Source organism: Hyperolius riggenbachi, chromosome 2 (genome assembly GCF_040937935.1).
Source record: "Hyperolius riggenbachi isolate aHypRig1 chromosome 2, aHypRig1.pri, whole genome shotgun sequence".
Lineage (NCBI taxonomy): Eukaryota > Metazoa > Chordata > Amphibia > Anura > Hyperoliidae > Hyperolius > Hyperolius riggenbachi.
The window spans coordinates 140,994,394-141,055,151 of record NC_090647.1 but is presented as its reverse complement, the minus strand read 5'-3'; the positions used below and the strand labels follow the sequence as shown (position 1 = coordinate 141,055,151).

Genomic DNA, 60,758 nt, shown 5'->3' with positions numbered 1-60,758 from the left:
TGACCATTATAAAAACTTCAAAAACGTTGATAGGATGATTTTTGCTGCACACACAGCACTACCCAACCATACCAGTTTCGTGTCCATATGCTGTTGTACAGGAGCAAGGGGGTGGTGATGTCTTGGTAAAAATAAGTGCTAATCTCTTCAAAGCGAGAGCATCACAAATCAATTTTTGCAGCACAAACATAGCATTAACAAAGCATGATTGAATTTTTATTTTTGGCGATTGGGGGGGGGGGGGGGGGGGGTTATGTACGTACCCCTTTTGAAAACCTGTGAAAGCCAAGTACCACCCTGGTAAGGTAAGGACTATCAAGTTCCCCTTAATACATATATTTTACAGCAGTGCATGGCAATAGTTTCTAAACAATTTCCAAGCATTTACTACTGCCTTTATAGTAGTTTAGTGTAGTTTATATAGGATTTATTATTTTCTGAAACTCTTAATTCGTTACAAAGGCCAGGGTCACATTTAGCAGAATTGCACGAGTTTACCCTGTAGCATCTATTGTGATTCTGCTAAGTGTGACCCTGGCCAAAAGGTTAACTATTAAATGAAATTCCCAGCAACTCAAAGGAAATTCCTCAGCAATTTGTGTTTGCATTCAGACCATTCAGCTCATAAATAAAGTCAAATAGATGTTAACAAGAAGAATCCGGTCTCTTAATAGTTTATTAGAAATAACGCAGACAATTAAAAAAAATCCCCTTCATAACATAGGTTTCTTCAGCAGATCAAAAAGAAAAACAAAACAGAATAGTGAATTAACAAGGTTATTCCTTTTTTTCTCTTTTAATATATACTGTGACAGTGCAAATACAATTTGGTCTAAATGTACAGATCGATGAGAGAAACAATGTACAGCTGTCTACACTCTTCCAAGGTAAAGATGGAAAGGGTAAAGGTAGATAAATTGCACAGGACTCACAGGGTTACTAGATGGATGGAATAACTCCCAGCACCCTTCAGGGTCCATAAACTCACTCTACCTTAAAGTACACCTGAAGCCACCTTCCACATTTGGAATTAAAGGACTTCCGAGGCCAAAACTAAGAAAATTACACTGTACCTTTTTTCTAGCCGAATCCACGGAGGACGCCCTGCGCGTCCTCCGCTCCGTTCTGCCGTCAGTGTCGGCCTATTCGTTCCCCCAGGGCAAGCCCCGACCCCACCGAACGGGTCGCATCAATGCCACCCCTAAGACGGCCGCCGCCTTGATCCGCGGCTGCGCAGTACGCTTTGCCGCGATTGCGACTGCGCAGCCTTTAGCCCGCCTCTCGCCGCGTATGGGTCCCGGCATCCTCCTGAAGCGTGCGGCGGGAGGCGGGCTAAAGGCTGCGCAGTTGCAATCGCGGCAAAGCGTACTGCGCAGCCGCGGATCAAGGCGGCGGCCATCTTAGGGGTGGCATCGATGCGACCCGTTCGGTGGGGTCGGGGCTTGCCCTGGGGGAACGAATAGGCCGACACTGACGGCAGAACGGAGCGGAGGACGCGCAGGGCGTCCTCCGTGGATTCGGCTAGAAAAAAGGTACAGTGTAATTTTCTTAGTTTTGGCCTCGGAAGTCCTTTAAAACAAGTCTGTGGTGTTAACACCACCTCACTAGAAGGAAGCTTCTGAATGATCCAGTGTGGTGGTCTATGCAGAGGCTTCCCTCTACTGAAGCAAGCATCTATATCTTCTCACAGGTAAACTTGAAGCTCATGGTGGGGTTAATAGCTTCTTCTGGAAACTCTTCATGCTGCTTATTGACTTCAGGGCCCCTCCTGCACCCAACTTTTTTTTTATATTTGATAGGCTTGTCAGTCAAATATTCTCGAGGAAGTGCCCAATGGCCATGCACTTTTGAAGTGGGCATGTGCAAGTTCTGATCCGCGCACACTCCGTAAAAGAAATAACTCGAGCAAAAAGGAAAAAAAAAGGAGGTACACAAGTGTTAACTTTCATTGGGCGTGCATGATTCGAAACTCGCACATGCCCAAATCAAAATAGCCTGTTCAAAACCTGGTGAATGTCTAACGGACTACAGAGGAGAAAAATTACTTCTAGAAATGGAGAACAAGTGACCCCAAAGACAATAAGTAGCAGGAAAACTTTCAGAAGTTCTCTATCACCCCATTCTTCTCTTTAAAAAGTTACGACACACTTCAGGTGTGCTTTAAGACACTTGTATAGAACAAAAAACAAAAATTAATGTAGGGCACAAATTACTCAAACCCATTGTCAGTCAGTTAAAGCAGCATTACAGGTATAAGATGTATCATTTCTTGTCTAGTAGTGCTGTACATAACCATTGCTGAATAACAATCCCAGAGCCTGATAACTGCATGTGTTTTGCAAGAGCTGGAGTTTGTTCTGCAGATCCCAGATTCAGCTTTCAGGGTACGCTTCAATCTAAATAAGGACTTATGTTAAACTAACGCCAGTTCTCAATAGGAGCACACTGATGTATCTGACTTTTTGCACTTTCATGCACCTAGACAAACTGTAAAAATACCAAGAAACCATATTTTCCACTACAGTATTTAATTCTGATTCATCACAGTGCTGTTCTTACATTTACATTATCCAGCACATGGAAATTGCCTTTTAAATATTACCCATTTTCTTACAGCCCCTCTTAAGTTGCTGGCAAAGAAGGAATCGTGATCAAGTATGAGCAACTTTCCAGTTTGGTTGCCTTAGAAAACATTTTCAAAACAAAACCACTTTTTCTTTTAATTTGCCCATACACAAAGAAAGAATGGTAGCAAGTTTGAACGCTAAAAGTTACAGGCTTCAATAGAATCCCTCAAATCCAGTCCCAATGTTACTTTGGATGCTGGATCAAAATGGTCTAGGGCTGAAATTGCCATGTAAACCAATAAATCAATTTAAATTGCAAAAAAAAAAAACCAAAACACAAATGCGTCATAATCCTAGCACACTTATTACACAAATACATGCGCTGTGGATAAGATTTAATAGCAGCTCTGTTGCAGGAGAATGGTAAAGGGATGTCCTGTACAATAATCTTCAACCCTGATAAGCGCCATTTGGTGATATACAAACAAGGCTGACTGGAAGTACTCTGTTAACTGTATTTACAATGGGTATCGGCAACTGCTGCAGAGTGTTTCGAAATATTCTTTCCGCCCTTTCTCCCACCCCATCCCAAAAGCACAGGATGTCTTATTCGAGGTCAGGCATTTCTAAAAAGGAAAAGATGAAAGACAGATTAGATTCTCCAAAATGAAACACAAAACAATGAATCTAAGCGCCTACACAACATCTGTGCAAAAGGATTTTGTGCAAACCCCTTCCTTAGCACTGTACATATTTTACTGGCCTGTCAGGGAGTTTATTTCCCAGGGCTGGAAAACTAATACTGGTATGTTGGAGTCCGTGTGAAAATTGTGGGGCCAGAAAGCAGATGATAACCAGGATGACCATTCACTGCGGCCTGGGGCACACCAGAGGAGTTTTTCTGAGCGTTTTGAGTATTTAAATCTGCTGCTAATGTTATCCTATGTGTCTGTGCACACTGCAGTAATGAGGTTTTGTAAAAAAACCCCATAGCATTACATTGGGAAGAGCTTTTGAAACCTCTAAAAGCTCTTCCCAATGTAATGCTATGGGTTTTTTTTTACAAAACCTCATTGCTCCAGTGTGCACAGACACATAGGATAACATTAGCAGCAGATTTAAATACTCAAAACGCTCAGAAAAACTCCTCTGGTGTGCACCAGGCCTGACTCAGAATAGCAGCAGAGAATACTGCCTATCATAGAGCTTTGATCTCTAAATAATGAACACAGCAGATTTGATATTTAAAAAGGTAAAACAACAAAATAAGTGAGACTGAGAATAGTGGTTTTGAGAATTCCCTTCAAAATTAGATTGTTGCGTCTGATGAATTCTACCCTTAAAAATCAAATATTAGCCGATTTCAGGGGACGCAGGAAATATCTGGTGTAATCTTTAAAAGTTATCACAATGACATCCTGCATAATTATTCTGGGGGAAGACTCATGAAATGAGGGCAGACTGGTTCAGAGCAAACTGATATTGTAGGGCTTCAACCAGGGATGCTCTTTATTAAAAATACAGGTGCTTACAAAAGAACAGCACTGCCCTACTGACCGCCGTTTCTCATGCGGTGCATACATTTTCAGTGTAAAAAGGCATCAGGTTGGTTCAGCTATCCCTTAGTACTGAGGGATGAGAACGATGGTGCAGTGCACTAAAGAGAGGGTTCTAGTGGATGGGGCAAGGAGAACAATGCGAATACAGCACTCTGAATCTTTTCTGTGCTGGATCGGGTAGGATGTACACAGATACTCAGCAGACATCCCCAACTGCCTGCCTCAGCCAAGAACCCTACTAATGATTTAATATTTTTTGTCCAATCTTACCAAATCTAGGTAGTAGAAAGGTATATTGATTGAATATATTTAATACTTTAGGAAATCCCTCGTATTACATAGAAGTGGTAAGATTGGATCATTAGTTGCTACCATTAGTGTGCATGGAGCTTTAGGAGGAGGGACGCTGTCATCCAACAGATTTATGGCTTGCACTTAGTTATCAGTGATATATACAAGTCAACTTAAGTTGGACTGCAGAGGAACTAATTTACAGCAAGACTTTTTTGACCCTTACCATGAGGAAAACAAACTAAACTTATTTTACATAGGAACTGTACATACACATTTATATTCTTTGCATTTAACCTCCCTGGTGGTAAGCTCGGGCAAGCCACTGGGAGCTCTCTGCAGAGTATAGCGCGCAACGGGTGTTTTTACTCACCTACCGGAGGATCCAGACGTCGGTAGCCGTTCTCCCTGTCCTCAGAGGCTCTGAATCACACTGGTGAGATTGCAGTCACCGACCTCACCACACAGTTACAGTGCCACCCAGAGGACGGAGGTAAAATTGCAGCGCTGGATTCCAGGGAGGTGAGCGAGAGCAGGGGCTGCTGCATAGACTCTGGTAGCATGATTTTTTTCTGATTTTAGGTTCTGAAACATTTAAAAAGACCCTAAAATCCAGAAATAATACTGCTAGGGAGATTAAAGCTCCAAACGTAGCACAAAACTAGAGCATTCTACAAAGATAACTTAAGTTGCTGCTTCTGTAACAGCTTTTTTGTGTGAAAAAAAAAACTGAATTAAAAAAACTACTTACTTTCATCATCGCTGTCTGGTGAGTCCTAAAATAAAAGTTGAAACATTTTCAGTCTGTACAATAGCAAACAGGCAACACAAAAGGAATATCTAGGAAGGTCTAAGTGCGTATCTAAATAGCATTTTTAACATCTCCTTGCAGAAAAACTCAGTGCCACCAGAAAAGGAAATACTGCCCTATACTAGGGATAATATATGCTGTGCACAATCGGCACACAACTATCAAGTTTCAGACCAAATCCCTGACAGGAAAAAAAAAAAAAAAAGCTATTCAAAAGTTAATCTCCTTAGCGGTAACCCCGTGCTGGACACGGGGTAAGCCGCCGGAGGGTGCCGCTCAGGCCCTGCTGGGCCGATTTCCATAATTTTTTTTTTTGCTGGACGCAGCTAGCACTTTGCTAGCTGCGCCAGCACTCTGATCGCGGCCGGCCCCCGCCCGATCGCCGCTATCTGTTGCGGCGCCCCCCCCCCAGACCCCGTGCGCTGCCTGGCCAATCAGTGCCAGGCAGCGCCGAGGGGTGGATCGGGACTCCCAATGACGTCCCAACGTCGCCCCGTCGCCATAGCGACGGGGGAAGCCCTCCAGGAAATCCCGTTCTTTGAACGGGATTTCCTGATCGAAGCGGGCGGGGGGATGCCACTGAGCAGCGGCTATCATGTAGCGAGCCCTGGGCTCGCTACATGATTAAAAAAAAACAACAAAAAAAAAAAACTGCTGCGCTGCCCCCTGGCGGAATTTTTCATACCGCCAGGGGGGTTAATGATTTTTATCATGTTTAGTAGAAAAAAAAATATATCAGCCAACATAATTAATCTTTTTATAATCTAGTCTGATTTTCTGATCTGACCAGCAGATTATGTAAACCGAAAACTTCTTGTTTTATTACTGTACAGTAATTATAAGGCAGCTCCATAGTGTTTAATGGAGTCTGCACGTACCTTTATTTGCATGAGAGGTACTGCTGTTAAGACTCAGGTGTCAACACTACCGGATTATTTGCTCCTGCTCTGATCTGGAGTATAAACACATTTCTGGCTGGGGAGTTGCAGAGACAATACACCATCTTTCCCTTCCTTAGGGCTCTTTCACATTAGGGCAGATTTTGTGCGTTAACGCAAACGGCTAACGTTTGCATTAACCAAGGTAATATGAAAGCCCATAGACTTTCATTTTACCTTTCACTCTCGACGCTGCGTTTCGATGCGTTACGGTTCCGACGCACCCGGGCGCAGTTTTTCCTCCAACGCACCCGCGAGACGGCGTTTTCCGTCGGGTTTAATTACCAGCTACCGCCGCTAATTGCGTCGCACCGCAGATACCAGACGACACGCCGCAGGCAGACAATGCGTGCAGGAGAACGGCTCTTGCTCGCGTTGTCTGATGTGAAAGAGCCCTTAGCACCTACATCTATTAAGAAAAAGCAGGATAGCAGCCCCTATGATGCAGTGCTGGCCAACAAATTGGCATGACTGAGCACTTGTTAAAAATAATGCTATTCACATATGCTAACTACAAAAGACATAGGAAGAAGTGGAGAAAAATCATTCCACTTTGCTGAGTTATGTACAGTTGGACAAGGGTTTTCCTGCCTTTAGCCAACTCCCCCCTCCATTGAAAACAAAATACAGGTTTTTGTGGCCTAAATTACTAAAACATGACCCAAGCAGAGCTCTGCCAAACCTGTCTAGGAAGGTACTCTTTCTAATGCTTCAAAATCCTCACTGTCACATCCAGATGCTCTGCCAATCTTATTTAGCACTAAACATACATTTTGTATACTAATACAGTATCTCAGTCACACAAGATAATAGAACTAAGAAAATGGTTTTGGAAAACCCAAGTGACTTGTACCACAGAGGCAAGGCTGGATCTCTGAAAGGGCCACAAAGGACTGAGCTTTGGGCACCTGCTACCCAAGAGGGCCGGCAGCTGGTCATACAAGGAGGAGGTTACAAATGGGAAGCAACATACTGAAGAGGAGAGCTGATGCTCAAGTTAGCTGTAAATGAAATAGGGGCAGATGTCGGGGCTGCAAACGTACATTTCGGACCTTGCTAAGAGGCTACACAAGATTGAATCATTACGCAGGAAATGTGCAATGAATAGAGCAAAGAGAGCCACAATTTTAAGATCGCGTATCTACAAAGTGTTAAATGAGGCTTCAAACTGATGCAACATCCACTAGCAATATATATTTAACCAATTACCGGTAATATAGCGTGCCAAATTGTGTATATTGTCACACTATACAACATTTCTTATGCAGTTTTTAAAATTTCATGACAAGCCATGCCCTCTGCAATACATAAAGCTGGATAGACATTAGATTGGACAAGACAATCTAATAAGTCTGTTTAGTTTACCCAGCAATCTCTGAACAGGTATGCACACGTGTGCTGTACTATGCAGAAGGAAGGCAACAGATGAGCAGGAAGACTTCCACTGCAGGAAATACAACCGCAATCTCACACCCAACGTGGCTGACTGATATGACAAAAAAAAAAGGTGGCAGTGAAGAATGGAACTTGTATGAATATTAGTCATTGAGATGGTTAAGGATTGGTTAGTGAGACAAGCCTGTAAATGAAGAGTGTATTTAAATTTGTATTAAAAAATTGTACCGCTATCAGTTGATGCAGACATTCAAAACTCAGTATTCACAAAACCTTGATAAAAACTTACGTCATCTGCACCATCTACTTCTGGCAAATCTACATCTTCATCTCCTCCCATGTTGTTCATCATCTGTTAACACGATCATTATTAAAATTAGCATTACGCTTTCATTTGATACAGCCATTGTCCAACATAGAAATACGAAGCAGCTATGGAAATCTCATACTTGCCTCCGAAAAACGATCGAAATTAGACATGTCTTCATCAGAATCATCTTCCCAATCTTTCCAATTATTAAAATCCACACATAGCCAGTTAAGCTGCAAGAAGTTAAAAAAGCATCGGAAAAGCATCGGAATTACAACAAATGGCTAATAAAAGCTGTCTGTACAATTAAAAGTTATAACTTTATTCACATTTTACAATTTTCTTATCAAAAAGGTATATACACCAAAAGTATACTATACTGCATACTCGCAGCCTGTTGGTATGGTAGGTCACACTCCATAGTGGAGCTGGAGGGTGCTTGTTGATGAAACTACACCTACATATAGCTAGGGGGGTGGTGTCACTATCCTTCACTCCTGTGCTACTATCCTAAAAAGCCGAACTGTTCTGAAGCAGGAACTTTATTTCTACTGCACACACTATGTAGTCAGTGCATGCATTCCATAAAAAATTCCCTCAGTTCTCCAGTTCAGTTAATGTAGCAGTATGCAAACTGTGGTGGCAAACTTAACGGATGCTCATATTATACACAGTGCCTCTATCACACAACCTCTACATGTTTCACCCACCCTGAAGGGTTTCGTCAGGAGTGCTATCCAATAGTGCGCATAACAAAAAGTATACACAAGCCCCCAACCACATCAAAAGAAAGCCTCCTAGCAATATAGCCCAAGCCTAAGACTTTGGCTATATTGCTGGGGGGCATTATGCACTTATTAAAATAGGGGGCTTGTGCATAACATATTTTTGGTACTTATGCAGTATTGAATAGCACTCCTGACAAAGCCCTTCAGGTGAAACATATAGAAGTTAGTTACATAGTTCTTTTGGTTGAAAAAAGACATACGTCCATAGAGTTCAACCAGAGAACAAAGTACAACACCAGCCTGCTCCCTCACCATATCCCTGTTGATCCAGAGGAAGGCGAAAAAACCTTTACAAGGCATGGTCCAATTAGCCCCAAAAGCGAAAAAATTCCTTCCCGACTCCAGATGGCAATCAGATAAAACATCATTAGGCATTACCTAGTAATTGTAGCCATGGACGTCCTTCAATGCAAGGAAAGCATCTAAGCCCCCTTTTGTGGGAGGCACTGTGTATAATATGAGCATCCATTAAGTTTCCCACCACAGTTTGTATACTACTACAATAACTGACTTGGTGCAATATTTTGCAGAAAGAATTTTCTATGGCACACACTGGACTACATAGAGCACGTGCAGTAGAAATAAGTCACTGCTACAGACCAGTTCATTTATTTTTAGGGCAGCGGTCACATAGGAGTGGGTTATAGTGACACCACTATATAATGTGTATATATATATATATATATATATATATATATATATATATATATATATATATATATATATATATATATATATATATATATATATTTGAGTGGGGGGAGGGGGAACCAACAAGGAACCAGCTTCACTACCGGGTGTGATCTACCCTACTGACAGGCAGCGAATATAAGAGGCCCACAAGCTGTACACAATTGCTGGCAAATTACCTTTGCTTTTTCTTTTGTCAACCTAGGCCATGACTGTCCAGAGTCTCCTTTTCGTAAACAGCATAACACAGATCTGTCTGTTCTTTTGTGTTTAGACTCCTGTGAAGACATATGAAAACCATGATCTTAAAATGCCAACCGCGACACACTGAGAAGCCCTCCTAATGAAAGCTATCGATTCAGACAAGTTTGGATAATACTTTTCTGTATAATATAGCAGACCATGGGCACAGTGTTGCGTCTTTCTAAAATTTTGAAAGGGAGATGTGTAATTTTGGTTATTTTGTGTAAGAATGTGCATTTAAGTTTTCTGCATGACAAAATGGGATGTCCGGCTACACTAGACCCCTAGGCTGTGTCTACTAGGTCTGATTTTAGATGAGGACCTTGATACATACACATACTTCTCTCAAACTCTCATGCCAGACAGGAGACTGCTCTGAAGTGGATGGCCCGTGATCCCCCTATGCTTCAAAGTTGGAAGGGCTCGTGTAAATAGAGCATTTCCATACAAAAAGCTGACATTTGTACATAGGAAATGCATACCCAAATTTCATTTGATATGGGATAAGTGGATGAGATGAGCTGTCCCCATTTTCTGTACTATCCGTACTCAAATGTATTTCCACTGTCACTTTTTGAATATGGGCGCTCGTTACTCTTGTACTCTGACAAGTTTGCTCAATAAACTTGTTTTTGGTAAAAAAAAAAAAAAAAAAAAGAAGAAAAAGCAAGTCACCTCTAGGAGGGATTTAAGATACTGGTATATACACAAGCTAGATTGAGCTCAGCCAATAAAGCCTAGCTAATCTAGCGTGTATACAGTGGCCTTTGATACTCCGCAATCAATTCATCTGGGGGATTGACTCAGCCCAGGGTATTGTTCAGCCCACTCACTGTGCTGCTCCATTGGTCCCCTGCTATATTAACAGAACGCATCACTATACTTCAGCTATAAATGGAGAAAAATTGCAACACATTGCAGCACATATAGGTAGAAAAACACTATTTTCAGGGTCAAAACAGCTCAACCACTGACTTCCCCAGCGTATATATTCTCCTACTGAAGCTGCTCCATTCTGCATCACATCCTCTATAGCAGGGGTAGGGAACCTATAACAGGGAGCCAGATGTGGCTCTTGATGGCTGCATCTGGCACACAGACACATCAATAGGAATTGACTCACTAAGCTGCGCTGCTCAAGCAGTGTAGTTTATTATTGATTTATAATTATTATAATTGATTTATAAAGACCCAACATATTCTGTGGCCCTGTACAAAGCTGTACAGTGTGGCAGCGCAAGTAACATTTTCCAAGTAGGCATGCTACTGCTGTAGCGTGCACTACTAACTTACTTGCGCTTTCCCCAAAACTAATAGTCTAAAAAATTCCCCCGCCCTGGACCCTGACGGGTCCATTGATTTTGTGGGACGAAATCCCTGCACTTTGATTGGCCCAAAAGGCTGCCTGTCACTTAACAGTGTTGGTTTTGCATACAATGCACACATTTACTTGTATTTAGTTTGACACATTGTATTACTCTCATCGAATTACATTTTAAAATGTGGCGTTTGTGGCTCTCCCAAAAAGTTCCTGACCCCTGCTCTATAGCAACAGATGTGTCACTAGACTCTAGACTACAGCACTCAGCCCTGAACTGTCTTCCCGCGGGCAACTGTCCTTGTATGTGTGTAGAAGGCATAAGCAGATAATAGTATAGGTGAGCTTACAAACGCACAATTATTGTTACGCGGACTAACCTGGACTGAGTTGGCAAGTGCTCTGTACAGCTGTTACTAGTCTGCAAGCAGGAAGTGGAGAATGTAGTGGCTTGAGTGGGAGGGGTAAGGTAAAGAACAATGTGCCCAGTTGAGATGATCTGGCAGTCTAGATCTCTCGGCAACACACCAGGGCTGTGGTTCACATGCTAGATTCTTTGCAAAGATGGCCCCGACAGGTCACGGGGGGAAGGGGGGTTGGGTGGACCATCTAGCAGTGTATGAAGATTTGAGTTTTCTCTGGGGCGACTTATAATTTCTACTCAAACAAAAGCAAGAAGGATCACTGAATAGGCAATAAAAAGTAATGAAACGAGTTGTATGGAATATTCTACCAGGCATGGCAATAAATGTAAGGCCTACAGGTTAATGTTCTAGCACGTGCTATACGTTTAAGTCCACACTACTCTGCAACAGCAATGTGAACGCTCAGAGCAGAACAGATGTACTACGTGCGGTGTCCGTCCATATCAGTTTTGTGTGCACTTTAACAGGCAGCAAGTAATGCCATTGCTATCTATGACATGTCCGATTTTTGTGCGGGATGGGACTGTGTTCTGCTTTCACATTGGAGACAATGAACATGTCTAAAAGGTTCTTATATAGAGAATTTGTTGACAATTTGCCTTCGTTGCAGATAACAGACCTATTTTGTAGTGTTGTGAACCTAGCCTAAGAAACTTCTGGTTCTGTAAAAGACGACATGCTCTTGCCAGCTCACCAAGCCAAGACATAGCTAAAGTCAGTCATTAACCACTTTGTCCTCCTTGACGTATAAAAACGTCAAGGAGGACAGGCGCGCTCCCGCGGCCGATCGCGCGCGTGCACGCGCACTCCCGGCCGCGGAGTCGGTAGCCACGGAATCAATGTATCGGGCTATGGAGCCCGATCATTGATTCCTCTCCCCCGCTGAAAAAGCGACAGCTTCTCTCGGAAGCTTCGCTCTTTCTGAAGCTGTGTCCCTCTAAGCGTACATTGTACGCTTAGAGTGACGTCATGTAAAAAAAAAAAAAAAAAAAAAAAAAAAAAAAAAATCGAGATTGCCATCTTGTGGCCAAAAAGTAAAACTACAAGTACATGCCCAAAATCATTACAATACACCAATATTTCCCCAAATAAAACACTTTTATATCCCACCCTCCCAAAAATGCCCACATAAAATGTTTAATAAAAAAACAACAAAAAAACATTACTATAAAAAAAAAAAAAACACAAATATTTACCTAAGGGTCTAAACTTTTTAAATATCTATGTAAAGATGAAATATTTCTCTCTAATTTTTCTTTTTTTATAAGCTTGTAAATAGTGATGTATGCAAAACGGAAAAAATGCTCTTTTATTTCCAAATAAAATATTGTCGCGATACATTGTGATAGGGACATAATTTAAATGGTGAAATAACCGTGACAAATGGGCAATAACAATACGTGGGTTTTAATTATGGAGGCATGTATTTTAAAACTATAATGGCCGAAAACTGACAAATGAATTTTTTCATTTTTTTTCCTTATTCTTCCTGTTAAAATGCATTTACAGTAAAGTGGCTCTTAGCAAAATGTACCACCCAAGGAAAGTCTAATTGGTGGCGGAAAAAACAAGATATAGATCAGTTCATTGTGATAAGTAGTGATAAAGTTATAGGCTAATGAATGGGAGGTGAACATTGCTCGGATGCATAAGCTGAAAACGACTGAGATGTTAAGTGGTTAACTGTTGATGTGCAGTTTGTAACAGCTGTAATTGCCGACAGGTGTCAGACTATAATGATGTACTGCTTACTGTGCACATGATACTATACCTCAAACAGTATTTGCTGATAAAGAAAAGAAAGGTCATTTCCAAGATCACAAACTTACATTAGGTTCGATAGACTGGTAGAGATCAACTTCGTTTAAATGTTTAGTGTTGTCAGGTCCACCTACACAACTGCAAAAAAATACCCCACAATTAGTTCTAAAATGAAAAAGCATGCATACTATGAAGGAAAAAAACAAAACAAAAACAAAGCAGTAGATGAAGTCTGCAAACTAAAGCAGATTTGTGTACGAATAATGCTAGTTACTAGATTTGCTGCTCAGGTTGAGAAGGTTTACCTGAATAGCATGATTTCTTGTGTCTATTTTAACTCCGTCCTCCCAAAAAAAAAAAAAAAAAATTACTTTAGTTGGTCATGGTGAAGCTGTAGCAGGGTCATAAAAAATAAAATATATGTGGCATATAGTGAGCAGAGCCACATGCAACATATTTGTGTTTTTAATCTTATGTGCTCCACATACTTTGCTCAAGTTCTCTTGTGCTTCAAGTAGAATCCCTTTCCACTGGTCCTGTAGTGTAACCTAGTCCCAGTTCCCCCAAAATACAGCTACATGGGTCAGGACAACCTCAGAGTATCCATCAGAGAGGGAGGACACTGTTCTGCAGGTTTTCACACTGCAGTCTGTAGGCAATTAGCACATCACTAACAATATGTTTATAATCAGCAGGGATGTGCTCATTTGTGTATATGGATGTGAGAAAAAAAAAATCTAAATCTTCAATACAGGAAAATGTACTATTCTGGTAAAAAAAAAACAACAACATTAAGACAAACAGCAACACTACTCAACACTAGTTTGACAACTATTTTAAGAGACTGCAAGCACTTCCTAACAACCAGCTTTTAAGTGTATAGTTTACTGTGCTGCCTTCATTATAATTGCTGGATAATCGTTGTGACTCATTCTTTAGTCTGATATCAGGATCTCCATCCACTTGCACTCCACTAGTAGCACACACTATGCCAGCAGCCATAACCATGCTAGCAGCAAAGGATTAGCAGCCGCCACAGTGCCAGCAGCAGTAAACGTCAATTTACTGCCAGCAGCAACAGCCACTGATTAGCAGTCGCAGCAGCAGAAGTAGTAGCAACTTGGTAGCAGCTGCCATTTTGCCAGCAGCAGTAACAGCCACTGATGAGCAAGCAGCCGCAGTTGTACCAGCTAGCAGTGAGTCATGGGGATCTGAAAGTTCGCCATGACGTGTCACGACTTGGGGGAAAAAAAACAAAGTTAGGTACCACTGCTACATGGGATGAATAAAAAAGTAAACATTGAAAAGGAATGGAATTGTTACATTTAATGATTTATCTTGAATGTCTAGTCTATTATAAAATGTGAATTAGTTAATAGTAACTTGTGTGCGACAGCACAACATTAGCGCAGCTTCAACTGCACTTTGGATGAGAGACAATTGAATGCCAATATTTACTAAATGCTTTTAAACCTCATACAAATGCAAATGTAAAAAACAAAGCAAGGCTAGCGTTGACTAGTCTAGAACAATGCAATGCTCTCCACTCTGCCAGTTCGCTATTGTATAGTGGTGTCTTACATCTCTTCTGAACCAATACCCACACCTCTAGAATTTAGCTCCACTAGTCACAGCTTCTACAACGCTAGTGAGCAAGCATGAACGTGTTAAAGAGACACTGAAGCGAGAATAATTCTCGCTTCAGTGCTTATATTCAGCAGAGGCATGTGAGCCCCTGCTAAAACGCCGCTATCCCGCGGCTAAACGGGGGTCCCTTACCCCCCAAACCCCCCCTGCAAAATCTACGACCAACTTGGTCGTAGATTTTGCTGCTGTTGAGGCAGGGCTAACAGCTGCAGCCCTGCCTCTCAGCACCGTCCATCAGCGGCGCATCGCCGCCTCTCCCCCGCCCCTCTCAGCAAAGGAAGACAGAGGGGCGGGGGAGAGGCGGAGATACACGCTGATAGACGCGCATGGAGGCAGGGCTGCGGCCATTAGCCCTGCCTCTATGCGGAAGAGCTCCCCGCAAAGAACGGAGGGGATTTGGGAGGTAAAGGACCCCCCGTTTAGCTCCGTGATAGCAGCGTTTTAGCAGGGGCACACATGCCCCTGCTGAATATGAGCTCTGAAGCGAGATTTATTCTCGCTTGAGACTCTTTAAGCCGCATCTACACGCGTAGATGCGGCGGCGATGTTCCTCACTAATGCGGCTCGATTGACAGGACGGATCTCCCCACCGCCGATTCCCTGCTCGCTCCCCGCAAGGGAACAATGGCAGGGAATCGAGCGGAAGATAAGCGGCGCCGGCGGGAACGAGTGGGGAATCGAATCCGGCGCACGCGCGGCAAAGCATTCGATCCGGCGGCTAATCGAGCCACCGGATAGCTGCCTCATCTACTCATGTAGATGAGGCTTAACATCTAGCACTGGTCTACAAGAGCAAAGATCACCAGTGCTAGATTACAGCCCAGCAGCCCTATCACTTAGGTGACCCAGGCACATGGGAGGAAATACAAACACTACAGAAACTGGAGGAATTCCGGTGCAATTCTGAGCTAGTTCGCACCATCTCTACTTTGTATTTTACATTTAGATTGGCTATAATCACTGATCTAATGCACAAAAGGGTTTCCAAATACCAGGAAAAGTGGTCCAGCTTTGGAAGAAGGAGGCATGGAGTAAAAATTCCCCTTGACCCTATCTGCTTGCTTTGTGCTGAAGTGTGGTGTTCCGATGTTTTGAATTCAAATCACTTAGGGCCCGTTTCCACTATAGCGTTGCGGAATCGCCGGCGAATCACCGCAGGCAAATCGCATGTGGGTGCGATTCCGCATTCGTTTTTTGCCGCGATTTCGCATGCGATTTCGCACAGGTAAGGCTGTATGCGAATTTAACCATGTCACTGCCTGTGTAAATTAACATTAATACCTATGCGAAATTGCATGCGAAATCGCGGCAAAAACGCATGGGGAAACGCATGCGATTTCCCTATTAAATACATTGCGTGCGATTCGCCTGCGTGTGGAATGGAATTCTGAGGGCCCTACCCTGCAGATTTTTTCTGCACAGAAAAACGTGCGGGGAAACGCACAAGTGGAAACAGTCCCATCCACTTGTACTGACTGTGCGAATCCGCATGCAGGCAACGCATGCGGATTAGCGATAGTGGAAACGGGCCCTAACACTACACAGAATAACACTGCGGTCTCATTTTCAGTGTAAGGGCTGGAGCCCACTAGACATAAAAACATTCTATAAAAATGCTGGCTTCAGTGCTTATTTTCAGCAGGGGCATGTGTGCCCCTGCTAAACCGCCGCTATCCCGCGGCTGAACGGGGGTCCCTTACCCGACCCCCCCCCCCCTGCAAAATCTACGACCAACTTGGTCGTAGATTTTGCTGCTGTTGAGGCAGGGCTAACGGCTGCAGCCCTGCCTCTCAGCGCCGTCTATCAGCGGCGCATCGCTGCCTCTCCCCCACCCCTCTCAGCGAAGGAAGACTGAGAGGGGCGGGGGAGAGGCGGAGCAATGCGCTGACAGACGCGCGTGAGGCAGGGCTGCGGCCATTAGCCCTGCTTCAATGCGGAAGAGATTCCCCGCTGCACGGAGGGGATTTGGGAGGTAAGGGACCCTCGTTTAGCCGCGGGATAGCTGCGTTTTAGCAGGGGCACACATGCCCCTGCTGAATATAAGCACTGAAGCGAGATTTATTCTCGCTTCAGTGTCTCTTTAAGCAAGGCTATTTACAGAGCAATTTCAGTGAATGCAATTTTGTGCCCTGCACTCCCTGAATGAGATCACAGCAACAATGCTACAGGCAACACAGTTGCAACATATCACAAATTACTCCTGTGGAATCACAGCGATTGGCTTGCATTAACCTAGCACTTTGGGAATATTTGGAGATTCCTTGAAAGTGAAAATTGTGGCTGAAACCGCTCTACTGGGTCCAGGGCCCTAGGGATCAAACGGCCTCTTAGGCCTGGTTCACACTGCAAGAGCTTTTCAAGTGCTTGTGAATGGAAAAGCTCTTGCTAATGCTATGGGTGATTTTTATAAAATCATATCGCTCAGGTGAGAACACACACATAGCATTACATTAGCAAGCGCTTTTCAAATCACAAACGCAAAGCAAAGGTTCTTTCAATGTGAACCAGGCCTCAATTGCGCACAGCAGTCATATTGTGATGTAAAATCTGGTTCATTCGGGTTTTTTTATACTTTTCACTTAGACCCGTTTGCAAAGCAAGATAAAGTGTATTCTTATCGGGACTGCATTCATTGGAGTTTAACTGCCCCATTTAAGGTACACACGTCGGATTTGTGCAAACGACCGGTCGTTTGAATGCCAAATCAGGCGTGTATACGGTCGGCCGTTCAGCTGATAAGACTGGATTCGAACGATCTTGCAAAAATAGGACGCGTGTATGAGCCTTTAGAGTTCTTTCTAACTTGCAAAGAGGGAAAAATTATACATCAAAATTTGAAACAAAGCCAAGATGGAGCTCAACTGTTGCATTTTCAAGCTGTATTAGGCCTGGTGCATACCAAAAACGGCAGGCAGATCAGCAAAACGCTAGCAGTTTTTGAAACTTATTTTTATGAAGCGTTTCACCTAGCGTTGTGCTTTTGGGTAGCGTTTTTGTGTAGTAGATTTCATATATTGTTACAGTAAAGCTGTTACTGAACAGCTCCTGTAACAAAAACGCCTGCAAAACTGCCCTGAACTGGCGTTTTTCAGAGAGGTTTGCGGTTTTCCTATACTTAACATTGGAGGCTGAAACGCCTCTGCAATCCAAAATCTGCAGCAGCCCGGGAGTATGCGTTTCAGCAAAACACCTCCCGCTCGTGTGAACAACCCCATTGAAATACATTACCCAAGCGTATCCACAGCCGCAAGCGGCTGTAAAAACGCGAGAAGACCTGCTCTGTGTGCACCAGCCCTTAGTGTTCATATCCCTGCATTTGCTCAGATTTGCACTTCCTGGACCGCCCGTACTGCTTAATAGGGTGTAGTGAACCTCCGCTCCCCATCCAGAAAAAGCTAGACATTTTAAAGAGAGTCTGAAGCAAGAATAAAACTCGACATTTCCCTTATATTCAGCAGGGGCGTGTTTGCCGCTGCTATCCCGCGACAGAACGGGGATCCTTTACCCCCCCCCTCAAATCCCCCCCGTACTGTGCGGGGAGCGCTTCCTGCTTGAGGCAGGGCTAATGGCCGCAGCCCTGTCTATGAGCGCTGATCGCCGCCTCTCCCCCGCCCCTCTGTCTTCATTCACTGCGAGGGGCGGAGATCCACTGCTGATCGACACGCATGGAGGCAGTGCTGCAGCCATTAGCTCTGCCTCCATGAGCAACAAAATCTACGACCAAGTTGGGGGGGGGGGGGGGGGGGTGTAAAGGACCCCTGTTCTGCCACAGGATAGCAGCGTTTTAGCAGGGGCAAACATGCTAATAAGGGAAAAAGCGAGTTTTATTCTCGCTTCAGAGTCTCTTTAAAACCTACGTACAGTAACAACAAACCCTGCATCACTCAGGTGGATTCCTTACTAGTAACAGTTACAATGCAGAATCCCCCAAATCAGCTTTTCAGGCAACAGAAAAATCAGTAGTCACTGAATTATGAACTGATCTACCTTAAGCAAATCAGTTTCAGGCTTCTTTTACAGTGCAAATCGCAATTCTGATCTGCGATTCCCATTCTCACTGAATGCTAACACGCAGAAAAAAAAGGCAGCATGCAGGACTTTAAAATCACATCAAAAATCGGAATCACATGTAAAAATTAAATTAGAAAATGGACTGCATCACATGTAGCGTAAGAGAGCCCTCGGAGGTGGTTGCTTTGTGATGCAGCACCACATTTAGTTAGTAGCACTATGGGTTCATTTCACAAAGAATTACATTTTAACTGCTTTTTTTTTCTTTACCCAGGTTTGCTTTCAAATAAATCATCAAATGCCACTTTTTTTTACTTTCCCATTAAAGAATGTAATGTTAGCTATGCACTTCCAAATTTAAAAAAAGTGCAATTTAAAAATCGCTTTTGTAGAATTATTTCAGTTATTAGAGAAAAGCATTTTATATTCTTCCCATTCTTTGTACACTGAACTCTATTGCCTTGAGTCCTGGCCCAGCACAGGCCAAAGGCATTTTTCTTTGGCTCAACTCACCTATCCTGTTAATCCCCATCAATTAGCAACTGATTTTGTCGATAACCTGCAGGCTAACATCAGTACAGACTAGGTCCCGACTGTGGTTAACTCTACATGGCTTACCAACTTGGTGATGGAATTGTAAGGTTAATCTTTCACTCAACACTTTTGGACATATCCTCAACTAGGCTGAAGCATACAAACACCATAAAGTGGACAGTGCCTGCTGAAAATTGGCAGATTTGCTATGTATAGATTGCCATACACTGGTCGATTTGCCATCAGATCGACCAACGGATAGATCCCTCACTGATCGAATATGATCAGAGAGGGATCGTATGGCTGCCTTTACTGCAAACAGATTGTGAATCCATTTCAGCATGAAATGGATTCACCATCTGAAGCTACAGCCCCCCCGTTTACATTGCCTGATCCGGCCGGCGCGAGTCCCCGGGTCCCTGCTGTCTTCTTTCTCTACGCTTGGCTCCAGCTTCACGTCCGGGGAAGTTTAAACAGAGGGCGCTCTACTGTTTAAACTTCTTGCCGGGACAGGAAGTAGTGAAGCCTGCCGGAGCCCAGTGGAGAAAGAGCAGCGGTGACAGCGGGGATACGCGCCGGCCGGATCAGGTAATGTATTGCCGCTAGCGTCGGCCGTTAGACAATAAAAACACCGACATCGACGCACTCCCGACCCTCCGGCGATCGAGCAAAGTCTTCTGCATGGACAGAGCGACGGGATCGATTTGACGAAAATCGATCATTCGGTCAGCGTTTGCGCAAGGATTTTACAGTGATCGAATCTGTTGTATATCGGTGGGAAAATCATTAGGTGTATGGGCCCCTTTACACAGGTGTTCCTTGAAATTACTAATGTAAAGTAGGGCTTAAAACTGAAATAAAATGATTAAATTCTCTTCTGTTAGGGCCCGTTTCCACTTGTGCAGTGCGAATCGCCATTGTAAAAATGTACATGCGGATGCAAATTTCGCATGCGGTTGTATGCGAATTCGCATGGATGACGCTGTATGCGAATTTAACCATGGCAGTGCCGGTGTGCTTTTCCATTGATTTCGCACGAAAATTCGCATACCAAAGCCGCAGGCGATTTCCCTATTAAATACATTAGCGGCGAATCGCATGCATTCCACACGCAGGCGAATTTTGAGGGCTCGGCCGTGCAGAAAAATCCTGCACAGAAAAACGCTCAGGAAAACTGACAAGTGGAAACAGGCCCATCCACTTGTATTGGCTGTGCGAATCTGCATGCAGGAAACGCATGCAGATTCGCGATAGTGGAAATGGGCCCTTACTGATGTTCTATTTCCCATTAGTTCTACAGAGACAATTGTCTGATTATTTTGAGTTCATATTTACTTTAACCACCTGGGCATTACGGATGAGCTCAGCTCGTCCAGTAACGCCGCGGTGGATTGCTCGGGCCCTGGTGGGCCGATTTGAATACATTTTTTTTTTTGAAACTTTGCTAGCTGCGTGTTTTTCCGATCGCCGCCAATCCGCCGCAAAAGAGGACCCCCGCAGACCCCTTGCGCAAGGCTGCATCGGGACTCCGTGACGTCACGATGTCGATGACGTCATTCCGTTCGTCGTCATGACGGGGGAAGCCCTGCAGGAAATCCCGATCGGAAGAGGTAGGGGGATGCCGCAGGGAGGGGGAATCATGTAGCTAGCAGCAGGCTAGCTACATGAAAAAAAAAATTAGGTTAAAAAAACCCACCCTCGGCCGTGCACCGCATATAATCAGAACGCCAGGGAGGTTAAGGTCAAAACTGACTGCCATTCCAAAACGTTTCACTTTCTTCAGCTTTAACTATGCTCTGCTAGGGTTGGTCTCTTGCTGCATGACCCATTTTCAATTCATGCAAGAATACCCTTATATTTTCCTGCACAATTCCATTTAGAGAAGAATTCATTAGTAGCATGATTAGCAGGCCATACTGATCCAGAGGCAGCAAGATTCACACACCTGCTAGTCCAACTGCTTCATCTGCAAAAATGAAGCTTTATTTACAATTTTCCCTTAACACAGAAACAATTCTTGGAAAAAATCCTGCACCCAAAGAAATTGCAGTTTGTCCTGGAGAAAAAAGAAAAATTAGATAGCTGGAGCAGTTATTGGTCTCCTGACCACCTCCATGGGTTTATTACTAACATTGCACAGTGTCCACGTGCATTGGCAAGGCAGCCGGCTGTGAGATACACACTTCGGCCTAGTGCACACCAGAGCGGTTCGGCAGCGGTTTTCGATCCGCTTGCGGATGTGGAAACGCTTGGGTAATGTATTTCAATGGGCTGGTGCACACAAGAGCAGGAGGAGTTTTGCAGAAACGCATACTCCCGGGCTGCTGCAGATTTTGGATTGCGGAGGCGTTTCTGCATCCAATGTAAAGTATAGGAAAACCGCAAACCGCTCTGAAAAAAACGGCAGTTCAGAGCGGTTTTGCAGGCGTTTTTGTTACAGAAGCTGTTCAGTAACAGCTTTACTGTAACAATATATGAAATCTACTACACCAAAAACGCTTCCCAAAACTGCAAAATGCTAGGTGAAAAGCTACAGAAAAATAAAAAGCGTTTCAAAATCTGCTAGCGTGTTTTGAAGTGCACCAGGCCTTAGAGCCCTTTTCACACACTGGTAACTGCTCTCTGCTGCCTGGTAATTGCCCGCTGAGCACACAGTTTAACTCAACATGGAAAAGGGCCCTTAACCTATTTGCAGGCGCCGATATTCAGGTAACCAATATTTTGTTTAGGTTTAAGTGCCATCTGGATTCTTAGTGCTATACCAATCTTGGTCTGTTTCTACATTCTGATGCCTGTTTAACCCATCTGTTTTGTTACTTGTTTAACCTTATTCTTTATTAATGGGGGTCTGAGAAAATGGATTCCTTTGATAATTATCCTACAAAGAACTTTAATACATCTTCCATGTTCGATGATATAGTGTCCATAAACACTGCCTTTTGATTGGTATTGCTAGGTGCTTATAGTTCCCTAACCAAGCTCATACTGTACATTCATTTGTGCTAGCAGGATTACAGATGGTGCCATCCTTGTGCAGTGGTGGTAATGACCGATTTACATGGCTGGCTTGTGACATCTATTTGATTGTTAACACTATAGGTGCGCATTCACCTGGCTTGTTTCCTTGAGAAAGTCCCCAGGGTGGTATCAAAATGTGGTTCTGTGCAAACTTCAACTATTGAATTTTCACATCTTGTGGAGTGTTTGTGGACTGTTCACTTGATATTTTGCCCAAGCAGGTTCCAAGCACTCTGAAGAATGCCCAGGCAACATATGTCAAATTCCAGAACGAATAGTTTCATATGGTGCCAAAACGTTCAGGTCATTTCATACTTTGCCTGTATCATCAGTGCAGTGTCATAAATAGTAAAGGAAATGCTGAATAAACCTGGGACATAGATAAAACATCTAAAATGCTCTAGTTCATAAAGTTAAAACCTCTCGTTAAGTGGTTAAAGAAGACCTGAAGTATAAATATACTTATGATATAATGAATTGTGTGTTGTACAGCTAAGAAATAGAACATACCGTAAGTAGCAAAGAAAAAAAATAAAGTCATTTTCCAGTGCAGGAAGAGATAAAAACTTGAGTTATCTATGCAAAAAAACTTCTCTGAGCTCTTCACCCCACTGGGTCAAATATGGCCCTGTTTTCTGAAGCACTTATCTCAAGCTGTCATCGTTTCTTTGCATTTTAAAAGGACAACTAAATTGAAGTTGTATGGAGACTGCAGAAGTTATATGGAGAATGCCTTTTAAGCAATACCAGTTGCCTTACAGCCCTGCTGTTCCTCTGCCTCTAATACTTTTAGCCATAGACCCCCAACAAACATGCAGCAGATCAGTTGTTTCTGACATCAGATCTGACAAGTTTAGCTGCATGCTCGTTTCAGGTGCAGTGCTCAGATACTACTGCAACCAAAAAGATCAGCAGCTTGTAAGGCAACTGGTATTCTTTAAAGAGACACTGAAGCGAAAAAAAAAAAAATATATGATATAGTGTTGTGCACTATGAATAATTACTAGAAGATTAGCAGCAAAGAAAATATTCTCATACTTTTATTTTCAGGTATATACTGGTTTTTCTAACATTGCATCATTCTATAATATGTGCAGATTACACAACACTCAGCATTCAAAATGAGTCTTTCAGAGCAGTCTGTGAAGTAATGACCTCTCCTCTAGCAGAGGAAAAGTAAACAGTCCAGGAACAGTTGAGATAATAAAAGTCATATAACAGCCCTCTCCACGACTAACTTAAAGGGGAACTGAAGAGAGGTATATGGAGGCTATCATGTTTATTTCCTTTTAGACAATACCAGTTGCCTGGCAGCCCTGCTGATCCTCTGCCTCTAATACTATTAGCCATAGCCCCTGAACAAGCATGCAGCAGATCAGGTGTTTCAGTGGTTCAGACTTATAAGTCTGATCTGACAAGACTAGATGCATGCTTGTTTCTGGTTTTAATCAGATACTACTGCAGAGAAATAGACCAGCAGGGCTGCCAGGCAACTGGTATTGATTAAAAGGAAACAAACATGACAGCCTCCATATACCTCTCTCTTCAGTTCCCCTTTAAGGTGGCCATACACTGGCCCGATTCGCGGCCGTTTCGACAGCAGATTCGATCCTGGGATCGAATTTGCTGCCAATCGTTCGCGCTAAACGCACCCGCCGATCGCACCGTGCGGGAAATTACCCTCGATCGCCCGCGGGTAGGGAGCGCGTCGCTAGCGGCGGCCGATCCGGTATACATTACCTGACGCTGGCTCCCGGGCGTCTTCTCCGCGCTGCACCAGCTCCATCCCGGCGCTTCCTGTCACTGCAGTGACCAGGAAGTTCAAATAGAGGGCGCTCTATTTGAACTTCCTGGTCACGGAGTGACACAGGAAGCGCCGGGATGGAGCGGGTGCAGCGTGGAGAAGATGCGGAGAAGATGCCCGGGAGCCAGCGTCAGGTAATGTATGCGCAGGGGGGGGCAGGCAGGCAGCAGCGGCGGCTCCACAGATTGTGATCGGTTTCAGGCTGAAATCGATTCACAATCTGTTTGCAGTAAAGGCAGCCATACGATCCCTCTCTGATCAGATTCGATCAGATAGGGATCTGTCAGCTGGTTGATCTAATGGCAAATCGACCAGTGTATGGCTACCTTTAGTTGGAGAGCTTAATGGCTTGTTTGCATAGAGATAACAACTTGAGTTTCTCAACTCTTCCTGTACTGGAAACAATTACACTGATGTATCTGAGCTTAATGTTTTATTTCTTAGCTGTGCTACACATACAAATAATATTTTTTTTTCGCTTCAGTGTCTCTTTAAAAAGGAAATAAATATGGCAGCCTCCATACCCTTCTCACTTCAGTTGTCTTTAAATGGAACCTAAACTGAGAAGGATATGGATTTTTCCTTTTAAAAATACCAGTTGCCTGACTCTCCTGCTGATCCTGTCTAATACTTTTAGCCACTGCCCCTCAACAAGCACACAGATCAGGTGCTCTGACTGAAGTCAGACTGGATTAGTTGCATGCTTGTTTCAGGTGTGCGATTCAGCCACTACTGCAACTAAAGAGATCAGCAGAACTGCCAAGCAACTGGTATTGTTTAAAAGGAAACATATCGCTCTCAGTTAAGGTTTCCTTTAAGGGTTTTACTACAGGGAAGTTCAAATAGTCATTATTGCTGCTCTGCTTTATAGTTTAAAAAGATTATAGTTTAACCCCTAGCTGATCAATCCATGCCAATTGGCATGAACGCGGTGGAAGCCCCAGGACCACTCCACACCGATTGGCGTGAATGGCTGCGGGCGGGGATTGCAGGAGACCGTATGCATCACCGCATGAATGACGGAGCTCCCCCATCAGTCTCCCAGCGGCGATCGCCGCTCACTTGTGTGCCAAGTTGTATGGCCCTGCCGCAAACCCCTAAAGCTGCAGTGGCCCAATTAGGAAAAATGGCCTGGTCACTAGGGGGGGGGGGGGGGGGGGGGTAACACGGCGGTCCTCGAGTAGTTGAATGACAGAGTGCCGTTAAAATCTACAACTGTGACAGAATGATGCTATGTGATTAATAAAAAGCTATATAACAAAAAAAAAAATAGACTTTTCTTTGCTACCCATGTTCTATTCCTGATCTGTATTACACATGCAATTCATTATACAGTATACTTTTTCCGCTTAAGATTTGCTTTAATGGCATACAGTGAACTGCATCGTAAAATGAAAAATGACACATCGAAGTGGAGAACTACCAGTATTCATGCACAGTATTCAGGTTTCAAATTCATTATCCCCACCCAGAAATAAAAGGCAAAGCCCTTGAATTTTATTTACAAGAAAGTTTTCCTTTGTTGGAGGCTGTAAAGCACGTAACTAAACTGAATGAATAAAAATGTAAAAACCCACTTACCTGAAGGTAAATTTAGTCTTTTCAAAGTCTACTTTTACTTCCTTGCTGTCTTCAACACAGAATTCAATGAATACATAATCCCTCCTGTCGTACCATTTAGCTGATGCAGGTTGCCTGTGAAGGTAAGAATTGCAGTTATAGAAAGACTACAAATGTTCCCGCAGTTCCTCTACTAAACAGGTCTCACACAAAAATAATAAAATAAAAATGCACAAATTCAATACAATAATTAGAAAAAGTAAATTTTACTGTGTGGAATGCAAACTGAACACAATCCATGAACTCCCAAACCATATTTAGCAAGCGGTATTATCATAAAAATCAAATTTCAACAGCAACTGGTCTGAGTGTATTAACCTCTTGAGGACTGCAGGGCTAAACCCCCCTAGTGACCAGGCAATTTTTAGTTTAAAAGGCCACTGCAGCTTTAAGGCCAAGCTGCAGGGCCGCACAACATAGCACACGAGTGATTCCCCCCCCCCCTTTCTCCCCACCAACAGAGCTCTCTGTTGGTGGGGTCTGATCGCTCCCCCCATGTTTATTTTTTTTTTAAATAAATATTTGTGTTGCCGCTTTTTTTTTAAAAAAAACCCTCTTCCTTTAAATCCCTTCCCTCCCTCCCCACAGCCGGCCAATTACGGCGATCGGCTGTCATAGGCTTCTGCCTATGAGAGCCGATCGCTCTCTTGTCCCCCAGGGGGACAGCCGTGTCACACGGCTGTCCCCAGTGCAGCGCTGCTGCTGATCGCAGCGCTGCACAGAGTAAATAGACGGCGATCACGCCGTCTAACAGTCTCCCGAGCGGCAATAGCCGCTCGGAGACCGAAGGCGGGGCGGAGCTCCGCCCCCAAGCAGGAGATCTGCGCGCGATCTCCTGCAAAACAGAGCCCCAGGACTTTACGCCAATTGGCGTTAGGCGGTCCTGGGTCTGCCGCCGCGGCGTGACGCGGTCGGCAAGAGGTTAAGTGATAAAGATGCTAATCCTGCATTTAAAACTTTCTGCTGTTATGGTTTGGAGTTATCACATACTTAAAGAGAACCCGAGGTGGCTTTGTATAACGTTAGTGGGGCACAGAGGCTGGTTGGGCACACTAACACCAGCCTCTGTTGCCCCATTGTGTGTCAAAGACCCCCCTGCTCGCCGCTATACCCCCGCAATGCTGGCGACACGCAGCGTGTCGCCAGCACAATGTTTACCCTAGCGCTGTCTGTCAGCGCCGCTCCGCCGCCTCCTCCGCATCGCCGCTACCCGCCCTCGTCCCTTCCCTCACGCTGATTGGAGGGAAGGGACGAGGGCGGGTAGCGGCGATGCGGAGGAGGCGGGGGAGCAGCGCTGACAGACAGCGCTAGGGTAAACATTGTGCTGGCGACGCGCTGCGTGTCGCCAGCACTGCGGGGAGGATAGCGGCGAGCAGGGGGGTCTTTGACACACACAATGGGGCAACAGAGGCTGGTGTTAGTGTGCCCAACCAGCCTCTGTGCCCCACTAACGTTATACAAAGCCACCTCGGGTTCTCTTTAAAGAGCACTGGCCCTTTAGTAGTCAGTGCCAAACAGTTGCATGCTGGGGGTTCTTTTATCTATAATATATTCCTCCTCTTCCATTTTCCAGCTTAGCTTCTTATCTGAAACAACTCTGCTCAGCAAGGTTAAGGTGACTCAACGATTGGAGAAGAAAAAAAAAAAAAAAAAAAGACTCTGGGAGGAGGGCAGATAATGAATACACAATGAGCAAGAGAAGGGAGGGGGGAAACAAGAGTCAGGTAGGTTATTATGTCAGCATTAGCTTGGCAAAATGACCACTGCCTACAATAGGATTTTCTGCTTTTCCTTTATAAAATTCACAGGAATCATGTGGATAGCACAATACATCTGTTATGTAAGTAGTAGTATTATTTACTTAAATATGTGTTTTTATATTTCTAGGTTAGCATGGGTGTTGCTTGTTCTTGAAGGTTAGATGTGTGTGTACACAGGAGGGGGTTCATTTTGCTTACCTGGGGCTTCCCCAAGCCCCCTGCAGCGTCATGTGCCCTCACAGCTCCTCAAGCATCTTCCGGTCCCCCAAGGCAGCTTAGTTTTGTTTTCAGCCGACTGTCAGTCGGCCTCCTGCAACGTGTCCTCTTCCTTGGTTTCCCGCCGTCAAACTGCAGGTGGCTTGGGGAAGCCCGAAATGAAACTTTCCCCCCCCCCCAGGGTTAACTACGTTTTTTTTTTAGAATGAAATTTGCTTAAAGGACTACTATCGAAAATCATTTCATTTTCAATCACCTCAGAGTAGATATATAATGTATACAGAAGCATTACGGTGTTTTTAAAATGTTTGCCATGGCCCTTTTATTTACCATATATCACTGTAGCCTGTATCCGTCAGTCCCTGAAGTAACGCTGACGGACTTTTGTAACTAAAAAGTAATAGCAGGGGGAGCCTTGTCAGGTATTAGGGGAAAAAAAAAAAAAAACAGTTGGTTTAAGCCCTGCTCTCCCTAATAACTGTCAAAACTGTACAATGCTGTCTTACCTGCTGCCTGTCTTCCCCTTCATTAGCCTACCCCAGAAGGACCCCCACACTCAGGCAGCCCGCAGGCATTGAGGGAGGCGGCTGTCAGCGCAAGAAGAAGCTCTCCCTCTCCATCCATTCCCTGCGGGTCTGCCTTCCAGAGTAATGAACCGCTTTGTAATGAGCCGGTTCTCCCCTCCATTCATGTGGTGTAAAGAACTGCTTTGTAATGAGCAGCATGAATGGAGAGGAGAACCGGCTCATTACAAAGCGGTTCTTTACACCACATGAATGGAAGGACACAGTAAAGCAGCCCATACACTCAGCCGATTTTCTGGCCGACCGATCGATCGCGGTCGATCGATCGCAAATCGGTTGGCCAATCGACCGATCGACGGCCGATTTCGATGGATTTCCATCGAACTAGCAGGGTGGAAAATTTAGGTCGATCTGATGAGATTGCTTATCAGTTTGCATTGGCCTTAATGGAAATCTGATGGCAAAAAAATGCCATCAGATCGAATTTCAACAGATTTCAAACTGAAATCTATTGGAATTCTATCCTGGTAAAAAATGTTCTAAAAACGCATCAGATAGATCATCAGATGCATTTCTTATCTATCTTCTGCCAATCTGACGAGTGTATGGGCACCTTTAGGCTTTTATATACATGATATATCTACTGTGAGGTAATTGAAAAATAAAATGATTTGCGATAGTAGTCCTGTAACCTCTTGAGGACTGCAGTATTGAACCCCACCCTAAAGACAGGCCATTTTTTGAGAAATTGGCCACTGCAGCTTTAAGGCCAAGCTGCAGGGCCACACGACAGCACACTAGTGATTCCCCCCCCCCCCCCCCCCCTTTCTCCCCACCAGAGCTTCCTGCTGGTGGGGTCTGATCGCCCCCCAGATGTTTGTTTTTGTCTTTTTTTTTTTTTTTTTATAAAAATGTGTTTTTAACTATTCTATTCCCCCCTCCCTCCCCCCCAGCCAATCCATGTGATCAGCTGTCATAGGCTTCAGCTTATGACAGCCAATCATGCCTGTGCCTCTGAAGGGGACAGCCGTGCTGATCGCAGCGCTGTATCAGTGATTTTGTCTCCCGAGCGGCAACCGCCGCTCGGAGACTGAAGCTCCGCTCACCAAGCAGGTGATGCGCACGATCTCCTGCAAAACAGAGCCCCAGGACTTTACGCCGATCGGCGTTAGGCGGTCCTGGGGTTGCCGCCGGGGCCATGCCCGCCGGCGTGACGCGGTCGGCTAGAGGTTAAAGAGGAAATCCTGTGAAAAATAAAGTGCTACATTTTTACAATACTTATGTATAAATTATTTAGTCAGTGTTTACCCATTGGAAAATCTTTCCTCTACCTGATTTACATTCTGGCATTTATCACATGGTGATATTTTTACTGCTGGCAGGTGATGTCACTAAAAGGAGGAGATGCTGCTTGCATTTTTTTGGAAGTTGGAAACAGCTGTTCTTTCCCACAATGCAACAAGGCTCCCTCAGTGATGTCAGTACCTCAGTGCTGTGAGGCGCTGACACCACACTGTGTGAGGGGTTTCACCACAAAAATCAGCCATACAGAGCCCCCGATTCGTTTGAGAAAAGGAATAGATTTCTCATGGGAAAGGGGGTCTCAGCTACTGATTGGGATGAAGTTCAATTCTTTGTTACGGTTTCTCTTTAAAATTAGACAGTTACAAACCCAACTGAAATAGCATATGATGAAAAATATGAACAACTTGCAGTGAAATCTGTGCGTCAAAATAATCTCTTCAAAAATTAGCAACTTCTATGGGAAAATGGCAATTAAAGGACTTCCAGGCAGATTTTACTCACCTGGGGCTTCTTCCAGTCCCCCGCAGCCATCTCAGTCCCTCGCTGCTGCCCCGGTCCTCCTCACTGTCCTGCTGCCCCCCCCCCCCCCCAATAATGATAGTGACCCCAGCGGCAGGTCAGCACTTTTGCACCGGCACTAATGCCCATGTCATCTGGCGCATACTGCACATGCGCAGTAGTTGTGCGAAGGCACGGTGCATGCCAGATAGCGCAGAAGAGCCGATCCGCCGGCAGGGTCGCGATCATTACGGATGGCTAACAGGACAATGCGGAGGACCGGGCTGCAGCGAAGGACCAAGACGAGGCCCCAGGTAAGGAAAAAACTGTTTTATCCCGCTCGCCTCGGAAGTCCTTTAAGGCCCCATTTCCACAAGGATATTAAATGTCACGTGTTTTTTCCATGTTATTTCATGCAAATTTTCTTGAGTAACTGACTATCATTTCATGGGAAACCTCCGCGGTCAAAAAATCTGCAGCAAGCTATACAAATTTTGGGGGATTGGAACTGGCTACAAATAAAACGCATTCATTGGAAACTATGCCACTAAAATCGTAGACTTGTAAAAGAGAAACTCTGTTCCACTTCATACCTCCATTTTAGGTCTTAAAGTGTACCTGAGGCGGAATGTCTATAGTGTACCTGAGGCGGAATGTCTATGAATATTTGGACACAGAGGCATGTTCGTGATATAATCACATGCCTCTGTGCCCTTTCCCTACCGTTGTTGGGTCCCCCTGACCGCTGCTACCCCGCCAATAATTAGACATTGCGAATGTCGATATCTGCAATGCAGAAGGGACCTCCTTTGCCTGAGAGGGACTCCAGCAGAACGCCCTCTCAGGCGTCAGGAACGCCCCTTCACCACTTCTTCCCCAACTTCCGTTCCTGCAATGTAAAATGAAAAAAAAAAGTGCACAAGAGGAGCTACGGAGCATGCTCTAAGTTCAGGCCCTCATGCACTAAAATTGGACATGTGCCGTTACCCTGGGAAGCACTTCTCAGGTCGCAGTCATCTTGGATTTTTTTTTACCCATTTTCACCCGGCGGAAGAATGGAGAGGCGGAGAAGAGCGTGAAGTGGCTCGTCAGGATCCGGAAGATGCGTTGCATTAGATAGGTTTTTTTTTTCAGCTCTGCCTCCGGTTCGCTTTAATTGATTGGTATCCTTTTAACAACTTCAACTTCTAAATTTAGGGGTCTCCCTAGGAATTTTCAGTGAGAGGGACTACCTTTTGGTGGAGGAGCCTGTCGTACCCATTTTCCCTTACCTCCCTAAGGTCCATAAACCTGACGTTCCTGCCAAGGGCCGCCCTATAGTGGCCGGCATTGGTTCCTTGGGAGAGCGTCTTGGACAGTGGGTGGACGGATGCCTCCAACCATTGGTGCGTCGCCTTCCGGGTTTCTTGCGTGATACAACACATTTATTGTTGAGCTTAGAATCCCTACAATGGGAGGGATCCTTCATCTGGGTCACAATGGATGTGGCCTCCTTATATTCCTCAAACTAGCCCTTAAAGCTCTAGACTTTCACATTTAAAAAATATGGGTCATTTACTTTCTCCTCCTAGCAGTGGACCATCTCCTTAGCCGGAATTAGTTTATGTTTGATGGGGTGTACTACCTCTAAAGATGCGGAGCTTCTATTGGAGCCAAGTTCTCCCCATCCCTTGCAAACCTGTATATGGGATGGTGGGAGGAGCTCCGCATCTTTGGAGAGTAACCCCTTTTCAGATTTTTTGTTTTGGTATGCTAGATATATAGATCTGCTGCTAGTGTGGAGAGGTCCTGAGCAGGAGTTATCTAAACTTGACATATTGCAATGACCTCAACTTATCCTTCAAGATGTCCCATAGTGCCACTGAAACTAACTATTTGGATCTCACTGAGTGGCCAGGTCACATCACGGAGGATACAGACCAGAACTTTTAGAAAAGAATGTGCAGGCAACTCGTTGCTTTTAGCAACAAGTTGCCATCCCAAACACACACTAAAATCCATCCCATATGGTCAAATGATCAGAGCAGCGAGAAACTGTTCCGATTCCACCAAACTACAAGAGTTAGATTTGGTACAATCCAGACTTTGACAGAGGGTATAGGGAGGATCAAATCACGAAAGTAAGAGATCGGGTGCTGCATAAAACAACAGATTTACTTACTCCTGGATCCTACCGTAGGGATAGACAACATAAAGGCATACATTTTGTTACCTTGTACAGCCTGGAATATAATAAAATTATAAATATCAAAAAGCATTTGCCTGTCCTACATTCGGATCCAAAACTTCATGCTGTCCTGACAGAGGGCTTTTCTTCACGACATGTACCGTATATACTCGCATATAAGCCGACCCGCATATAAGCCGACCCCCCAACTTTTCCCTGAAAAAACAGGGAAAAATGATTGACCCCCATATAAGCCGGGGGTAGGAAATGCTGGATTGGTGCAGCCCCCCAGTGTGTCCCAATATAGCTAGTATAGTGCCCAGTATAGGTAGGTAGTGTCCAGTATAGCTAGTATAGTGCCCAGTATAGCTAGTAAAGTGCCCAGTATAGCTAGTAAAGTGCCCAGTATAGCCAGTATAGTGCCCAGTATAGGTAGGTAGTGCCTCAGTTTAGCTAGTATAGTGCCCAGTTTAGCTAGTATAGTGCCCCAGTATGGCTAGTAAAGTGCCCAGTTTAGTTAGTATAGTGCCCAGTTTAGCCAGTATAGTGCCCAGTTTAGCTAGTATAGTGCCCAGTTTAGCCAGTATAGTGCCCAGTTTAGCCAGTATAGTGCCCAGTTTAGCCAGTATAGTGCCCAGTTTAGCCAGTATAGTGCCCAGTTTAGCCAGTATAGTGCCCAGTTTAGCCAGTATAGTGCCCAGTTTAGCCAGTATAGTGCCCAGTTTAGCCAGTATAGTGCCCCAGTATGGCTAGTATAGTGCCCAGTTTAGCCAGTATAGTGCCCAGTTTAGCCAGTATAGTGCCCCAGTATGGCTAGTAAAGTGCCCAGTTTAGCCAGTATAGTGCCCAGTTTAGCCAGTATAGTGCCCAGTTTAGCCAGTATAGTGCCCAGCATAGGTGGGTAGTGCTCCCCCCCCCCCCCGCTCCCCCCGCGGCTGCTATTTTACCTTCTTAGACAGCGGCCGCTTCCTAATCCGCGTTCCTCTTCTTTCTCACCGAGTGTCAGTGTATCACAGCAGCGCGCCGGGCGCTGCTGCTGTGACGATGCAGGGGGCAGGAAATAGCGCGGCTCCCTATAACGGCGATCTGTATCGCCGTTACCAAGGGAACCGCTCTTTCCTGCCCCCTGCATCGTCACAGCAGCAGCGCCCGGCGCGCTGCTGTGATACACTGACACTCGGTGAGAAAGAAGAGGAACGCGGATTAGGAAGCGGCCGCTGTCTAAGAAGGTAAAATAGCAGCGGCGGCCGCGGGGGGAGCGGGGAGGGGGGGGAGCGGGGCGCGGACTACCCGACCACCCACCACTAGACCACCAGGGAAGACTCGCATACAAGCCGACCCCCCAACTTTTGACCCCCTTTTTGGGGGTCAAAAATTCGGCTTGTATGCGAGTATATACGGTACCTACTTTGGGCACGAGCCTATCTCCTAGTGTGGACAGGCCCCAGCCCACTTGGCTAACACAAAAGGGTTCCTACAGGTGTGGGTATAAAACCTGCAGGTACTGCAGAGTTCACAACCAAACATGTGAAGTGGTCTCACTCTGCAGGCATAACAGCTACGACATGAGACAGTATATTAACTGTCAAACTTGTAATGTTTATTTGGTTATTTGCGTGGAGTGTGAGATACAGTACGTGGGCTGCACCACTCGTCCCCTTCGCCAGAGAATCTCAGAGCACTATAATGGTGCCGGTAGAGGTCTTAGAAATGTTGCTTATATCACCAGTGCTTCTAGCGTCTTCCAGACATTTTTTATTTTGTCCATTTAAAGAGTAACTGTCAGGCTGCAGAAGCTAATTTAAACCTCTATTCTCCTGTGTTAAACAGTTTAGAAGGAAGCCCAAAAGCAATTAGTGAAGATAAAAATCTCAGTTACCTTTGATGTGTGCTTATCAGCAAGGCTGTTATTCTTAAGAAGACGCAAGCCGCATACCATACTGCAAAGCATTCTGGGGCTCTCCCCTCGGCTGCTAATGAGATGTTACAGCAGCTTGTAATCGCTTAGCACTGATAAATCTTGGGCAGAGTACACTGCAGGAGTCAGCTATTGTTCCTAGCCACATGGCTCATTAATATTCACTGCACTGTTATTTAGTACAAGCTTATCTGTGATCAGGAAGCAGGCAGGACATGACGACACATTTGACAGAAAAACATGGAGCCTGCCATGAGCTGTCAGGAGCATCTATCTCTGCATATACTATATACAAATTCTGTGTGCTTATCAGCAAGGCTGTTATTCTTAAGAAGACGCAAGCCGCATACCATACTGCAAAGCATTCTGGGGCTCTCCCCTCGGCTGCTAATGAGATGTTACAGCAGCTTGTAATCTCTTAGCACTGATAAATCTTGGGCAGAGTACACTGCAGGAGTCAGCTATTGTTCCTAGCCACATGGCTCATTAATATTCACTGCACACTGTGTTATTTAGTACAAGCTTATCTGTGATCAGGAAGCAGGCAGGACATGACGACACATTTGACAGAAAAACATGGAGCCTGCCATGAGCTGTCAGGAGCATCTATCTCTGCATATACTATATACAAATTCTGTGTGCTTATCAGCAAGGCTGTTATTCTTAAGAAGACGCAAGCCGCATACCATACTGCAAAGCATTCTGGGGCTCTCCCCTCGGCTGCTAATGAGATGTTACAGCAGCTTGTAATCGCTTAGCACTGATAAATCTTGGGCAGAGTACACTGCAGGAGTCAGCTATTGTTCCTAGCCACATGGCTCATTAATATTCACTGCACACTGTGTTATTTAGTACAAGCTTATCTGTGATCAGGAAGCAGGCAGGACATGACGACACATTTGACAGAAAAACATGGAGCCTGCCATGAGCTGTCAGGAGCATCTATCTCTGCATATACTATATACAAATTCTGTGAAATCCAAACGTGGACAGTGAAATGCATATGTAATGCAAGTACAGCCAATCTTTAGCTACTGATATATGTGTTTATTTTCTCTGAGACCTTATACCTAACAGCTCCTCTTTAAGCAACATGTCAGTATTCAGGTTCCAAGGTATAGAAAGAGTAACACTATAAGGGGAGATCTATATAAGAGGCTTCTAAAACGAGGCCTTTTGGATTTGGAAATTAGGGACACGTTCCCCTCTGGGACTTAATTCTAGATTGGACCTTAATACATTCTATGACAAATAACTAATAAGTGTTCTTTTGCCTATCATAGGTCTAGTCTCTGCTGTCCCTACCTTAAAGGTGTACAGGGGGAACTCTCTTGTTCTCTGCTCTTCGTCTCACCGACCAATCATCTAGTTCTGTGTCTCTTTTTCCTGCTTTTGGCCTGCATCCCCTTAATCCCCTTTCCCCCCTTTCTCTTGTCCTTCAAGGCAGTCATTTACCGTGTAAGCCGCTATAAGCCTAAACAGAGCCCTTGTAATGAACGAGTTGCGACAATTTGATGCAGTTTTTTCATGTGTTTTTAAATGTAGTTTTATATGTATTGTATTGGTTCACACCATTTTTAGATTTTGATGTATGTAACTTTAAGGCCAAGATGGACACCCCTAGGGGTGTGGCCATACACACTATATAATCTGTGCAACACATGTATTTATAAGCTATGATTAAAGGGATACTTAAGTCAAAAATAAAAAATGATTTTTACTCACCTGGGGCATCCCTCAGCCCCCTGAAGCTGTATGGTGCCCTCGCAACCTCGCTCCGATCCTCCTGTCCCCGCCGGCGGCTACTTCCGGGTTCGGCGACAGCCGCTGACAGGCTGGGAACGCGAGTGATTCTCCGCGTTCCCAGCCGCTAGATCACCCTCTATGCAGCAAAAGTGTATATGTTATACGCTATAGCAACATAGAGGGTGATATAGCGGCTGGGAACGCGGAGAATCACTTGCGTTCCCAGCCTGTCAGCGGCTGTCGCCGAACCCGGAAGTGGCCGCCGGCGGGGACAGGAGGATCGGAGCGAGGCTGCGAGGGCACCATACAGCTTCAGGGGGCTGAGGGATGCCGCAGGTGAGTAAAAATCATTTTTTATTTTTGACTTAAGTATCCCTTTAAGGAGCCGCCCATACGCATAGGCTTTTATCTGTAACACTGATATAGATTAAAGATTTTCTACTTCACCCTACCATGTGGTGCAGCGGGGCTTTTAGCATCTGATCTCCCTGCTCCCATTTGGGCAACACACGTGAGCGTAGCAGTCTCCCTTTTCTCCTTTGTACTGCTTTAAAAACTTAAGGACCAGGGGTGTTTTGCCTGATCTGTGCTGCGTGGACTCTCCAGCCCGCAGCACAGATTAGGATTATGTCAGGGCGATCAGACTTACCCCCCCTTTTCCCCACTAGGGGGATGTCCTGCTGGGGGGGGGGGGGGGGGGGGAAGTCTGATCGCTGCTGGCTTGCTGCGCTTTCCGGGGGGGGGGGGGGGGGGGGGAAGGGTTGCTCTTCAATGCCCCCCTCCGCAGCGTTTTCAGCACTCCCTTTCCGTCCCTCCCTCCATGGGCTGCGCAGGACGGATATCTGTCCTGCGCATTGTAGGATAGGCTTCAGCCTATCATATGCCAGCGATCCCCGGCCAATCAGAGGCCGGGGATCGCCGATCTGCCTTGATTTCTTCCCCGCGTGTTTACATTTTGCCGGCGAGCTGTGATCGGCGGCTCTCCGGCTGTTCACGGAGACACCCTCCGTGAACTGACATGGAAAGGCCGCTCGAGCGGCCGTTTCCATGGAAAACCACTTAAGAACTGGTAATTTTTTACCACTATCATTCCAGTTTATTATCTGGCATTGTCCTATTATCTGCATTGTGGTATGTATCTTATTGCTATTACCTGTATTGTATCTATGGTCTGTTACCTGTATTGTTCTGTCAACCCTGTTATTGTCTGTAATCCTATTTATTGTACAGCGTTGAGTAATATGTTGGCGCTATATAAATCTAATAAATAATAATAAGACCTGCCAACGCCTATTGGCGTTAGGCGGTCGTTAAGTGGTTAAATATCCCTTTAACAGCCGGAGCCGCAAGGCTCTTTTAAAAATGGTAGATGCAGTGGGTAAAAAGTACATACTGGCTGCTCCTCTTGGTCCCCTCCGTCTGCCACCGTTCTTGTAGTGTATATGCCAGTGTCCCGGCGACTTTGCTGACCTTTTGTCCCGGACATACTGCGCCACGCATGTGCAGTATGTCCTTCCCTCTTTGCTTCTGGCCGGTGCATAGTTGCAGGTGCAGAAGCACGCTGACACTTCAGTCTCCACCGTGCGCGCTCCACTAAAGCAAGCTTCCCATGCTAAGTGGAGTCGTGCTGGATGCTAGCACTCTTTCGGAGAGGGTTTTAGTTTCAATATGGGGCACTTTTTTACAGCAGCAATGACTAAACAATGTAAAACTACACATGCCCCATAGCATTTACATTGTTTAGCCATTGCTACTAAAAAATAGTTTCAATATCGAGCGCTCTAAATCCCCCGTGCAAAATAAGCCCCCCCCCCCAATTCACTAGCATCCAGCGTGACTCCACTTTGCATGTGACGCTTGCTTTAGTGGAGCGCACACAGCACGGAGGAGACAGAGGTGTCAGCGTGCTTATGCACCTGTAACTATGCACCGTCCAGAAGCGAAGGACATACTGCGCATGCGTGGTGCAGTATGACCGGGGCAAAGGTCAGCAGTCGCCGGGACACCGGCATATATACTACAAGAACGGTGGCAGATGGAGGGGACCAAGAGGAGCAGGCCAGTATGTATTTTTTAACACCTACATCTACCATTTTTACTAGAGCCTTACGGCTCTGGTATCCTTTACCTGCCACACAAGGAAACTCAATTTGCTTTACTTTCATTTTTTACAGGCGTATTGGAGCTAGTCTACTTGGGAACCCATGGCAGCTTACTGTTCTCTGCAATATGGTTGCAACCACTTAGGTCTTGATCACATTGGGTGTGTTCAAAAGCATACTAAAGGTGCATACACACATCAGACTATAGTCTTTGGAAAATTAAAGATCACAGACCAATCTTACCACCCTTCATGTAGTATGAGAGCATTTCTACACAGTCTATTCTATGGAGCTGAAATCCATCAGAAAAAAAATCTTTGCAAGACGCTGCACACACTCAAAAGATCTGTAGCTGCACAAGATCTGTTCCTGCCAAAAATCCATTCCTGCAAATTGCAATGATAGTCTATGAGATTTGCAGATCATCATACACACGATTTAACTGACATTCATCTGCAGTTCAGATCCACCAGGATGGATTTTCAGATCTGCGGATGATTTCTTGATCTGCAGATGAATGTCAGTTAAATCATGTGTGTATGATGATCTGCAGATCTCATACTACCATTGCAATTTGCAGGAATGGATTTTTGGCAGGAACAGATCTTTTGTAGATACTGATCTTTTGTGTCTGTACAGCATCTGTGTGTGCAGCATCTTGCAAAGATTTTTTTCTGATGTGGAGTTCAGCTCCATAGAAAAGACTGTAGCGTATGGCTCTCATACTACATAAAGGGTGGTAAGATTGGTCTGTGATCTTTCATTTTCCAAAGACTTTAGTCTGATGTGTGTATGAGCCTTTAGGCGCATGATTAAATTGCATATATTGATGCGCATTTCAAAGCGCTTTTTAAGCAGACCCATGCCTTTTGCATGCACTTATTTGATCTAGCAGTTGTCAATTTGATTTTTTTTGCATATGGGGTAAAAAAAAAGCATCTCCAAAGCCCTTTGCTAAGAGTTTCTATGCACTAAAAAAAGCGCTCTCATTCACTTGCATTGCTGTGCGCTTATTTGTAGTAATTAGGAGACAACAGGAAACCTCATAGGGAAATCCTGCTAACATGATTGGAACTTAAAAAGAACCTGAGGTGGATCTTCAGGGGGGCAGATGGGAAACAGAGCCATGTTCATTGACTAATGACATGGCCGTGTCCCCAACCGCCGCTCTCTGCTCCCCCCCAGTTTAGCGACAACATTTGTCGCCAACTCAGAGGTAAACACGGGAGAGGAACTCCCTGTTTAAAACGCCCGCCAGGGGAATTGCTTCAGGGTTTCCTGAGCTGCCGTGGGCAGCTCTCCCCTGGCCACTCCTCCTGCCGCTCCCCCACCTCCCTGTGCGCTATGAGACAGCACAGACTCAGTGCAGCGTCGTGACCCAGGGGTCACGCAAGTGAAAGTTGGCCATTGCCGGCCACAGGAGTAACGTTTTTTTTTTGCAGCTACCTGATTCGCTCCGCCCTGCGGATCAGGTAGCCTACTTTTTTTTTTTGAGCCCACCTCGGGCTCTCTTTAACCACTTGACAACCGCCTAACGCCGATAGGCGGTGGCTGGTCGTAAGTGGGTTTCTATGGGGCAGTCTCCTGTCAGTTCACGGAGGGTGCCTCCGTGAACAGCCTGCGAGCCTCCGATCGCAGGCTAAATGTAAACACCCGGGACATAATCCCCGGTGTTTACATCGCACGGCGCTGCTGTCACAGCAGCGCCCTAAAGGAGATTGGCAATCCCCGGCCTCTGATAGGCTGAAGCCTATCAGTGGCCGCCCATAGAGAGAAGGGCGGAATAGCAATGCGGAGGGGGCTTTGAGGAGCCTCCCCCCGCAAGGCACAAACAGGCGGCGGCGATCAGACCCCCCCACAGGACATCCCCCTAGTGGGGAAAAAAAGGGGGGTAGTCTGAGCACCCTGCCCGCAACGTGATCTGTTTCTGGGGGCTTAGGGTCCCACCCAGCACATATGCAAATCCCCTGGTCCGTAAGTGGTTAAGATGTAGTAAGGTACACCCACACTTTTCTGCCATCTTGCTGTACACGGTGCTGTAATTAGCAAACTGTTCAATGTGATGTTTCCTGCTGGGCCCCTAATATAGACCAGTGTCCGTTTAGTCACACAAGGGTCCTGGTGTGCAATTTTAGTTTCCTCCCCCTCCCCCATTTCTTACAAATTATTGGGCCCCCCTAAACTAGACTAGCACATGGTTCCATAGTCAAGGTAAAATGGGAAGAAATGTGTGGGATCTACAAGCAATTACTGCTTTCGATTTCTTGACATGTGACTGATCAGTCAGGAAAGCAAAACACCATGGTTTTTTCTGCCTGATCATTCTCAACTGGTTTCTGAAAATATTTCAGGCAGTTGGCTATACACAATGCGATGTGCCTCACCAATAGACATTCACCACCTCGTCTAACCTCAAGATAACAATGAATGTGATTGGCCTGCATAAAAATATTTTATAGATCAGCATACGATCCATTGATCACGAGTATTAACTGATGGAATCACTCCCTGCACATGTAACGTGCACAGCCACCTGCAGGAGGGGAGCCTCGCAGCTCGCCTGGCCGTGTAGTAGAAGCTGAGCCATGCCCCCCCCCCCCCCCCCCTTTCATGGCAGATGCCAGGTGAGGGCCAGCACGAGATGCGCGCTGGGGAGAATGGCCGTGTAAGCGGATTAGCAGCTGCGGGCTCAAAGAAGCTTCTGGAGGAGATGCAAGCTGGAGAGCCGGGAGCGGCTCCTCCTCCTCCCCCAGCCTGACCTCTCTCTCACACGGGAGCAAGCTGCGCCCACACTGGGGAACCCGTGACTAGCCGGTCTCAGTCACTGAGCGGGCCCGGAGCATTATGAGGTGCGGCACTCCCACTTCCCCCAGCCCAAAGCATGGCGGGCGCCCGCAATCCGGCGCGCACTGTGGAGAAAGCCTTCTGCCGCCGCTTACTCACATGTTGCTGCTGCAGTTCCCCCGGCTCTCCTCACACGCTCCACGCTGCTCCTCTCGTCGTGTCCGCCGCACGCTACCCTGCTCCTCCCCGCGTTCTCCCGGGCCTGCGTGACGTCACCAAGCGACGGGCGGGGACTCGTCTCCAACTCATTCTGAGGCTGACCGCACACAGTCTCGCGGCAACACAACTGAAAGTAGGTGGAATCAAGCCGAGCCCCGCCCTCAAAGGCTGCTAATAACGAAATCGCGGTGGAACAGTGAGGAGGCGGGGCGCAGTGCGCGTGTACAAAGCGCCTGTAATGTTCCAGCAGTTTCTCGTAAAATATTTGCTAGGCGTGCCTCGAGGACGGATGATGATGTGATGCTAATTGTGCAAATTGCATGCTGCAGTTTGGAAATGACATAAACAAATGCAGTGCGGTAAGGGCTCTTTTCCACTATGAAATGCGATCGCGATTGCGATCGCAATCGCGTTTCAATTTCCACCATGCGATTGCGATTGAGCTACTATATTCATTATAGTCCAGCTCAATCGCATACAAAACGCGGCAGGACGATGATTGCGATTTGACAAAAATCGCATCGCAATCGGATCGCACTAATGGAAATTGCTGCTGCAGTTTCCATTAGTTTCATGTACCTTGCGATCAGAAGCAAATCGCAGGCTAGTGAAAAAAGGCCCTAACTGCTGAATTTGATTTGCTGTTTTCTAGGTTGCGTGTAGTTTGCAAAAAATACAAATATACAAAAAAAAAGTTGTAGTCAGGGCCTTCCTACAGATGATGAGTTCAGCTAAATAGGCCATATGCAATTAACTTTTTCTTTGTTTCTTAGGCAGGGAACACACTTGACTTTCAGTTTTCCGCGCGCGTTTTTATGCATACTTTTTCTGCACACTAAGTGTGTTTCCATGCAGGAAAACGCGCATGTTTTTTCACAGCAGCTGATGTAATTGATAGAGAAAACTGCCAAAATCTGCAGAATCAGGATGCAGAATGTCAGTTTTTTTTCTGCGCGCGAACAACACAGCAAGTGTGTACTAGCACATTGATTAACATGGGTTCTCAGTTTTTCTGTGCAGAAAACGCGTACGAAAACAGTCAAGTGTGTTCCCTGCCTCAAAGTTAAAGGACCACTGTTGCGAAAAAAGTAGGCAGTTAAAATCTGACAGAACCAACAGGTTTTGAGCCAGTCCATTTCCTCATAGGGTATTTTCAGAGTTTTCTTTGTTTTCAACAGCATTTCCTGAATAGCAGTTTAACTGCCAAAATATGGAGGAGCTGCAGCAAGGGACATATCAGCCACCAGGGGCTTGAGGAAACCCCGGGTAAGTAGATCCTGTTTTTTACTCTGTCCTTTAACCTCCCTGGCGGTCAATTTTTGCAGCCATGCGTCCACGGGAGGGAAATTTTTGTTACAAACTTGTTTTATATAGTTTAGCTAGCACTACACATGTGCCCCAAGTCTCCCGGCACCGCTCTGATCCCCCCGATTGCCGCCGGCTATATTTACCTAGCCACGATCCAGTGAGAACCGCAACTTCCCCCAAACAGCTTCTGTCGCCGCTATGGTGATGATCGGATATGACATCATGAAGTCATGCGCAGTCCCGGTCCTCCCCATAGCGTTGCCTGAAGGCTATTGAAGAGGCTGCGCCATCGCGGGTTACGGGGGGAGGTATGTATAAGGTAGGCGATCGGGGGGATCAGAGGGTGCTAGCTACATGATCTAAAACAATTTGTATTAAAAAAAAAAAAAAAACACCCGGGGCCATGCGATCCCCTGTGGCAGTATGGAAGAGCTGAGCTTCAGCGGGAGATCTCCGCTCTGCGATCGCAGCTGACAACATTTTTATGAATGCCCACCCAGAAGTCTAAAATACTGATGCAGTATTTTCCCTCCACGAGTATTTTCGCCACAAATTTTTTTATGAATAGAGCCCTTAGTGCCTGAAGCCGTTTAAACAATGAACCACCACAGTAATCACAGCTATCTAATAATGCTGGGTACACACTATGAGATTTTCTGGCAGATTTACTGTCAGATCAATTATTTCCAACATGTCCGATCTGTTTTCCAATCAATTTCCTATCGTTTCCTGAGCGATTTCCAATAGTAGTGAACGGAAAACAGTCGAAAATGATCAAAAATCCATCGGAAATCAGATCGGACATGTTGGAAATAATCAATCTGACGGAAAATCTGACAGAAAATCTCATAGTGTGTACCTAGCATATGTGTACCCACTCCAGCAGGAGGAAAATGGTCCCGCCCCTTGTGAGTCACACTAACCAGATGGCTTCTTTCTCAATTGCACATTAGCCCTCCAATAGGATCTAAAATTCAACAGATAGCCTCCAACAGTGTAAAAAAAACTTTAATATATTTCTAAAATGAGCAGTAGTGTGCTTACATTAAAATACATGAAAGCAGGCACATCACAGAGGTAGCAGGCGGGTCACCACGGTTACAAACAGCCAGCAAGTCTCCTAAGGATGGACACAATCTCATAACTCTCCTTCCTAATTAGCAAAGGTGTCCAGCGTGTCTCCAGGCTCCACCCTATGCGTTTCGTCATGGATGACTCATCAGGGCCATGGAGAAACGCTTGAAGGATGCTCATAAAAAGTATTAATCCATTTTAATGGAAGTATACTACTGCTCATTTTAGTAATATAATAAAGGGTTGTTTTACACTATTGGAGGATATCTGTTGAGCATAGCTCCAAACTGTCCCTTTTTTTGGAGAGACAGTCCCTCTTTGGAAACCAAATCCCTTTGTCTCTCTCTCTCTTCTTCATTTGTCCCTCAGTCAGAACTGATGTAAAGATTTATATAAATGTATGTATTTTTCTACTGAAAATGTGTTTAATTGACTCTCAATGTTGTTCCCATGCTTTAAATTGATATATATTCTTGTTTTCAAATGTTAATATGATGGAAAATCAACCAGGATAGAAAGGACCAGTTTGGTTTGAATTATAAAACAACATATTTTTCTTATGGAATCTTGTGCGTGCGTGCGTGCGTGCGTGCGTGCGTGCGTGCGTGTGTGTGTGTGTGTGTAGGGGGGCATGATTAAGGATGTAGCTTTGTGTGTGTGTGTGTGTGTGTGTGTGTGTAGGGGGGCATAATTAAGGATGTAGCTTAAAGGAATACTTAAGTAAAAAAAAAAAAATGACATTTACTCACCTGGGGCATCCCTCAGCACCCCGAAGCTGGATGGTGCCCTCGCAGCCCCGCTCCGATCGTCCTGTCCCCGCCGGCGGCTACTTCCGGTTCGGCGACAGCCGCCGACAGGCTGGGAACGCGGCTGATTTTCCGCGTTCCCAGCCGCTGCTATCACTCTCTATGCTGCTATAGCGTCTATATAGATGCAATAGCAGCATAGAGAGTGATAGCAGCGGCTGGGAACGCGGAAAATCAGCCGCGTTCCCAGCCTGTCGGCGGCTGTCGCCGAAACGGAAGTAGCCGCCGGCGGGGACAGGACGATCGGAGCGGGGCTGCGAGGGCACCATCCAGACTCATCAGGGCCATGGAGAAACGCTTGAAGGATGCTCATAAAAAGTATTAATCCATTTTAATGGAAGTATACTACTGCTCATTTTAGTAATATAATAAAGGGTTGTTTTACACTATTGGAGGATATCTGTTGAGCATAGCTCCAAACTGTCCCTTTTTTTGGAGAGACAGTCCCTCTTTGGAAACCAAATCCCTTTGTCTCTCTCTCTCTTCTTCATTTGTCCCTCAGTCAGAACTGATGTAAAGATTTATATAAATGTATGTATTTTTCTACTGAAAATGTGTTTAATTGACTCTCAATGTTGTTCCCATGCTTTAAATTGATATATATTCTTGTTTTCAAATGTTAATATGATGGAAAATCAACCAGGATAGAAAGGACCAGTTTGGTTTGAATTATAAAACAACATATTTTTCTTATGGAATCTTGTGCGTGCGTGCGTGCGTGCGTGCGTGTGTGTGTGTGTGTGTAGGGGGGCATGATTAAGGATGTAGCTTTGTGTGTGTGTGTGTGTGTGTGTGTGTGTAGGGGGGCATAATTAAGGATGTAGCTTAAAGGAATACTTAAGTAAAAAAAAAAAAATGACATTTACTCACCTGGGGCATCCCTCAGCACCCCGAAGCTGGATGGTGCCCTCGCAGCCCCGCTCCGATCGTCCTGTCCCCGCCGGCGGCTACTTCCGGTTCGGCGACAGCCGCCGACAGGCTGGGAACGCGGCTGATTTTCCGCGTTCCCAGCCGCTGCTATCACTCTCTATGCTGCTATAGCGTCTATATAGATGCAATAGCAGCATAGAGAGTGATAGCAGCGGCTGGGAACGCGGAAAATCAGCCGCGTTCCCAGCCTGTCGGCGGCTGTCGCCGAAACGGAAGTAGCCGCCGGCGGGGACAGGACGATCGGAGCGGGGCTGCGAGGGCACCATCCAGCTTCGGGGTGCTGAGGGATGCCCCAGGTGAGTAAATGTCATTTTTTTTTTTTGACTTAAGTATTCCTTTAAGTGTCCCTCTTTCTGATCTCAAAAAGTTGGGCTGTATGCTGTTGAGTTTTAAGCCCCATCTACACCATGGGACATTGCAGCGATCCGGCGTCTCGATTAGCCGCCGGATCGCCTCTTCCGCGTGCCCGCCGCGTCCCCGCTCGCATTCGATTCCCCGCTCGTCCCCGCCGGCGCCGCTTATCTCCCGCATGATTCCCTGCCATTGTCCCCTCGCGGGGATCGAGCAGGGAATCGGCGGTGCGGAGATCCGTCCTGTCGGATCTTTGCGGCTCGATTGATACTCGTGTAGATGCGGCTTTAGATCCTGTTGCTGCTTTGCTTGCCAGAGTGGAGGGCTTATACGCAGTTGAAAATGAAGCCATCTGGTGAATGTGACCCATGAGGAGGCGGGATCAACTTCCTCTTACTGGAGTGGGCACACATCTTTTCGGTTGCTGTGATCACTGTGGTGGTTCACTGCTTAAACAGCTTCAGGCACTATGTGTGCTTTTCTTGTTTAATTACTTCATAGGGTGACTTCACAGTTTATCTGGATTGGGGAGTTGAAAAAGCTTCTGTGTATCTGGGAACTGTCTCTGTCGAGAGCACTGCTATTTTAAAAACGTGATTAAAAATGATTTCCTAGGTGAAAACGTGAATTGTGTATGGGCCACAGGCAGTTAAAGGAAACCTTAACTGAGAGGGAATATGGATGTTTCCTTTTAAGCAATACCAGTTACCTGACTACTCTGCTGATCTCTGCGGTTGCAGTAGTGGCTGAATCACACACCTGAAACAAGCATGCAGCTAATCCAGTCTGACTTCAGTCAGAGCACCTGATCTGCATGCTTGTTGAGGGGCTGTGGCTAAAAGTATTAAGCCGCATCTACACGAGTAGATGCGGGCGCGATGCTCCTTATCAATCGAGCCGCTGATGTGGCTCGATTGATAAGATCCGACAGGACGGATCTCCGCACCGCCGATTCCCTGCTCGCTCCCCGCGAGGGGACAATGGCAGGGAATCGAGCGGAAGGTAAGCGGCGCCGGCGGAGACGAGCGGGCACGAGCGGGGAATCGAATGCGGCGCACGCACGGCGAGCGGGGACGCGGCGGGCACGCAGAAGAGGTGATCCGGCATTAGCCGCCGGATCGCTGCAATGTCTCATAGTGTAGACGGGGCTTAAGAGACACAGGATCAGCAGGAGAGTGGCAACTGGTATTATTTTAAAAGGAAAAATCCATATCCTTCTCTGAGACCTGAGAAAACCTGAGATGGACGATTACCAATAAAATCAACAAAAATGACCAAATATATTTTCCAACTCCACGGTGACCATATGTGACACATAGTGGTTACAATTTAGTGAAAAACTGAAAACACAGATATTACCATTATGTAACAAACATAAACAATGGTTACAATTCACTAACATCATGCTAGGGAAAATATGACAAGTAAAAACTTATCACCACACATCGATCGGTATTTCAATCAATATTTTAAGTGTTAAGATGCCTCTATATTGTAACGATCGGTGAAGCACAGAGAGAACCTGATTACCGGTGATCTGCAGTATCACTGGGAATACAGAAATATACCAGATTATAAGTGATCTGCAGTATCACCGATAATCCGATATACCAGCTAACCTCTGTTCACCTTAGTAGAGTGTAGTGTTTGGTGTAACAGTAACACTTAGAGGACTAGGCCTCAATGTAGTAAGGAGTACTACACAGATTCCTTCCGAAGACCTGAGCTCTCCAAGGCGGGAGGAGTCAGGCTGCAGGAGTGGGAAGGTTTGTCTGAAAGTGACACTCTGGAGGAAGTGTCACTAGCCGGACGGGGAACCGCCTCTAACAATAAGGTCGGTTCTCGAGGTTGGACAAGCTAGGTCGTAAACACACTGGCAGATAAAGTACAGATACAGTAGGCAGAGGCGGAGTCTAAAGTACAAGCAGGGTTCAGCAACAGGGAATCAGAAATATCGAGGTACAAGATCAGGAGGCAGGAGCAGAGTCAAAGGACGAGCCGGGGTTCGGCAACAGAGTATCAGAAATATGGAGGTACAAGATCAGAGTTCAGGTGTATAGTCAGGCAGGCAAAGAGTCATAACAGATAATCACAATCAAACTAGTACTTTAGCTATCAAACAGAATCTAGCTAAGTGTAGGATTACAGCTCCAGCTGGTCCCGGCACACTTGCGGATCTGACTACGGATCTGGGTGCTTCCACATAAGTGATCGCAACGCCAGACACCAGAGAAATGACCAGCTAGCAGTATATATACACATCTGCACTCCCAGCACCTCCCTAAGTGCTGGACCAATGAGGAGTGGAGTCAGAGTCAGCTGACCAGCCTGGTCAGCTGGCTCACTTCTGACTGTAATATAAATCCTGCCTGAGTGCGCGCGCGCGCGTCACTCTAAATCTAGAGGGACTACGAGTCCCAGCCACATCACTGTGCGGCAAGCCCTCGGGTGCCCCATGCGCGGGGTTGGCCGCACCGCTAGCCGTACGGGCGGCGGCCTCCCCGCGCTGGGATCTAGTGGAGATAGGGTCACGTGTACCGTCAGACGCGGCGGTTCCTCCGCATTCCTCCATGCAATCAGTGGGAGCAGCCGTCTCACGCTGATCAGAGGCGGCTGCTCCTCCGCGCCTCCTTACAGTACCCCCCCCCCCCCCCCCCCCCGAGGAGTGGACTCCGGACAACTCCTACCAGGCTTTTCTGGGTGCAAAGTGTGAAACTCCCTCTTTAACTCATCAGCATGCATGCGAGTCCCTGGTACCCATTGTCTCTCCTCAATGCCGTACCCTTTCCAGTGCACTAAATACTGTACCGAGTTCTGTACCAAGCGTGAGTCCACTATCTTTTCCACCTCGTACTCAGGTTGGTCCTCCACCATCACAGGAGGAGGAGGAGTAGGACCCACATAAACCGCAGGTTTGAGTAGAGACACGTGAAACGACCTTACGCCCCGCATGCTGGCAGGAAGATCAATGGCGTAAGTGACATTATTGATTCTCTTAGTCACGGAAAATGGACCCACAAACCTGGGACCCAGTTTGGCAGATGGCTGCTTCAGGGTCAAGTGACGTGTGGACACCCAGACTAAATCCCCTGGCTGAAACTTCCATTCCACGGACTGTCTCTTGTCCGCTTGACCCTTCTGACTCTGAAAAGCCTTCTGCAAGTTCCCCTTAACGATTCCCCAATTGTCCCTGAGTGATCTCTGCCAATCCTCCAGTGCTGGAAATGGAGAAGAGACAACTGGAAAAGGGGAGAATTTGGGTGACCTTCCTGTCACAATCTGGAATGGCGAGAACCCGGATGAAGAATTCTTCAAATTATTTTGTGCGAATTCCGCGAAAGGCAAAAATTTTACCCAGTCACTCTGTGCCTCCGCAACGTAACATCTTAGGAATTGCTCCAAAGACTGGTTAATTCGTTCAGTCTGCCCATTTGTCTGTGGGTGGTAGCCTGACGAGAAAGACAATTTCATGCCCATTAGATGGCAAAATGCCCTCCAGAATCCAGACACAAATTGGACTCCCCTATCTGACACAATGTCTTCCGGAATGCCATGCAGCCGGAAGACGTGAATGATAAACAATTCGGCCAGTTCTTGAGCCGAGGGGAGTCCTTTCAGGGGCACAAAATGGGCCATTTTGCTAAAACGGTCGACTACCACCCAAATGACCGACATGCCTTCAGACCTGGGCAATTCCCCCACAAAATCCATGGACAAGTGGGTCCATGGCTCACTCGGGGTGGGCAAAGGCTGCAACCTTCCTACAGATGCCAGCCGGGAGGGTTTACTCTTGGCACATACCGCACACTCCCTGACATACTCCTTGCAATCTGTTGCCAAAGAAGGCCACCAAGCACACCTGGCAATCAGATCCTGCGTTCTGGCGGCTCCAGCATTCTTATGGGCGTGAAAGAGTTGCAGGACTTGTAAACGAAATGGCAGAGGGATAAACATGACCCCTTCGGGTTTTCCCTCAGGAACATCCTGCTGAAAGGGACCCAAAATCTCCGTCCAATCCTCCCAAGTCTCCGTGGCGGCTAACACTAGTTTCTGCGGGATGATGGACTCAGGAGCGGGAGGCTGTGCCGTCTCTGGTTCAAAACACCTGGAGAGGGCATCTGCCTTGACGTTTTTGCTGCCTGGAGTGTACGTGATTATAAACCTGAACCTCGTAAAAAATAAAGACCACCGGGCCTGACGGGGACTTAGCCTCTTAGCCCCCTCGATGTATTCCAAGTTCTTGTGGTCGGTGTAAACTGTGATCGTGTGTTCTGCCCCCTCTAACCAGTGGCGCCATTCCTCAAACGCCAATTTAATGGCCAGAAGTTCCCGGTTGCCTATATCGTAATTTTTTTCTGCAGGTGAAAACCTACGAGAAAAGTAAGCACACGGGTGTAATCTGCCCTGCAACCCAGACCGCTGAGACAGCACCGCCCCCACCCCAATTTCTGAGGCATCAACCTCCACAATAAAGGGAAAGGACGTGTCCACATGCCTCAAAATTGGTGCTGAGCAAAATAATTTCTTCAAATGAGAAAATGCTGCCACGGCTTCAGGGGACCAGTGGTTGGTATCTGCCCCTTTTTTCGTGAGACTGGTAAGGGGGGCAACTAACGTGGAGTACCCCTTAATGAACCTCCTGTAATAGTTTGCAAAACCTAGAAATCTCTGTAGGGCCTTCAACCCCACTGGCTGTGGCCACTCCAACACAGCTGTGACTTTGGCAGGATCCATTGAGAGGCCCGAGGTGGAAATTACGTACCCTAGGAACGTGACAGTGGTCACCTCGAAAATACACTTTTCCACTTTAGCATAGAGCATATTTTGTCTTAATTTGTTCAAAACAAACTTCACGTGGACCCTGTGCTCGGAGAGGTTATTGGAATAGATTAGTATATCATCAAGGTATACCAGGACGAATCTACCCAATACCTCTCGGAATACCTCATTGAGTAATTCTTGGAAGACGGCTGGCGCATTGCACAACCCGAAGGGCATCACTAAGTACTCGTAATGCCCGTTGGGTGTGTTGAAGGCCGTCTTCCATTCATCGCCCTTTCTAATGCGGATTAGGTTGTATGCCCCCCTCAGATCCAACTTAGAGAAGATCTTTGCGGTTGTGACCTGCGTGAATAAATCGTCTATCAAAGGTAACGGATAGCGATTTTTCACCGTGATTTTATTAAGACCCCGGTAATCGATACAGGGTCGAAGATCCCCGTCTTTCTTCTTAACGAAAAAGAAACCGGCCCCAGCAGGCGACTGCGAGGGCCGGATGAACCCCTTGGCCAAGTTGTCACGAATGTATTCCTGCATGGCCACCTTCTCTGGACCGGACAAGTTATACAGGTGACCCCTAGGGGGCATACAACCAGCACGGAGATCAATGGGGCAATCGAACGGGCGATGAGGAGGTAATCGATCAGCAGCCTTGGGACAAAATACATCAGAAAACTCAGAATATTCCTCGGGAACACCCTCCACGCGAATCTTGGTCTGACCCAGTGTCACCTTCCCTAAACACTGTTGGTGACAATGATCGGACCATCTGGTTACCTGACCCGTAGCCCAGTCTATTTGTGGAGAATAGACTTGTAACCACGGCATGCCTAGGATGATAGTGGAGGTTGACATATGCAGTACAAAAAACTGTAATTGTTCCCCATGCAATACCCCTATCGTGACCTTCATCTGCGGGGTCTGTGACAGGGGGCGATTCCGTTGCAGAGGGGAATCGTCTACTGCCGTGACCTGAATGGGGGGACTCACTGGAGTAAGAGAAATACCTAACTCCTGAGCAAATTCTACGTTCATAAAATTAGCCGCTGAGCCAGAATCAATAAAAGCCTCAGTGGCTACAGACTTATTATCCCATGTAATCGTACAGGGGAGAAGAAATTTTTTCTCTTTTTGGGGTGAAAATGGTGTGCCTAGGGTGTCACCCCCCACTACTACTAGGCAGACTTGTTTCCCGGCTTGTTAGGGCAGTTTCGCACTCTATGCCCCGCTTCTGCACAGTACAGGCACAATTGTTCAGTTAGTCTTCGCCTTCGTTCCACCTGGGTCAGTTTTGATCGACCAATCTGCATTGGCTCGGGTGGTGGCAGGGCCGGAGAGGGTGAGACAGGCGGAGATGTCGTTACTAAGGGTGCAGCGGAAGGTGCCGTATAAGATGTCACCCTGACACGGTGACTGCCCCTAGTCTGCCTCTGATAGCGTAGCCTACGATCGACTCGAATGGCCGATGAGATGGCCTCATGGACTGTCTTGGGCTCGGGTAAGGTTAACATTAGGTCGGAGACCTCCTCCGACAACCCAGACAGGAAGTAATCCATCAGGGCATAGGTGTCAAATCTGGCGGTAACTGACCACCTACGGAATTCTGCCGCGTAATCCTCGACCGAACCTCTGCCTTGCCGCAAAAATTTGAGCTTCCGCTCCGAGGTTGCAGCAAGGTCAGGGTCGTCGTATATTACGGCCATGGCTTTAAAAAATTCCTCTACCGAGGTCAGAGCTGTATCTGTGGAGGGCAAGTTGTATGCCCAGGACTGGGAGTCACCAGTTAACAAAGTTTTAATAAAAATGACCCGTTGGGTCTCAGTCCCCGAGGATCGGGGTCTCAACTCAAAATATGATAACACTCTACTCTTAAAATTCCGGAAGTCAGATTTGTGGCCGGAAAATTTATCAGGTACAGGCATACGTATGTCATCACTAGGAGGGGATCGCACTGAATCGACTGACGTCTGGAGGGTTCGCACAGAGCCCGACAGGGCATCAATTAAGGCTTTGTGCTGGCCCAGTGCTTGACGGATGTTATCCACCGAAGTGACAAGCACATTCAGAGGATCAGCGCGTGCGTCCATCTGTATTTTGGTCTGGCGTTCTGTAACGATCGGTGAAGCACAGAGAGAACCTGATTACCGGTGATCTGCAGTATCACTGGGAATACAGATGTATACCAGATTATAAGTGATCTGCAGTATCACCGATAATCCGATATACCAGCTAACCTCTGTTCACCTTAGTAGAGTGTAGTGTTTGGTGTAAAAGTAACACTTAGAGGACTAGGCCTCAATGTAGTAAGGAGTACTACACAGATTCCTTCCAAAGACCTGAGCTCTCCAAGGCGGGAGGAGTCAGGCTGCAGGAGTGGGAAGGTTTGTCTGAAAGTGACACTCTGGAGGAAGTGTCACTAGCCGGACGGGGAACCGCCTCTAACAATAAGGTCGGTTCTCGAGGTCGGACAAGCTAGGTCGTAAACACACTGGCAGATAAAGTACAGATACAGTAGGCAGAGGCGGAGTCTAAAGTACAAGCAGGGTTCAGCAACAGGGAATCAGAAATATCGAGGTACAAGATCAGGAGGCAGGAGCAGAGTCAAAGGACGAGCCGGGGTTTGGCAACAGAGTATCAGAAATATCGAGGTACAAGATCAGAGTTCAGGTGTATAGTCAGGCAGGCAAAGAGTCATAACAGATAATCACAATCAAACTAGTACTTTAGCTATCAAACAGAATCTAGCTAAGTGTAGGATTACAGCTCCAGCTGGTCCCGGCACACTTGCGGATCTGACTACGGATCTGGGTGCTTCCACATAAGTGATCGCAACGCCAGACACCAGAGAAATGACCAGCTAGCAGTATATATACACATCTGCACTCCCAGCACCTCCCTAAGTGCTGGACCAATGAGGAGTGGAGTCAGAGTCAGCTGACCAGCCTGGTCAGCTGGCTCACTTCTGACTGTAATATAAATCCTGCCTGAGTGCGCGCGCGCGCGTGCGTCACTCTAAATCTAGAGGGACGACGAGTCCCAGCCACATCACTGTGCGGCAAGCCCTCGGGTGCCCCATGCGCGGGGTTGGCCGCACCGCTAGCCGTACGGGCGGTGGCCTCCCCGCGCTGGGATCTAGTGGAGATAGGGTCACGTGTACCAACCGCCGCGTCAGACGCGGCGGTTCCTCCGCATTCCTCCATGCAATCAGTGGGAGCAGCCGCCTCGCGCTGATCAGAAGCGGCTGCTCCTCTGCGCCTCCTTACATATATCTAGCGATGATGGGCAGATTCAACCAAGAGACAGGTTTCTCTCTGATCAAATCTGATCAGAGAGGTCGGCTGCCCATACAGTACAGGCCAGTTCCCGATCGATTTCAGCATGAAATCTCTCTAGAATTGGCCTCTTGACTAAAAATACTCATTCGATTTCCGATCGGATACCGCATTACTGCAACTTGGTCATTTTAGCCCATTCACAGAACTCGGAAGCATTGGCCCAAACGGAGAATGCAATCAACCCAGAAGTATTTGGCCAATTGGAGAATGCAAAAAAATGAACAAAAAAAAGACTAATCGGATTCTGGGGGCACATTTACTCTAGGGGGGACAGCGCTGGGGGTTCAATCGCCTTTGTCGCTTGTCTTGATATTGCATGCCTTTACCGCAGCACACCTGAACAATCAGATCGGGCTGACTAACCTTAACCACCTACCCCCTTTGGCTAGTATCCACTTTACACAGCAGGAATAAAACACAATAGGAAAAGAGTCTTGTACTTTGAAGCTAGGTTCACAGTGATCAGTTAGTTGCATAACTGATGGTTTATAAATACTGTCAGGGCCGGATTTACCATAAGGTACTGTAGGCACATGTCTACAGGCGCCTGATGATGGGAAGGCGGCTCATTCCCTTCCCTGAGCACCTCCCTCCTTCCTTCCCTATGCAGGGTCCTGAGTGAAGTGTAATTGAGAGAGGTTACTCAACAGAGTCTTGTCTTTTCATTAACCAGATCTCCCTTCAGTCAAGGCCACCTTTAGCTTCCTAATACTGAGGATAGCTCTGACTACCTAATACTAAGGGGCACCTGTAGCTACTTGAAGGGCAGGGAGGGAGAAGTGACAGCTGGGCCAGCCAGCACACTTGCGGTGTGGTTCGGCAGGTGTTTGTAGGTTCCTGGAGGGTAAAGTCTAGGGTGCCGGGACATCTGTGCCTATAGGCTCCTGTGATGTAAATCCAGGCCTGAAGACTGTGAACTGCAATGGAGACTGGCCATAGACTTTAACACAAAGCCTGCATGCAGCATTGTATACTTACCTTTAGAGGTGACTTTTCATGTTGCCTTAAAGGATACATCCGGGGAATAGGTGGTAAGTAGTGCTGTAAGTTATGTCCAGCAGTGCTGGATCGTGTTTTCCTTTTCCCTGCTCCATATGTCCTGTATTTGGTCCTGTGTGGATCACGACCTTGGCGGTTGGGACCTGTGAACAAAAAGTACTATACTTCACACATGTGCAGTTTGAATCTTCTAGTCCTTGCGCACATGTGCAGTAGAGAGGAGGTTGCCGGGAGCGTGGCCACGGAAGTCTAAAAGAGAAACTGTACATTAGCGTGGCAACTAGAATATTCAGACTGCACATGCGCGAAGTATAATACTTCCGGTTCACAGGTCCTGACCACAGAGGTCGGGGCTTGGGCTGGACCAAAGGGGGAAAGAGGAAGATGCCATCCAGCACTGCTGGACAGGACTTACAGCACTAGTTATGTGTTTTCTTACCACCAATTCCCCTTTTTGGCTTCGATCACAGTGAGTCTTGCGTTACCTGTAAAAGCAGGAACATAATCTAGCGGAATGGGAAAGTCGCACCGCACATTGGGTGAGTGTTGCGTCGCATACAATGAAATAAAAAGTATGCTTCACTGTTGTTAATGCATGTGTTTTGCGGTAATGCACTGCTTGCAGTGCCTTGGGATGCTGCACGCCGTTAGATCGCACCACATCACCTCACTGTCAACAGTGCCTTAGGATGTTAATTGTGGATGAATGCTGAGCAGCTTGTAGAAGGGAGTTTCAGAGGAGGTGGGAATTCAAAATAATTATTTTTCATGAGAAGAGGAGACTAGAAAGGAACAGGTTCTGCATAGAGATGTAGCTAGACTAATGCTTCATACACACTTGAGATAAAAGTCTTTGGAAAAGGCAAGATCACAGACCAATTTTACCCCATTCCATGTAGTATGAGAGCCATACTCTACACAGTCTATTCTATGGAGCTGCACTCCCCATCAAATAAAATCTTTGCAGGATGCTGCACACAAAGATGCCCGTACACAATGCCCGTACACACTCAAAAGATCATTATCTGCAAAAGATCTGTTCCTGCAAAAGATCCATTCCTGCAAAATGCATTCATAGTCTATGATATCTGCAGATCCTCATACACAACACACCTTGTTTAACAGACAATCATCTGCAGATCATCTGCAGATCAGATCCACCAGGATGGATTTTCAGATCTGCAGATGATTGCCAGATATGCAGATGAAGTCTGTTAAACAAGGTGTGTATGATGATCTGCAGATCTCATAGACTATGAATGCATTTTGCAGGAATGGATATTTTGCAGGAACAGATCTTTTGCAGATAATGATCTTTTGAGTGTGTACGGGCATCTTTGTGTGCAGCATCTTGCAAAGATTTTATCTGATGGGGAGTGCAGCTCCATAGAATAGACTGTAGAGTATGGCTCTCATACTACATGGAATGGGGTAAAATTGGTCTGTGATCTTGCCTTTTCCAAAGACTTTTATCTCAAGTGTGTATGAAGCATAAGTAAGTAAGAGTTAAAGGGACCCCGAGCAAAGCTTTAAAGAGAACCCGAGGTGGGGTTCTAAGAATGATATCCACACACAGAGGCTGGGTCTGCCTATACTGCCCAGCCTCTGTTGCTATGTAGTGTCCCCCCAGGCCCCCACAACCCCCCCCCCCCGGCGCTCTGCTATGCCCACATAAATCACAGCCATGGAGTCGACACACAGCGGGCTCTGTTTACCTATGTAGTGTCACTCCCCGCGCCTCCTGTATAGCTCCGGTCCCCGCCCGCGTCCCTTCTCTCCCCGCTGATTGGAGGGAAAGGACACTGGCGGGCGGGGACCGGAGCTATGCAGAAGGCGGGGGGAGCGGTGAGAGTGACACTACATGGGTAAACACAGCCCGCTGCGACACGCTGTGTGTCGACAGCGCGGCTGTGATTTATGGGGGCATAGCAGAGCACAGGGGGGGCCTGGGGGGACACTACATAGCAACAGAGACTGGGCTGTATAGGCAGACCCAGCCTCTGTGTGCGGTTATCATTCTTAGAACCCCACCTCAGGTTCTCTTTAAAATGAAAATCGGCACTTACCTGGGGCTTCCTCCAGCCCCCTGTAGCCATGAGTTCCCTCTGTGTCCTCAGGATCCCCTCCATGGTCCCACTGGTGGTGTGTACTATGAGCGCCTGTACCACATGTGTGGAGTCACTACACAGGCCTGGTGCCACATAGTACAGGGGCTTACGGTGACTGCGAACACTGGAGAAGGCTTACCACAAGAGAATTTATGCGTGCTCAAACACCAAGTTTAACCCTAACAAATCTGGCTTTGCAAATCTGGCCTAATTGGCTTATCATAAGGCATTGCTCATGCAAATATGCATTCGCTTTAGCATGCCAAATTATGCAGGGTCAAAAACCAATCCCGCAAAGCGGTTGCCCTGCTAGAATTAGTTCATGCTACATTAGCACTATCCAGGAGCGCCACGGGGAGGCTTCCCATACAACCGGAGGGGCCGAGGGGCCCCAAGCTCTCTCACTGCTTGGGAACCACAGCGGGACCCCGGAGGGGGAGGCTGGGTGGCGCAGGCAACTCCCCCAAGTGTGGCCAGCGCCGGGGGGGGGGGGGGGGGCGTCATCACCCACCTCCCAATATTAAAAACAGGCACTTACCTTAAAGGGGAGCTTCAGCCTAAACAAACATACTGTCATCAAGTTACATTAGTTATGTTAATTAGAATAGATAGGTAATATAATCTCTTACCCACCCTGTTTTAAAAGAACAGGCAAATGTTTGTGATTCATGGGGGCTGCCATCTTTGTCATGGGGGCAGCCATCTTTTTGGTTGAAAGGAGGTGACAAGGAGCAGGAGACACAGTTCCAACTGTCCTGTGTCCTGATCACCCCTCCCAGCTGCATGCGCTAGGCTTCAAATGTCAAATTCAAAATGTAAAAAAAAAAAATTGCACCAAAACAGCAGAACGAGAACAACAAAATCAGAAATCCCATCATGCTTTGCACAGCATCAGGGGAAAAAAGCCCGGGCAGTTTTCTTCTGTGCAGCTAAAAATGAGGCTTGTATAAAAGAAACAAAGTTCTGATGCTGTGAAACTGTTAAAGAAACATGAAGCCTTTTCAGTGCCGCTGAGTCGATTTTTGGTCCGGAGGTTCACTTTAAAGTACATTGCGTTCTGCTACATGAGCATTAACTTGGGGCCAGCACGTGGGAAAGGAGTGAAGCATGGGTCACTCCAAGCTTTGGAGCTCAGGGCTGGCTTACACACAACACTCCAGAGGGGGGGGGGGGGGGGGGGAAGAGGACAGGCGCAGACAGCTCACCCCAGGGCTCCCACCACCTAGAGCAAGCCATCCACCACCTGCCTCCAAAGAATACAACTATGAAAATGCTTACCACAAGAGAATTTATGCGTGCTCAAACACCAAGTTTAACCCTAACAAATCTGGCTTTGCAAATCTGGCCTAATTGGCTTATGATGAGACATTGCTCATGCAAATATGCATTTGCTTTCGCATGCCAAATTATGCAGGGTCAAAAACGAATACCGCTAAGCGGTTGCCCTGCGGGAATTAGTTCATGCTACATTAGCACTATCCAGGAGCGCCACAGGGAGGCTTCCCAATGCTTAAAGGGAACCTTAACTGGCGAGAAAAAATAAATTCACTTACCTGGGGGCTTTCCCAAGCCTCCTGCAGCCGTCCGGTGCCCGCGCCGGTCCTTCGGTGCCCTCTGGTCTCCCTCCGCCGCTAAGTTTCGTTTTCGGACGACTGCCAGTCGTCCTCGGGCCACTTCCGCATTCCTAGTCGTAAACTGCAGTAAAGCGCGTCCGCATGACGCGTTTGGCGTCATGCACATGACACGTTTGGCGTCATGCGGACGCGCTTTACTGCAGTTTACGACGAGGAATGCGGAAGAGGCCCGAGGACGACTGGCAGTCGTCCGAAAACGAAACTTAGCGGCGGAGGGAGACCGGAGGGCACCGAAGGACCGGCGCGGGCACCGGACGGCTGCAGGAGGCTTGGGAAAGCCCCCAGGTAAGTGATTTTTTTTTCCCCGCCGGTTAAGGTTCCCTTTAAATTATCTTGTGGTGAACACTGGAGAAGGCTAGGAGCCACGCGAGCGGACAGGTCAGACTTTACTGAACACTGGTACCTGGGAGATCACTTTGACACTTGGGGTCAGGCGGCGGGGCTAGGACGATTCGTGATAGATTTTATGCTGACATCTTTCGGAAATTGGTCTGCAGTGCATGGGTAGGCAACAAATCCCTCTCTGATAACATTCGATCAGAGAGAGATCTGACACCTCGAGTGAAGTACAGTAGCAAGAAAAAGTATGTGAACCTTTTGTAATTATATGGATTTCTGCACAAATTGCTCATAAAATGTGATCTGATCTTCATCAAAGTCTCAGCAATAGACAATCACAGTCTGCTTAACCCCCTTGGCATTCTGATTCTTTCCGGATTTTAGGGTATAAAAGCGGTGCAATTTTTTTGCACCCTTTCAGACCCTAAAACCTGGAAAAAATCATGCTGCCAGGGAGGTCTGCAGCAGCCCAGCAATCACTCACCTCCCTGGCTCCAGCGCTGCATTTAAGCCTCCATCCTCTGGGTGGCGCTGCAACTCTAAAGTGAAATTGCTGGCTGTCTCACTTGCAGGAAGCAGAGCCCTGGAGGAGAGGAAGAAGAATGCCAGCCGACGTCGGGATCCGTGGGAGGTATGTAGAAATGCTCCCGCTGTGCGCATTGCTCTGCATTCAGCCTCAGGCGGCTACCCCGAGCAGAGGTAGGGATCACCACTCTTAGCTGCGGTTTTCCACCTCGACCCTAGCTCGGTATAACCGCCAAGGAGGTTAATCTAATACCACCCAATTAAATGTTTTCAAGTTTTTATTGAACACACCATATAAACATTCACAGTGCAGGTGGAAAAAGTATGTGAATCCTTGGATTTAATAACTGGTTGAACCTCCTTTGACAGCAACAACTTCAAACAAACATTTCCTGTAGTTGCAGATCAGATGTGCCCAACGGTCAGGAGTAATTTTTGACCATAGCTCTTTACAGAACTGTTTCAACTCAGCAATATTCTTGGGATGTCTGGTGTAAATTGCTTTTGTGAGGTCATGCCACAGCATCTCAATCGGGTTGAGGTCAGGACTCTGACTGGGGCACTCCAGAAGGCGTATTTTTATCGATTTAGGCCATTTTGTTGTTGATTTACTTCTATGCTTTGGCACCAGCAAAACAAAAAGAGCAATACGAATACAGAACTACAGTCCATGTCTATGGACGAAACACAAGCTACAATAAGCAAAAGCCGTCCAAGACATAATAAAGTCAGAATCAATCCAGCTCCATAAACAATAAATAGTAATCTTTATTTAAGGAATATGCAATAAAAGCAATAAAAAAAACCGCAGTAATTGGGCAAACCAAAGTGCGAGCAAATCTGACATGTAAAATACACAATCAGTGCTCGGGGTTTGGGGATAATCCCTCACAATGCAAAATATCAACAGGTATAACCTAAGCTGCAAAAACGGATCAGAGTGACATGATACTACCTTATATAGCCCCTGTATAGATCAATGCATGAATAAGTAAATTGCAGCACATACAAAATAAATGCTTACCCCGAGGGTGGTAGTGTCCGCACAATGAGGCCCAACTCTGCACCTATCTAACGCGTGGCGGACCTCTACGATTACTATTTATTGTTTATAGAGCTGGATTGATTGACTTTATTATGTCTTGGATGTCTATTGTTACTTCTATCCTTTGAGTCGTTGTCCTGTTGCAAAACCCATCTTCTGCTGAGCTTCAGCTGGTGGACAGATAGCCTTAAGTTCTTTTGCAAAATGTATTGATAAACGTGGGAATAATTTTTTCCTTCGATGATAGCAATCCGTCCAGGCCCTGACGCAGCAAAATAGCCCCAAACCATGATGCCCTCACCACCATATTTCACAGTTGGGATGAGCTTTTGATGTTGGTGTGCTATGCCTCTATTTCTTCCCACACAGGGTTGTTTGTTTCTTCCAAACAACTCAACTTTGGTTTCATCTGTCCACAGAATATTTTGCCAGTACTGCTGTGGAACATAAAGGTGCTCTTTTGCAAACTTTAAACATGCAGCAATGTTTTTTATGGACAGGTGTGGCTTCCTCTGTGATATCCTCCCATAAACTCCATTCTTGTTTAGTGTTTTAC

The 60,758-nt window shown here is 46.3% G+C and overlaps 1 protein-coding gene across 1 annotated transcript; it reads right to left on the bottom strand.

Moving 5' to 3' along the window:
* Positions 1-2,511: 2,511 nt before the first annotated feature.
* On the bottom strand, positions 2,512-41,072 carry PTGES3 (prostaglandin E synthase 3). The gene is made up of 8 exons (XM_068267558.1): positions 40,910-41,072; positions 25,692-25,805; positions 13,165-13,234; positions 9,529-9,627; positions 8,015-8,104; positions 7,851-7,913; positions 5,169-5,193; positions 2,512-3,193 (listed from the first exon to the last, which is right to left on the bottom strand). Coding segments are annotated over exons 1-8 (483 nt in total). The 5' UTR covers positions 40,912-41,072; the 3' UTR covers positions 2,512-3,173.
* Between the last annotated feature and the right edge of the window lie 19,686 nt (positions 41,073-60,758).

Excerpts from the sequence above, each read along its gene's own strand:
- PTGES3 (XM_068267558.1), bottom strand. Across the intron at positions 8,105-9,528 it reads TGACAAAAGAAAAAGCAAAG|CTTAACTGGCTATGTGTGGA; the intron begins GTAATTTGCCAG and ends AACTTCTTGCAG. Across the intron at positions 3,194-5,168 it reads ACCAGACAGCGATGATGAAA|AAATGCCTGACCTCGAATAA; the intron begins GTAAGTAGTTTT and ends TTTCCTTTTTAG.